This window comes from Trachypithecus francoisi, unplaced genomic scaffold (assembly GCF_009764315.1).
Source record: "Trachypithecus francoisi isolate TF-2019V2 unplaced genomic scaffold, Tfra_2.0 Contig01474, whole genome shotgun sequence".
In the NCBI taxonomy this organism is placed as follows: domain Eukaryota; kingdom Metazoa; phylum Chordata; class Mammalia; order Primates; family Cercopithecidae; genus Trachypithecus; species Trachypithecus francoisi.
The window spans coordinates 1,904,729-1,976,817 of NW_022681435.1; the positions used below are offsets into that span (position 1 = coordinate 1,904,729).

General features: G+C 40.0%; 1 long non-coding RNA gene across 2 annotated transcripts; it reads right to left on the bottom strand.

The window, feature by feature from the left end:
* Nucleotides 1-16,936: 16,936 nt before the first annotated feature.
* LOC117099085 lies at nucleotides 16,937-46,710 on the bottom strand. Of its 2 annotated transcripts, XR_004443691.1 has the most exons (5): nucleotides 46,516-46,710; nucleotides 30,673-31,559; nucleotides 25,471-25,611; nucleotides 22,844-23,012; nucleotides 16,937-19,552 (listed from the first exon to the last, which is right to left on the bottom strand). It is a non-coding gene; the product is annotated as an uncharacterized LOC117099085 (long non-coding RNA). The 2 variants fall into 2 exon arrangements; XR_004443688.1 differs by lacking the exon at nucleotides 22,844-23,012.
* Between the last annotated feature and the right edge of the window lie 25,379 nt (nucleotides 46,711-72,089).

Here is a 72,089-nt window from a genome sequence, read left to right on the forward strand (position 1 = left end):
CCATTTCCAAGGTGTCATGTGTCATTTCATAGATAATTTGCTAATTGCAAAGAAAAACAATCTGTGCAATGGAGGACTCTGACTGTCTCATTTTAACATCACTGAGAGTGGAACTCTCTGAATGATGTTCTGACTTGCAAGATGTAGTATCTGGCAACACTTAGGAGGTCTTCTTGCTATGAGGCGTCTTGATAACTGGCTTCTTGTTTAACCTTCTTCTTTCAAATCAAGCCTTGGACCTAACCTGCAGTTTGCCAGAAATAGAAGAACAACATTAATAACTCCAACAGGAAACAATCAGGATAATCCAGGATGAGGAAAAATCCAAGACAATAGTCTAGTCTCTGCGAAAAGTCAATGTAACAAATTTTAAAAAGTGAGAAACTGTTACAGATTAAAAGAAACAGGAGAACCAGAGCAATGTGTGAATTCTGGATTCTAGTTTGATAGAAACACATAGCAGACACGTTGGGAATAAAGATGGACATTTAAATTTGAAGCTGTTATTCAATTCTTTAGATAATCATTTTCTTAGATTGTAATGATCTTGTAGTCAGAAGCATATCTTCATGATGAACGTAATTGACTTTCTTTGGTTTTTTGTTTGTTTTTAGTTTTGTTTTGTTTTGTTTTGTTTTTTGTTTTGTTTTGAGACGGAGTCTCATTCTGTCACCCAGGCTTGAGTGAGTGTTGTGGTATAATCTCGGCTCCCTGCAACCCCTGCCTCCTGGCAATCTCGGCTCCCTGCAACCTCCACCTCCCAGTTTCAAGTGATTCCCCTGCCTCAGCTTCCCAAGTAGCTAGGACTACAGGTGTGCACCACCATGACCGGTTACGTTTTTGTATTTTTTTGTAGAGATGGGGTTTCACCATGTGGGCCAGGCTGGTCTTGAGCTTCTGACCTCAAGTGATTAGCCTGCCTCGGCCTCCCAAAGTGCCGAGAAAGGCCAGTGTGGCTGGAATAGAAAGAACAAGGGAGACAGTGATGCCGATTTGACTGAGAGGTAAAGAGAGGCCCAATCACCCAATGCCACCAGACCATAGAGAGGATGCTGACTTTTATCTGAAGAATATTAGATAGTTAAAAGTGTGAAAGTGATGTGATCTGATTAATATTGAAAATCTCTCAGGCTATGAAATAGTGAATCAGTTGGAGGGCACCAGTGTAGGAGAGTAATTTACAGGTGATTATGAAAGTCCAGGGGAGAGACAACAGTGACTTGAAGCAGGATGGTGGCAAAAAAAAAAAAAGCCAATGGAGTCAAAGAAGACTTAGGAGATAAAATTGACAGGATCTGTGACTGATCAAATAAGAGAAGAGAATGAAAGGGGTATCAAGGACTGCTCTTTGGGCTCTGCTTTGACCTATAGAGTAGAGAGCTCTAAAGGGCAAATAAGTTCATTTAGAATGATTAGAAGGCTGGATGCCATGGTTCACACCCGTAATCCCAACACTTTGGGAGAGCAAGGTGGGAGGATTGCTTGAGGCCAGGAGTTTGAGACTAGCCTGGGCAATGTAGTGAGACTCTCATCTCTATAAAAAATAAAATTAAAAAGTAGGCAGCATGGTGGTGTTCACCTATAGTCCCAGCTACTTGGAAGGCTGAGGAGGGAGGATCATGTGAAATCAGGAGTTGTAGGTTACAGTGAGCTATGAACATGCCCCCACACTCCAGCCAGGGTGACAGAGTGAGACTCTGCCTTGAAAAAAGAAGAAAAGAAAAATAAAAGTAGAATGATTGCAAGGTGAGTTTTAGATATTCTGCTTTATAGGGATCTTCAAGCTATCAATGTTAGCACATAGTCAGATGGGACGTTGCCTCATTTTAGATATTCAAAATGGAGCATTTACAAATGAGGATTCTACTTTGAATAGTTAGTCTGAAAAAGAATGCACTATGTCAACAATTGTGTCATTGCTCAAAACGCATCTAAGATTCCTCCTTGAAAATTTTGCTGAGAGCCAGTTTGCAGCTCCTCTACCATTGGCCTTGGATTCAAAAGGTGCTTTCAGATACTCTCTAAGCTCCTCTGTGTATACCAACCACAGCACTCACTCTACGCATTGCATTGTCATTTTATTTGCTGTATCTCTAGAACCTGAGCTCTTTTAGTTTGCTCACCCCTGGATTCTGGTGATGTATATAGCAGGCTCTTGATAAATATTTACTAATTAAGCATAGAAAAGTGATCTTGTTACTTTACCACCTCACCACAATTTTATCCAATGTGGTCCAGCATCAATGACTAACTTGTTTCCTAAAGTGGCCTCTGAACAACTCGCTTCAGTTTCCAAAATAACAAAATCAACTCACAAAAGACCAGAAAAAGAAGAGGAGAGGCCGGGCGCGGTGGCTCAAGCCTGTAATCCCAGCACTTTGGGAGGCCGAGACGGGTGGATCGCAAGGTCAGGAGATCGAGACCATCCTGGTCTACACGGTGAAACCCCGTCTCTACTAAAAAATACAAAAAACTAGCCGGGCGAGATGGCGGGCGCCAGTAGTCCCAGCTACTCGGGAGACTGAGGCAGGAGAATGGCGTAAACCCAGGAGGCGGAGCTTGCAGTGAGCCGAGATCGCGCCACTGCACTCCAGCCTGGGCGACAGAGCTAGACTCCGTCTCAAAAAAAAAAAAAAGAAGAGGAGAAAGGGAAAAGGAAAGAGGGATAAAGGACGAAAGGAAGAAAAAGAAGGAGGAGAAAAAGGAGAAAGGACTCCACATGACCAAAAAAAACGTTGCAGGCTCTGAGAGTTATTCTTTCAGATATGTTCCTTAATGGATACTGGGATCATTGGAGAGCTCCTCAGAGTCACTCTTTCAAAAAGGACTTGTCCCACTTAAATACTCAAAGCCAGATATAGTAAAGACCACTCGTCTACACACATCCCATACACAACATAGTGAAGATGATAAGTAACAGTCACATTAAATAGCCCAACCCACATGACACAACTCCGAAAGTTCACCAGAAAACCTGGACTGGCCATTTTATGAATTCATTATGCATCATCTGCACTTGAGGCATTTCTTTAAAGTGCTAATTTCTGAAGCCTATTGAGTTAGAAACTCTGTATATACTCTGATGCCCGAGTAGCTGAATGAAACACAGATAGAAATTTTTGGAAGCCTGTGCTCTCTGAGCTCTGGTCGTGGCTCCATCTCTTAATATTTGATGACCTCGAGAATGTCACCTAACTCCTCTCGCCTCAGAATCTCTGCAAAGATGAAAGTAGTTAGCTGATTTCTAAAGTACTTTCTAGCTCTATTATGTTAAACTCTGCCGCTTTTGCTCTCAGTCTGGTACAGCACACCGAACGCTATTCTTAGTTGACATATGTAGATGCTGAAATGTGCTCTCATTGGCTGGGCAGCCTGGGCTCTGACCTCACATTCATTCTCGTGATTAGGATAACGGTCAAATGACTAGTCTGATCTAATTTTCCATCTTGCACTTTGTTATCCCACACCTCAAAATTTGATAATGATTCCACAAAGTAAAAGGTCATGTCTGCTGGGACCATATACTTCAGGTGGGTCTCTACAGTTGAGTAGGGGGCATATAAGTGAGAAGGGAAGGGGTACTTGAGGCAAGGACAAGAGCATGAGCGAAAGCATGAAAATAGGAGTGGGCAAAGGATTCCTAGGGGTCACCTCACCGTGATCAGAGTGCTTGCACCTAAGACTGGTTGGATCCAAAAGCAGTATTTCAGACTTCAGAACAAAGTTTAGTTAGTGTGTTTCCAAAATCAGAGCCAGACAGGAAGAGAGGGCCCCGTAAAGAATTTTCTAGTTGGAAACAGTGGGCTACAATAGTGTGTTAGAGTAAGGTTTTCTCATAAAAATATAATAGAAACTGTTACACTCACACTTTGCGTATGCCATTTGAAAATGAATCTTACACATTGGCAAACATAAACATACGTGAATGCACGAAGGTAACTAACTGGGGAAGTGACTGTGTGCTTCCAGAGACCACTCTCTTTCAGAAGTGAGTAGAGAATTAGATTGTGCAGGCAGGAGACATTTGGTTGGGACAAGGCTTCTCTGCCAACTCAGCTTCTGCCGTGTCATGAGTCACAGAACTGGCAGGCTCTGAGTACACGTGCGGTCTTAAGACCCTCTGCTTGCCAGTTCTACCGGGTAGATGGTACCCAACCAATGCTCACTTCTTGGGGGAGGAGTGTTTTGAGTGAAATTTTTCCCTTGGGAAAAAGAAAGAGTACACAAACATCCTTTATAATAGATTGATAAATTGTCCCCATATTCAGAAGGGGAAGAGTCTATTCCGTCGATGGCTGGATTTTTCCTTTATGCAAGATAATGTAGACTGAAAGGGAGTTCATTGGCTGCCAAGGCTCCCAGGACAGGCTGCTGGCAGCAGGTCCTTTGAGAAAGGCAGCAGATGGCCTCTGGGGGCCATGGGGAGTTGGCCAAGGTTTCCCTGGAGAATCACTGGATTTATGTTCCTGTTACTTTAGGCACACATCCCCCTAGGCACTAAGCAAGCTCAATCCCTCTTTAGGATTTTAAAACCTGGAGTATGTGTGTGTTGCATGCCACAGAAGACAACGGTTCCACCCATAAAAGAGGAAAGCATTCCTCTGCCCAAAGTCAGCCTAGATAATATCACTTCTACATGAAGCCTTGAACCAAGCAGTAAAATCATTTTAATCGACCTTATAAATGGTTTTAGAGGGCTCAGAACTTATTCACTTGCCCTCTTCATCTCAAGTTGGTTAATTGGTTTTCTAACTTGAATTACGCTATTTGCTAATATTTACAACATTTGCTAACTTGAACTAAAGTGTCATGAGTTTGATTAAATTGGATAACCTTTCCAGTTGCAGTTTTATATTTCTAGAGGGAGTTCACAAAAATGAGGAAGGCCTTCAGTTAGCCTAGACTTTGGCTAAATTCTATTTTAACCTTGAGTGAATTCACATTCATTGGAGACTCATTCCTGTAAGGTATCTACCCTGCTAGGATGAAGCAAACACAAACAAACCAGAACACACACAAAAATGAAGCATGGTGGCAGCTCTTTTTTAAAATGTCACCACTAAATGAATATTGATAAGTACCAATTCTGCTCAACATCATACTTCAAGCTATCAAGTGAAGGGAAAAGGTATGTACTCAAGGATGCTTTAATCTAGCAGGAGAAATAGGACTCACACGTAAAATATTATAACAGGAAACAAGACAAACCACAGTTGGATAGATTGGTTCAATTGCCTTGCAATAAACAAAATATTGTTTTGTAAAATTTCCACTATGATGTATGTGCTTTATTGTGGGATTTTGATTGGGGTTTGGCACAGTTGGCTATGCCCTCAATAAAAGCCTTCCACATCCAACCTAAGAAGTGTAGACACCTGTTGGAGAGGTTGGATGCCACAGAGGGAATCATTTGTCCCTCCCTCAAGACAGGAACTGTTACTCATCTTAGCTGAGCATTTTGGGAACAGTGCAAAGCCGCGATGTTCCAATCTGGACTGTCAGATCATTCATTTTGGAAAGCTTCAGACGTACTGTTCTTTGCTTGATAAATATGAATACATTTTACATTTTAAGTTTTTATTTTCTTTATTGCTCTTCTACTTTTTAAAACATCTTTCTCGAGTAGGCAAACAGATCACATAACAAGGACAAGAAGTAAAGGAGAACAAGGACCTGATATCTCCATCATGTGTCTTGCACGTGCCTGGCTCTTCACCTAGTCATATTGCTCTCTCTGCCTCTGTTGCCCAAGTGCCCACCTCTAGATATCCAAACCTTATTAACAACTCAAAGCACATCAGCTGCCACTTCTAGGAAGCCCTCCAAAATCTCCATCTTGAGTGAGCGTGATCTCTCCTAGAATACTTGCTGATTCTCTCATAGTGTTTAGCACTTTCTTCCATACATAAATATTTACATATACTGGCACCTACTGTATATATACCATGCATATCTGACATACTTTAATATACCCTGCTTTGCCCCAAATCTATTACAGCATCTTATAAGCAGTCCATATTGAGTAAATACTTGTTGGAAATGTTTGCTGGATGAGTAAATTAATTGATCAATGCAGAAGAGATGCTTCCAAAGAACCTAATACATTTATCCAATCAGGACACAAAAATGGAGCTGAAGTCATGTATGCAATTTAGGCAGATATACATCCTAGGTAAAGAGTGGTCAACACTTCAAATCAGTGGTCAGTTCCTTTGGCTTAGTCTATTTCTTTCCAGGCATAGAGATTTGGCTAAAGTCAAACAAGAAATCAGCATGTAAGCTGAGGGCCTCATTTTGGACAATCCATCTCAAGATTCTGCTTCTGTATTCAGCACATTTTCCTTTCTTTCCCTTAGAATTGAGGGGATAATTGGGAAGCAGCTCTACATAAAATGTAAACATTTATTGAATTAGTGTTGGCAAGGTTCTTATTCTTCCCTGACTTGAAAGTGAAACTCACCTCTACTAATAAATTTTAAAATGAGAAAATGTAAACTATTAGCAAACCAGTACTTCCCCACAAAATATTATGTTAATATTATATGAGAGAAAAGACACAGGAACACAATCCACCAGTAGATTGGCAGAATAGCATGAGCGTTCACTGGAATGACTTTTTTCCCTTCATGACCAAATTTGCGCTAAATATCGTATCAACCATTTCTTAAGAATCACTTCACGCCAGGCAAGTGGAAATTAGATTTCACATGTTATCTAATTAATTTATAACAATCCTTCAAAGTCAATATTATTGTTCCCATTTTACAGATTAGGAAACTCAAGGAGTTTAAGGCTCAGGGAGACTTAAAAACCCTGCCCAATCTATCATAACTAAGAATGTATCACAGCTACTGTAATTCATCACCTTCCGCTGTAAAAGCAAATCATGAGATTCTCCATTTCTTCCACACACACAGGCTTCGCCACACACATATCCCAGCTCTGTCTCACCTCAACCCTTTTCTTAATTAGGCCTAACTTCAAAAGACAACTTGTGGGGCTGTAACCAAAAAGTGGAGAAAGGCCCAAGAGCTGCTGAAGATAATGCGCAAAGTAAATTACCTACATCAAGGTGTTCTATTGTCGATTACAGTGTTTATTAATAGTCTTGATTCCAATTATCTCTCCTACTATGCCAAAGCTGTTTTTACACTACATGAAAAGAAAAATTCCATCAAGATGTGCATTTACCATCTGTATATTAAGATCTTCCCACTATTCAAGAATGCCTAGACTTTGTTCTTTTCCATCTCCATTGCCCTCAAATTACCCCTCTGTGCCCCATCCCACAGCAAAGACCCCCCAGCATTTGGCTCTGAGTAACCCTAGGAACCAGGAGGCTTGAGCTATCTTGCAAAAACTCCAGTTGAGTTTGTAGTCTAAAAGGGGATGAATCTGGAAAAGCTTCAGCTGAGCATTCCAATTTCCTGCTCTTTTATCTGCTCTGAGTTTTGATCTCTCACCCATTGTCCCAGCTGCTTTGAAAATAGCATAAATGCACCATAAATCTCGTTGTTGGGTGACATCCCCCACACAAAAGGCTGGTGGGAACAGCAGCCCGTTTACACCCTCGATGCTCTGTGCTGCCTGCTGGTTGCTTGAAATGCCCCTGGATAAAGGGAAGGAGGTTTACTTCATGGACAGCAGCAATCACTTCAGCTTCCAATAAGTCCATCTCCAGAACCTAGAGGTTCCTGCAAAGGACACTGGAGCAGCTGGAAAGGATATGAGTTCCATCATCACAATATTTAAGTTTTTGCATTTTGAACCAAGTTACTTTGCAATAATCTGTTTTGCTCAACAACACCTGCAAAGCATGTTTCCTTGTCTTTCTGGGCACATAGTGATAGCCACTTTCTATGGCCCACATAAAGTTCTAAATATGGTATTTCAACAACAACGCCAGCAAAGCAAGAGGTAGTACATCTCTGGGTGTTCAACTTTGCCTTTCAACATAAGAGGAAAGATTTATCGGGACTTCAGCGGGCAAGGATTAATAGAATGAATCACCTCATTTCCCCTAAAGGTTTGACCCAGTGTGTGATTTGTGCCCGCTAAGCTAGTATAATGATGAACAATCCCTTTTATTAATGTAGCTAAAAATGGAAACTGTGTTAAGACCTTACATAACCTGAAATGACACGTGGCAACTGAGGGTCGCTTCTCCCACAAGGTCTTGGTGCCTGAGTTACGTTGGCATCAAATGGAAAGAATTGCAAATGTGGAAGCATTTATTCTACTATCTGTACTGTGACTTTATCTAAGTTAAATCTTAGAGCTTTAATAGTATAAGAAAAAATGTAAACACAAGTTGAAGTCAGGTTATATTAGATAAACATTTTTAACACAGAGATGCTACATATTATCTTCACCATTGTTAGAAATAATAACAGTTAATTTGTAAGATGTTTCTCACTCTAAATACCCACATTTTAAAATATTAAATAATGTTACTTATAGAAAAATTTTAAATAGACATTATGCTGCGAGATGTTATTATTTTAGATTCTCTCAGACTACAAAGTTACAAAAGGCAAAGTGAAGAGAAATTATTTGTATATCATAAAAAATTATGGGTTTATATCTAAGTCTAGGGAAAAAATGTATTTATGAATATATACAAATCCCATTTCAGTTACCTTTGCTCATTTAGAAGGTAAGATGTCTTTTGGTTCTGAAATCTCTGAATGTGTTGTTTTATTCCATGACATTTTAGAAAAGATATTTTTACAGCCAAAGTCTAGTCAAACAGTTTATTTTGAAATACTTGAAATTTGGTTATGATGTAGTTGCTTGATTGAATCTGACTGATGATTTTCAAAATATCCGCTTGCTAAATTAAAGCTGTAAATTTTACAAACAAATTTCTATGTCTAGGCCAAAGGTTTTACATCCGGTCTGTAGTTGTGTTTTGCCTGTTCAGCACAATGTTTTTAAATTTTTTTTAAAGTTAATTAGATGCTAACTTTTAAAAATCAAGAGAGTTTCATTTTTAAAATTCTAACTTCTTGACTTATTTGAAAGAAAATTCTACATCTGGCAATCCTGGACCTGGATTTCTGCAACAGGAAGGGTTTGAGTGTCAGGTGCCTGCTTTAGATGGAACACCGATCTTAAATTCATCATTGCTCCTGCCCAGCCTGTTCGCCAACATGTATCCCCTGCCTGGGCCTTCTAAGCAGTTCAGTTTATAGCCCCCCATGTAGACACAGCTTGCACAGCTTGAATATCTTCCCGTTGTTAGAAGTCTTGCACAAAGAGTCTCTGTCACACCTAGGAAGCATGCATGTATGTGCCCTGCATAAAGACAATCATGCAAGTTCCCTGCAGGTTCTTGTTATCTGTCTGATATGGTTTGGCTGTGTCCCCACCCAAATCTCATTTTGAAGTGTAGCTCCCATCATTCCTCATGATGTGAGAGGGACCTAGTGGGAGATCATTGAATCATGGGGGCAGTTTCCCCCATACTGTTCTCATGGTAGTGAATAAGTCTCAGGAGATCGGATGGTTTTATCAGGGGAAAGCTCTTTTGCTTGGCTCTCATTCTCTTCTCTTGTCTGCCACCATGTGAGATGTGCCTTTCACCTTCTACCATGATTGTGAGGCCTCCACAGTCACATGAAACTATAAGTCTATTAAACCTCTTTCTTTTGCAGATTGCTCAGTCTTGGGTATGTCTTTATCAGTAGTGTGAAAATTTTCAAACTAATACACTTTCTCTTCTTTCTCTGTCTCTCTCTGTCTCTGTCTCTCTCTCTCTCTCTCTCTCTCTCTCTCTCTCTCTCTCATTATTGAACCTAGACTTATACTTGATTAGGACCATCACATAGTACATCACAGTGTACAACACATGAGTTGGATTGATACCATATGGGAAAGATTTTGGGATGAGAAAATATATTTATTCCACAGGTATTTTCTGAATGCTCGCATTATACCCAGCCACTGATTAAGATACTGGGGATACATCAGTACACTAAACAAGCCAAAAGTCTGCCCTCATGGAGCTCATATTTCCAGAATCACCTATGCTTTATTGTGGTGAGTTTGCCTTCTCCAATAACCTAAGACAGTCTCTAGGACCTCTCCTCTTTCCTTCTGATCAATACAATCTCATCAAATCCAGGGAGGTTAAAATTGTATCTGCAGGATGCTGACCAGACTTCCTCTTATTTTCCAACTGTAAATAACTGGCAGGAGATTCTTCAATAACTCCCAGCCCACTTCTTGCCTTGCTGGCAATGAGTGGCATGGTGGGGCACTGCTGGCCAGTAGGAAGCATGGAGACTGACTGGTGTGAATTTGTTGACCGTCAGTCCCAACTACCCCCTTTATAAGTGAAAACAGTGACGTTTACCAGGGCTAAGTGACTTGCTCAAGGTCACACCGTTTCAGAACAAATAGTAACTAGTCCCTACCTAGTCCCAATTTTCCCTGAGACTTCCTATGTTTCTCTTTTCCCTGAATCCAGTCCAAAGAATAATTTCAGCAAGCCCACTTAGCTCTATTAGTGACCCAGAGGGGGCTGCAGTCCTGGGAATATTGGGTCTTGAGTGACTTCATGCCTTAACTATTTGAAATGACTTCTTGCATCTCTTCCTCTGGAGAAAAACAGAGTTTACAGTCTTTTAAGAATTAATTAATTGTTTAAATCATGCCAAGTATACACTAGTAACAGTAAAACTTAAAAAATAGCGGAATAATCTCAACTGAAAAGCAAATCATTCATTCATTGCTTTTACAATAGAAATGGAAGGTTTAGCATAAGTCAAGCATTGATCTAAGTAAAAAAAAAAAATTGAAAAGGTCACTAATCTCTTCTAATGGAAAGATAGAATAATAAGGCAAATAACCAAGTGAAAAATAAAAGCCTAGTTAGTGACATGAATAAAAAAATCAATAAAACTGGCTGGCCACCTCTAATGAGATTTCACTTAAATTGAGACCTAAATGTCATACATATCTGGGGGAGAAGAGAGACTGAGAGAATAGCTGGTGCCAACTTCAAGGCTGATAATAAGACTGGGGTAGGAACGGAGTAGAATGGTCAGTTGGCTTGGCACAAGATGAGTTACGTACAGAGTTGTTCAAGGTGATGTCTGCAAGCTCAGCAAGGGGTATTCTATGTGGATTATTAGCAATTTTAATTTTATTCTAAGAGTAATGGGAAATCCTTAGTCAATCCTAAACAAGAGGGTAGCATTAAATAATTTATAGCTTATAGATCTTACTCTGAATGTTACATGAAAAATTATCGAGGGCTAGTAGGTAACAGAAGCTGTGAGATGTATTAAAAGTCTATTGCTGTGCATAAGACGTTTATGTGGCTTGGCTCTGTGTCCCCACCCAAATATCATCTTGAACTCTAATCCCCACATATGGAGGGAAAGACCTAGTGGGAAGTGATTGGATAGTGGGGGTTTTTTCCCCCATGCTGTTCTCGGGAGAATGAGTGAGCTCTCATGAGATCTGGTGGTTTTATAAGGGGCTCTTCCCCCTTTGCTCTCTCCCCATCTCCTGCTACCCTGTGAAGAAGGTGCATTGTTTCCCTTTCACCTTCCACCATGATTGTAAGTTTTCTGAGGCATCCCCACCATATGAAACTGTGAGTCAATTAAACCTCTTTTATTTATATTTATTTATTTATTTTTCATTTTTATTTTTATTTTGCTTTAATTTCCAGGATACATATGCAGAGCATGCAAGTTTGTTACACAGATATACGTGTGTCATGGTGATTTGCTGCAACTGTTAGTCTGTCCTCTAAGTTCTCTCCCCTTGCCCCCCCCATCTCCCAACAGGCCCTGGTGTGTGTTGTTCCTTTCCCTGTGTCCACGTGTTCTCATTGTTCAACTCCCACTTATGAGGGAGAACATGTGGTGTTTGTAAACCTCTTCTCTTTATAAATGACCCAGTTTCAGGGCAGTTCTTTATAGCAGTGTGAACACAAACTGATACAGGCATGATAGTGGCTTGGAGGAAGGCAATGCTTTCCAGCTTAGATGCATACAAGGACCACCTAGAGAACTTAAAAAAAGGAAAGAAAACCTAAATAAGGCTCTGTCCCTGTCTTAGAGGTTGTAATTTAATTGTTTTGAGGTAAGGCCTAAACAAATTTTAAAAGCTTGCTTGCCAGGGTTGAGAATCACTGGTATAATGTGAATGCAGTGGAGATGGAGTGAAAGAACAGAGTTAGGTTATGTTTTCAAGATAGATTCAACAGGACTTGATGATGAGTTAGGTGTAGGCAGGAAAGGAAAGAAAAGTTATAAGAAGTATTTTTCCACTTTGGGCCTGAGAAATTAGGTTAATGGTGGTTCTCTTTCGTGAAATGCTAATGTCTAAGAGAACATCAAGCTTAGGCAGGAGAAGTAAGGGTTCTGTTCCAAATATGTTAAATTTCAGCTGCCTAACCAATGTTTGAATGAAGAGATTTAGTAACCAGTTGAATATTCAACTCTGGAAATCAGAAAAGGGACCAGAAATGGATATGTATGTATATGGCTGTGTGTGTGTGTGTGCGCGCGTGTGTGTGTGTGTGCGTGGGTGTGTGTGTGTGCGTGTACATGATTCATACATACATGGTATTTAAAGCATTGAGGACTGGAAGAAATTATTTAGAAGGAGAGTGTTCTGAGAAAAGAGGAGAAGCCAGTACTGAACCCTAGACTTCAATATTCAGAGTCCTACAGAGGAGAAGGAGTTAGCTGGAGAAGAAGCAGCCAGAGAGGTAGTTGGAAAATCAGCATGCAGAGTGTCTCTAAGAGGGAAAAAAATCATATGTTCAAGAAGGAAGAAGTGGTCACTTTTTTCAAATGTGGTTGAAATGTCACTTAAGATAAAGACAAAAGGAGGACAGCTGGATTACACAATATTAAAGTTATTGGGCATATTGACAACAGCGTTTAATGGAGAGCAGTGAGGAAGGGAGCTAATGGGAGAGAAAGAGAAGAGAGCTCACTGCGACAACGACCACAGGAAAAATTTGTTGGGAAGCACAACAGAGACACGTAGCAGTAGCACTGGCACAAGGACTCATTCATATATCTACCGAAGCAGGAAAGACAGCCAAGGGACAACGCTTAGGAATAGATGCTGGTAGATATGTAGGTTAGTTACCTGTTGCTTGATTTGACTTTCTGAATAAAGTAAGTGCTGAAGTCACAAGGTGATGGAGAGGCAGAGTTGGAGGTAAGACAGTCTGCAGAGAGAGGGGAAAATGTGGAGCGGTTGTTTTAGAACATGGTACAGCAACCACACCAGGGAAGCATCATAGAAATTCTGGTTGAGTGCCCATTGGAGGTCTATGGTATGGAATTTTAAATAAGAACTGGCAGCACAAGTGTGTTTTCTTTTTTCCCAACAATTTTCAGTTGTTTGGGTGCAGGGACAGAGTAGGTTGGTAATTGAATTTCATGAGAATTGGAGTTTGCCAATGAAATATGACAAAGTGAGAAATGGGACAAGGAAAAATATTTGCAAGAGGTCAACTTGACCAAAGCAAAGAGGGAGGAAAGTGAGAACATCTCTGGGATGTAACAGGATGAGAGAGAATGGCAAAGTAGCAAGGTCAAGGAGTGAATGTCTTCATTAGTGATATGGTTTGGATCTGTGTCCCCACCCAAATCTCATGTGGAATTGCAATCCCTGATGTTGGAGGTGAGACCTGGAGGGAGGTGATTAGATCATGGAGATATTAAATGATGGTTTAACTCATGAATGGTTCAGCACCATCCTCTTTGTGCTGTTCTCGTGATAGTGGGTGAGTTCTTGCAAGATCTGGTTGTTTAAAAGTGTGTGGCGCCTTCACCATCTCTCTCTTGCTCCTGCTCTGGCCATGTGATGTGTGTGCTCCCACTTTGCCTTCCAGCATATTGTAAGTTTCCTGAGGCCTCTCCAGAAGTCAAGCAGATGCCAGCATCATGCTTCCTGTATAGCCAGTGGAAATGGGGGACAATTAAACCTCTTTTCTTTATAAGTTACCCAGTCTCAGGTATTTCTTTATAGCAGTAGGATCTAACACATTTAGTACATGGAAAACAGAGCCAAGGATTTTTCAAAACTGTATCACAAAGCAATAAAGAGATAGAAAGTTACAAAAAGAAAGGTCACTCTGAGTGCTGTCCAGAATAAAACATTGTTATATACACTTGGGCAAATCGTGAACACAACACAGTAAGCATGAGGAAACATCCTAAAGTGATCCAGAATTAAAAAAAGAAGTCCCCTGCAAAAGAAAAAAAAAAAAAAAAGATTGACATTTGATTCCTCATTGCTGCTACTGGATTCAAGAGGAAAATGACATGAGATTCTCAAAATGACTTTCATCATTGTATTTTAAAAGTATGCAACCTGATGAATGTAATTCTAGTGCAATAGTAAAAGTCAGTTAAGAGTTCCACTCACCATGGTGCTATGAGTTCATGCAGAATTTTCTTCCCAACCCCAAACGTAGAGAAACAAAGCAGTAAAATATTTTTCAAAACCATGAATTCATGTTTTTTTTTAAAAAAAAACACCCAATGAACTGACACCATGCGTCTCTGGTATCATGCAATATGAAATACACAATGTGGTCCTCTGACAAAATGCTTACCCTGAATCAAATCAAGTAAAACAATCAGACAAATCCAAATCGAGGACATTCTGTAAACCAACTGTCCTGGATTCTTCAAAAGATGCCATGAAACGACCCCTGGTTGCCCCTTCCCACTCCGTATACACACAAAAAAATGTCTTGGAAAAGAGAATAAAGAGAGACAACAGTGAAAGGGAATTCTTAGCCCACAATAGGATCCTGGATCAAAAACACGTTTGTAATGGATACTTAGGGAAAAATCTATATATGACGTGTGTGCTAGATAATAAATTGTCTGAGTGTGATAATCTTATTGAGGCTATGCAGAAGAATGTTCTTATACTCAGGAGATGGATGACTGAAGTATTTTATGGGTAAAGGTCAAGAATAATTACGTCTACGATTAACTCTCAAATGGTCCAGGAAAAGAGAAAAAGAGGGAATAAGAAAATCTTGGAACTTGGTAACAATTGATGAAACTAGGTGGCTTTAAGATGTTAATTTGATACTCTTACCACTTTTCCGTGATTTAAAGTCTTCTAAATAAAAAGTTGGAAAAAAAATAAAAGAAATAGATTCACAAAGTGAATATCCCATACATCAAAAATGGAACTCCCACAACAAAAGACAATAATAAGCAGTGAGGCAGCAGAAAACCTGTTTAATGTTGGGACTAGAAATAGTTAGGATTGTCCCATTCTCCTGTGGGATAAGGAGGAATTAATCTGCTTGCAATGAAGACAGGTGACTAGTGCCTGATGAATGGTGTAAAACTTTAGGCAGTGGAGATCTCACCCTGCAATAAATGCATTCTGAAAAATAGCAGCACAATTCAGGGCTGGCAACCTTTATTGCATTGCTCTCTTAGCTGGAAGGAGAAGTAGATAGCGAGGGAAGGAGGACCTGGGCCATACTGCCTACTAGCTTGGAAACTAGATCTGTGATATTAATGTAGGGTGAGGGTCCCAAAATAAGACATGCTTCTCCATAATGGAGGTTTGTAGGAATGTAATTATAAAATGGCCAGACATAGTAGGGAATGAACAGTAAATAAGGAAGTAAGATGAATGAAGAAGAGAAGGAGGAGGAAGAGGAAAAGAAGATAGAGTAGGAGGGGTGAACAAGAGGAGGAGGAAGAGGATGAAGGGAAAGAAGAGAGAAGAAGGAAGAAGAACAAGAGTAGCAGTGGTAGTTAGAATTAGTCTCTCTTCAAGATGAGCTTGCATACTGTAATTCAGAGCATAGAAAGAAAAGTAACAACAAAAGATAAACAAAGAATGTAACCACAAAAGAATTCACTCACAGAAAACACAAATAGTTCGATTATCTGAAAAAAGTTTCATAGTAAATGTGTTTACATTCCTCAACGAAGTAAGGAAGGAATGACATCCACAAAGAAAGAAGAAATTATGAAATAAAGTTCATTGTCATGAGTGAAAAATAGGAGGAGATTTTAATAAATAAACAATAAAAACTTGGACATAAAAAATATAGTCATTGAAATAAAAAACTAGCTGAAATAAATACTAAGCTGAACACAAAGACAGCTAGGAAATAAGACTGAGGGATGAACACAGAATTTGGCACAGAGAAATAAAGTAATTTTTTTTTAATATGAAAGAGAATTTAAGACATTCATGTGGGCTGGCTAAGAAGTTGCATCATATGTATAAATATAGACCTAGAAGCAGAGGATCGAAGAAACAGAAGAGCAGTATTTGAAAAGATAATGGCTGTGATTTTTTCTGAATAAGTCTTTGTGTACACTGAATGATGTGACAAAAAAAAAATTCAAACAATATCTAGTTATACTTTTTAGTGAAATGCAAGAACATTAATACAAATTGTTAAAAGTTGCTGGGAGAAAACACAGTTTAGCTACAAAGGCACTACTACAACCAGGCCAAAAGCAAAATTATTTTCAGCAGCAATAGATGCCAGAGACAAATGAATTATAACTTCGTGTTAAAAAAAAAAATGTCAATTTAGAATTCTAAAAAAAAAATTCATGGGTGAGGGTGAAATAAAGACATTTTTGTACATACAAAGGCTATATACTACCTTAATTGAAAGAACTACTTGAGGATATTCTACAACAGCAAGAAAAATAAACACATAAGTAGAAAAAATAGTGAGCAAAGAGAACAGTAAAGTTTGTGAATGAATCCAAATGTCTATTAAATGCAATAATAACATTTTTATTGTGTTTATAATATATAAGTATTTTAATTCTTACCCCAATTTAATCTACAAGTGCAACACATTTACATTAAAACTGTAAGATTCTTTATGAAATTAAACAACAGAATTTTAAATTTATGAAAAGAAAAATGTTTAAGAACTACCAAATAATTATGAAAAAGAAAAAAGGAGTAGAAAGGAGTCGCTTTAAGGAAAATTAGATTTTTTAAAACATATTTAGGATCTTTCAGGGATCCTTCAAGGAGAGTAATTAAAATGTTCTTCCCAAAACAGTCTTTGATGCCACAAACAGAGCACATAGGCAGAATAAACAAACTCTTTTTCTGACCCAGGAGAAGCTAAATTTCCATGTTTACTTGTAGAACTCAGTCAGATTAGCCAGTAGCCAATAATTAAAATATTGGCGTCTACAATTGAACTACTACTATATTCAAACAGTGTCTATCCTATAGAGGCTTATTGATAATGAGGAAATGAAGGAAGACCTTGGCAGCTATTTCCGTAACATTTTCTCCATGATTCAGCAGTGAGTCTCAGCCCCGGCTGCGTAGGAGAAGCACCCAGGGAGTTTCAGGAAAATATCATTGCCAGAGATTCTGATTCATTTGGTCTGGGATAAAGCCAGAGTGCTGGTTTTTTTTGTTTTTGTTTTTTCTTTTTGTTTTATTTTGTTTTTTAATTCCAAGTGATTCTAATGGGTAGCCAGGATTGAGAAAACAGATTTATAGGATCTTTCACTGAAGACTGAGATTTATCATTAAAACCTTAAATAATGTTAATTCTAATCCATATAATATACCTTGTGAAGAGGTCAGAGGGCAAGAGAAAGGCTCAATTAGAAGTCTTTAAGTGATTATTTCCAGTAATTGAGGTAAATATCTAAAGCCAACCATGAGGATCCAACTAAGCAGTCTTCATTGTCTCTACCCTCCTATGTGAGAATACCAAATTGAACTGATTTTCCAAGGGCACCACATTGAGAGTCCAGAGAGAGCATTTCTTGATTGCATCAGTGTACCTGACATCACCTTATACAAGAGGAGAGTTTTTATAAATAAAGTTATTTATTGATGTGGAAATCTTGAACAATTAAAGGACCAATTTACTCTAGTGTGGTAAAGACATCAACTCCAGAATTCGTATTTTATAAACATGAAAAGTATGACTTTTCTTTCTATTTTTTCTTTTCTTATAAGCACAATTTCTCTCTGCTTGGGTTTTAAATGGTAGATGGCACATAGCAATTAATTGCCAAACATACATATAAATCAGATGTTGTGAATGGAGAACAATAAGCAGTCCAGGGAAGGAAGTACACCTCACAGTGTGCTATCCATAACAATGTTTTCCATGAGCCAGGAGATTTATTGAGCATTTAATAGGGCAGAGACCTTGGGTGGAACATAAATTCTGTAAAAGCCGTCCTCCTGACCCCAAGAAGAGTATAATGCAGTTGGGAGACAAAATGTAAATCTAGAAGAAAAAAAGTAATTAAAACCATGGGGTGGAATATTCAGTTGGTGCTAATGAGGAGCCCATTCTACTCAAGCCCATTCTGACAAGGGCTCTGCCCTACAGAGCTTGCATCCCAGGGAGCTTGTGTAACCATCCCCCACCCCCTGCCCACCCTCACAGAAATGATTTCAAAATGCCAGACTCTAGTTTAGCGTCTGAACCATCCTGAGGACAGTAGTTTCAGAATCAACTACTATTTACTTTGCAATTGTGATGGCCAAAGAGGCCCGGGAGAATTTTCATAGGTTATCTCTTCCAACACTCATGATCACTCTGAATTAGATGAAATCCCCACCTTAAAGATAAGGAACCAGAGGCTCAAAGAGGTGAAGTGACTACTTCCTCAAGGTGGTACAGATAGTAAATGGGAAAGTGGGGCATTTTTAATGCCAGGTTTTTACTATTTATCATTATACATATAATACATGATCACTTGACTTACAAAATAGGGTAAAGGGGAAAGCAATCAAAAGATGTGGCTGCAGGAGGAAGTGGAATTTGGTGGGGTTGTAAAGGATGCATAGAATTTACATGAGGCCGAGATGAGAGGAGGGGGGTACATTCAAAATAGGGCACAGTAAGAGGAAAACTAGATGGGAATGTAATAACTGTGTTCGAGGACGCAGCACAGGCCTGTGTGATTGCAGAGCAGGTCTTGTTCCACAACACACAGGAGCAAACAAATGACCCCCGGAGCCAGGAGCAGATGAATTCTTATTTGTAGAAACATTGCATTTAGTGGCCGCAGCACAATCCTGAGGAAATGAATGGGAGTTTTCTCCCTGCTGTCAGGGGCATTCTCCTGGATGATTAATTGACAGTTCTCCAGCCAAGCCCCTGTTCCTTCTGGAGGCCATGCCCCTTGGTGTGCACCTGCCACCGCAGAACCGAAGCAAGAAAATGTATTGTCTTCCTCTTTTTCTTCTGAGAGCTGCAGCTGCTGGCCTACTTTAAGGAAACCTTCTTTACCTAGAGTATAAACTTGAACTTCTCTGATTTGCAGGGTGAAAACTTTACACTTTCAACAGATTCAGGGAAGTGGTTCTTTAGAGGAGTTGATTTGAAAAAGCCCCATTCCTCACATGGCACGTAGGGCCGTTCCCTCCTTCTTGCCTTCCTGAGACCCTTTTTTCATGTAGCGGCTTTCTGACCACATTCCTCAATGCCACACGATGCTTTGTGACAGCTGCTGCAGTTGCCTGGAATCTTGAGGCAGCTGATGGGGCCTCTCACATTCAGGAGCAGAGAGCCGTTACTCTAAAGGAAAAGCAAACCGAACTTCTGGTGCATAAATGCATGATTTGTTCATTCATTCCAAACAGTTCCAGAAAGACAAGGCCAATATGGTAATTCTGCCTTGTTTAAAAGATTTTTGTGGCTTTCAAAGAATTAAAGTTTACTTTCTAGCCAAAGAAACACTTAAAGTTAAGTTTCTTGGGGCTTGTTAGCAACATTTGTGCTATCCTCAAATTTGGACCGAAGGATTTGGCATGAAGAAGTCTAGAAGTCAGAGATAGTCGGGAATTAGAAATAAGAGTGAACATTGCATGAGCACTTCCTACGTGCCAGAAGATGTCTTAAGAGTTGGGCACAAGTCGTTTCTGCTCATTGTATTTAATCCTAACAGCCACACTTTTCAGTCATTCATCAAATTATCTATTAAGTACCTGTTATGTCAAAGACATACTGTTCAAATGACTGAAGACTGAAAATAAATATAATAGTAAATAAGTATGACATATTATGTAGTAAGGTAGAAGGTGACAAGAGCTAGAAAATAATTGATTAGGGTAAAGAGGTTCAGGAATCCTGGAGTGTGGCAAGAATAGGTCTGAAGATCTCATTGAGAAGGTGACACTTTAACAAACACAAGGAGAGCAAGAGGGACCTGCCATATCTTGGGGGAAATGATCCAGACAGAAGTAACCAACACTAACGGGTTCACATAACAGAGAAAATTAAAATAAGGTATTGGAAGAATATTAGAGAGTTGACTGAGTCGAAGAAAAAGTGGAAATTAGACATTATTAATGTGATAAACAAAATAATATGCCCCTCTTTAGAGATGACCATGTCTTTTCTTTCTTTCTTTCTTTTTTTTTTTTTTTTGACAGAGTCTCTCTCTGTCACCCAGGCTGGAGTGCCATGGTGTGATCTCAGTTCACTGCAACCTCCACCTCCCAGGTTCAAATGATTATCCTGCCTCCGCCTCCCCAGTAGCTGGGATTACAGGTATGTGCCAACACGCCTGGCTAATTTTTGTATTTTTAGTAAAGATGGGGTCTCACCATGTTGGCTAAGCTGGTCTTGAACTCCTGACCTCAAATTATCCACCCACCTCCCCCTCCCAAAGTGCTGGGATTACAGGCATGAGCCACTCCACCAGGCAGACCATGTCTTAATCCCAGGATGCTATAACTAGGTTAGGTTATATGCCAAGGGGGAATTAAGGTGGCAGATGGATTAAGGTTGCTAATCATCTGACCTTAAAATGGAGAGATCAACCTGAATTATACAGGTGGACTCAACGTAATCATTGAAGTCCTTAAAGGTATAAGAACAGGGATGGAGACAGAAGAGAAAAGTATAGAGACAGCAGTATGGGGAGGACTCAGTCCTGCATTGCTGGGTTTGAAGAAGGAGGAATGGGCCATGAGCCAAAAAGTGTGGAAGCCTCCAGCAAATGAGAAGGACAAGGAAATGATTTCTCTCCAAAGGCTCACAGAAAGGAGCATAGCCCTGTCCACGCATTGATTTTAGCCCAGGAAGACTTCAGAACTTAAGATATTCAATTTGTATTGTATTGTTTCCTTTTTTTATTTTTATTTTTTTTATTATATTTTTATTTTTTTATTTTATTTTATTTTTTTTGAGACGGAGTCTCGCTCTGTTGCCAAGGCTGGAGTGCAGTGGCCGGATCTCAGCTCACTGCAAGCTCCACCTCCCGGGTTCACGCCATTCTCCTGCCTCAGCCTCCCGAGTAGCTGGGCCTACAGGCGCCTGCCACCTCGCCCGGATAGTTTTTTGTATTTTTTAGTAGAGATGGGGTTTCACCGTGTTAGCCAGGATGGTCTCGATCTCCTAACCTCGTGATCCACCCGTCTTGGCCTCCCAAAGTGCTGGGATTACAGGCTTGAGCCACCGCGCCCGGCCTATATTTTTATTTTTTGAGACGGAGCCTCGCTCCGTCGACCAGGCTGGAGTGCAGTGGCGCTATCCGGCTCACTGCAACCTCTGCCTCCCAGGTTCAAGTGATTCTCCTGCCTCCACCTCCCGAGTAGCTGGGATCACAGGCATGGGCCACCATGCCTAATTTTTGTTTTTTCAGTAAAGACGGGGTTTTGCCATGTTGGCCAGGCTGGTCTCGAACTCCTGACCTCAAGTGATCCACCTGCCTCGGCCTCCCAAAATGCTGGGATTCGGGCATGAACGACCACACCCAGCCCAATTTGTATTGCTTCAAGACACTAAGTTGCGGCAGTTTGTACTGCACCTCGAGGAAACTAAGACAAGCATTTTTGCAAAAATTCCCCCAAAGACTAATCGACCTCAGGCCTCTGGAAAGACAGGCCCCAGGGAAGAGGGTGGTCTCTTCAGATTCCACAGCATGAGCTGGTTTCAACCATCTCCCTGACTTGGGTCATAATTCTCTAGCTTCCTATTGTGCCCAGCCTGCTTAAAAACCATCAGGGAGGCCGGGCGCGGTGGCTCACGCCTGTAATCCCAGCACTTTGGGAGGCCGAGACGGGCAGATCATGAGGTCAAGAGATCGAGACCATCCTGGCTAACACGGTGAAACCCCGTGTCTACTAAAAATACAAAAAAAAAATTAGCCGGTCGTGGTGGCGGGCGCCGGTAGTCCCAGCTACACGGGAGGCTGAGGCAGGAGAATGGCGTGAATCCGGGAGGTGGAGCTTGCAGTGAGCCGAGATTGCGCCACTGCACTCCAGCCTGGGCGACAGAGCGAGACTCCGTCTCAAAAAAAAAAAAAAACCATCAGGGTGAGTGTGGATGGAGCCAAGTGAGCATGAGTGAAGTGGAAGATGATGGAGTCAGAGGGCAGATGGAGGAACCACAGCTTGCCAGGCCTCAGAGGTAGTCAGGACACACACAAGTGGAGCATCTCTAATCCAAAAATCTGAAATCCACAACGCTCCAAAACCTGAAACTTTTTGAGCACTGGTGTGATGTCACATGTGAAAAATTCCACACCTGACTTCACATCACAGGTTTCAGTCAAAACTATTTTTCATGTGCAAAATTATTTAAAATATTGGATAAAATTACCTTTAGGCTTTGTGTATAAAATGCATATGAAACATACATAAATTTTGCATTTAGATTTGGGTCTCATCCCCAAGACATTTCATGATGTATATAGAAATATTCCAACATATGAAAAAATACAGACGCTGAACCATCTCATCTCAAGCATTTCGATCAGAGATACTCAACCTGCACTCAATTGGTAGCTATAGAAATCTTAAATTAACAGAGGAAATAGTGATTAAATAACTCTCCTGTTTAAAGAAGTGAGGTTTGACTCACAGGCCTCCTTGACTCTAAAGCTCTTGGTTTTATCAGCTCATCCAAACTGAAGATGAAACACTGGCTCCTCGTGATGCTGTCACAACACAGATGTGTCACCAGGTCCCCAAGATGATATGTTAAGGTGGCTCCATTTGTTGATGCCCAATGGCAGCCAAGAGCATTGCACCTTCCAGGAAAAACATGGAGGGACTGTTTTTTATTTCAGAATTTTAAGTAGAGCCAGGCCCTACGATGCCACACACTTCATCCCTCTCATTCTCTTCCTCCGTCTATTTCTCCCTCCCTCCTCTTCAGCCCTGCTTTTTTTCTGTTACTGGGGACCAAGGGATCCTTTTGACATTGCAGCTACGGGGTTTGTTTAATGAAATAAGGAACTTCTACATGAGTTAGTCAGACTTGCTCATGGTCTTATTGCTTTTAAACCACCCTAAACCCGAGTCTCCATGTTTTTCCCTGTCCTTTTGAGATTCAAGTTAAGTCACTCTCTGTGCATGTAGTCAGCCATCTGTCATCTTTACCTGCCAGTGTCCCTACACCTTTATCTTGCTACAAGTGTCCTAATTTTACTGTGGGAAACCACCCCACCCCTTGTGCATCCAATTTTGGTAGCTTTGTTGGTCAAGGCACCACATCATCTCCTGGCCAACTGGTGGGCACCAGATCCCAGTTTAGTGGGTCAGACTTCCTGGAAATCTGAATCTAGAGAGCAGTGACCCAAATATGGAAAATGTATAAATCTAGTTCATTCTGGAGAATCTAAAGAGACCAACATATTCCCTGGTGAATGTCTTTCCTGATGTCATGAATTGTTGGGGAGTTTTCTGTAGGTATGATCATCTGCAATTTTTACTTTTTCTTGGATTCAGTAAGCTCACTGTAAATTTATCTTCCAATGAATTACTTTTTAAATTCTCCCTGCTTATGTTAACCCACGTCAGTGTTGTTTACTTGCAATGTAAAAACAACAAACAGCTTTAACTGATAACATCTTGCCTCTTGAATAACTAGCTTAATTTACTTAAGCTTTAATATTCTGTACTTCAAAGGCTCTGTGTAACTAAATATTCTACCCTTCATTAAGTTGTAGATTTTGCTACTTAACATAGAGTATGTTTTTCTCTACATGTGTGTTTTTTTCCAATCATAAACGTTGAGACTGGAATAAAGCAATTCATCTTACAATTATTCAAAAACCAGCATCTCACCTATATTTAGCCATTTTTTTCAGGAGTGAACAAACAGAGATTTGGTCCAAAAGCTCAAGCCAGGATCTCTGTCTTGTGTGCTTTAACATTACAGAAAATTCCCCAAACTTTCATCTACCTGAAATAGTTCTTTCACCTATTTGTATGGTATCTGCATAAAAATAAAATTCTGGAGTGAAGGTGCTATGAATCCAAGAGGTCTAATGAAAATAAAAGTAGTACTTGGAGAGAATAATTTATTACATGTTGCTATCCTTTCATAGCAACACTTTCAGTGGGACTTTTTCATCATAATAGTGGTATAACATAGTCAAAGATTAAGCTCTGGCCAATGACACATAAGTAAATGTACCACATGACTTCCTGTAGAATGGGTTGTACATATGATGGCTGGAGTCCAGGTAGCTATCTTGTGCCATAAGATGGAAACTTCACCCTGAGATGTGTGGAGCAGCAAGAGAGAAGGAACCTGCATCCAGAGAACTTCATGAAGCTGCTCTGCCAGCCTTGGGCTTCCAAACTTTTTTAATATGTAAAAGGAAAGTAAATTTCTATCTTGCTTAAACTTTTGCTACTTGGATCTTCTGTCAGTTGCAAACACCATTTTCCTGAATTCTAAGTGATGTAGCTAGGTTTATACCAAATAAGGTACTTATCTGTTACTACTCCTGCCTCTCACCATCTGTGCATACCTTCCTCAGCCTCCTTGGGTGATCTTAAATACTGTACAGGATGAATCATTCTTAACTAACACAAACTACCATTAAATACACATAATAAACATGAACATTACATCTGGTTGCTGAGTGTTCCTAGATAGGCGTGGAATTAAGCTTCACCTCTCCCACACCTACCTAAGCTCTATCCTTCTCTGACCTTCAAGGTAAGCTCTCAGGCTGGCCTGGCCTCTCTATTCCTGTCATGCTGTTTTACGGGTTTCCCAGAACTCTCTAGAAGGCTCCAACTTTGGTCTTCTTCAAGGACATACAATTTGGATCCTGCTTTCACCACTTACCTGCTCTTTGGTCTTGGATGACTGATTGAACGAACCTCTTACTATCTGAGTTTCCTCACCTATAAAATGGGAATAATCTCTTGGAGTTGTCGTGAGGATTAAATAAAGTAATACAAGTAAAGCTCTTGGTGCCTGGCCCATTGTAAATCCTCAAACAGTATTAATTGGAATCATGACTGTTATTTCACTCCAAAAGAGAAGATTTGAAAGTCATAAAGAGCTTGACAAAGAAAAACCCTGCTGCTTAAGGAGGTGAGTAGGCAGGGGCCTGGGTAGACACTAACTTTCTAACCATCACCACAAAGCCAACTCCACTTTCACTGTAGGAAGAAGGGTTATTAGGCGCAAAAGTATGTGTCAGCTCCATTTCTCATCCATTTAGTTTAAAATAGCTTTGCATCTACCTTAGGGTCCAGGGGATACAGCAAGGAGCGACACAGGGAATTGAAGACCTTGTTCATTTCCTTTGCCTCTATTCCACCATGGTTGCTCTGTTCCCAGCTCCCCAGACTCTCCCAGGTTCTCATGTCTCATCCAACATCTGACTGTAAACCATAAAAAAGAATGAAATCATATCTTTTGCAGCAGCATGGATGGAACTGGAGGCCAATATCTTAAGTGAAACAGCTTCAAAACAGAAAATCAAATACCACATGTTTTCACTTTTAAGTGGGAGCTAAATAATGTGTACACATGGACATAGAGTGTGGAATAGTAGACACTGGAGACTCAGTAGGGTAGGAGGGTGGGAGGGGAGCAAAGGATGAGAAATTACTTAATGGGCACAATGTACATTATTCAGGTGATGGTTACATTAAAAGCCCAGACTTTGCCATTATGCAATATATCCATGTGACAAAACTGAACTCTTACCTCTTAGAGTTACACAATTGACACAAATCTCCCTACCCAAGTGTCCAGAGAGAAAAGCACTCTCAGCCTTCAAGGACACCCTTAGGCTTCCTGAAATGAGGAATTTGCCTACAATGTTTTACTAATGGTAACATCTTTAAAACAGAATTGTTCGACCGGGGGCAGTGGCGTATGCCTGTAATTCCAGCACTTTGGGAGGCCGAGGTGGATGGATCACCTGAGGTCGGGAGTTTGAGACCACCCTGACCAACATGGAGAAACCCTGTCTCTACTAAAAACACAAAATTAGCCGGGCGTGGTGGCACATGCCTGTAATCCCAGCTGCTCGGGAGCCTGAGGCAGGAGAATCTCTTGAACCCAAGAAGCAGAGGTTGCAGTGAGCTGGGATCATACCATTGCATTCCAGCCTGGGCAACAAGAGCAAAACTCTATCTCAAAAAAAATAAAAAAAAAAACAGAATTGTTCTTAAATTCATTTCACCACTTTATGAAATAATCTACAGAGATTTATCTTATCATAGATTTCTTTAAAGTGTTTTTTTTTTCACAATACATCATCTGTAAAACTATACATAAGCCATGGCAAATAATTCTTAGTATAACTATTTTCTTTCTAACTAATACAAAATTATGATGGTAAAGAAGTGAGAATTTGAAAGATTTGAGCTCTATGACTTTTTTTTCTTAAGGAAAACACAGTGCAGCCCTCATTTAACAATGCGTTTTGGTGGTTTTGAACCAGTTCCTTCTTAGTGTTATCTGATTTTGGCAAACATACCGGAAAGACAAGATTACAGTCCCCACACTCTCTCCTTTCCAATCTTTCTGGAACCTTATTTGTATCTCTGTGTCAACAGAGTGAAGAAAAGATAGCGTTTTATTTGAGCAGCCCACAGCTACTGGCACACTTCTTAATTAGTGTCTGTGACCAGTTAGCATTGTTTAGATTTCATTCAACACACTTCCCCAGAAACACGCTGCTTCGTGGCGGCTGCGGTATGCACCAGCTGTCTTTAATCTCTCAGGACCCAATTCACAGACCAAAAATTCTGTTATGAGCACAAATCTCTGAGTGGGCATTTGTTTATTTTCTGCTTAGGAGACAACTTCCATATATCTCTGCCATTAAAAATAAATCAGTACATAAAATAAATACTCCAACAAATACAACAGATCAAAAGCTGAGTATCTCACTTCCAAGTACACTGAACTCAAGGGTTGGCTCATGGAAGTGGCACCTCTGTTTGGTCAAGAAAATACTGCTCTTCTCTTAGAAATAATAAACATCCTTAAAAGTCATTTTGAAGACTAAACATACCCATGACAAAGGAAAAGGACAAACAAGCTTATGGCTTCAGGCAAAAAGGTCATTATTTCCATTATTTCCATTGGCCAAGCCATGTACATTCCATTTCTTTTAGAAGTATTCTACTGAATGGCATCTTAATGCATCTCCTTTTTTTTTTTTTTTTTTTTTGAGACAGAGTCCCACTCTGTAGCCCAGGATGGAGCACAGTGGCATGATCTCGGCTTACTGCAACTTCCACCTCCCAGGTCCCAGTTCAAGCACTTCTCCTACCTCAGCCTCCTGAGTAGCTGGAATTACAGGCATGCACCACCTTGCCCAGCTAATTTTTGTATTTTTAGTAGAGGCGGGGTTTCCCCATGTTGGCCGGGCTGGTCTTGAACTCCTGACCTCATGATCTGCCTGCCTTGGCCTCACAAAGTGCTGGGCATCTCCTTTTTTCCTAAATGTGCAAATAGAAATGTCTGCAGACAATGCTTGCGCATGGACACCTGGATGAGTTCTCATTCTAACACTTGGAACAACAGAACACATGACCACCTTGTCAAGATTATATGGAAGTTAACGGCAGCATTGAGGAGATCCCATACCCCACTGTGTCCTGACTGTTCTCCCCCAGGAACTTACACACATCAATTATGTGACTTCATCATTTTCTTATCCAAGTACGGTTTCTAGCATGCAGTGCATTGTCAACAAATGATTGTTTAACTAATACTGGGAAATAGCACTAATATACATGTTTATTATTTGCCAGGCACTATTCCAAGAGCCTTGCAAGTATTAACTGCTTAATCTGCACAACAGCCCCATGGAATAGCTGCTATTATTGCTCCATTTTACAGATGAGGAAACGTGGACATAAAGAGGCAAAGCAACTGGCCCTTCAATGGCAGAGATGGGACTTAAACCCACGAATTCAGGTTCAGCACTACCACACTACATTTTCTCTGCCCACATCCCAGCCTCCAGGCCCTCAATTTCCTCATGTAACTAGGTGGTCTCTGAGGTTCCTTCTAGTTGTGTAGAGTGCAATTCTAGTCTATAATTCTTGGATAACCAGTGGGGCACAGAGAATCCTCTATTACCTATCCATCCCCTCAGAACATTCCCAAGTCTTAAACTCCTGCTAAGATTACATAACACAGCATGGAGCCATGACTTGCCCTTTTTCCAAAAGAAGAAGCTTTCTGTGAAAATACAACTATTAGGGTAAAGAAGAAAACTTCTCATGGGCCCAGTTCTTTCAATATCATTTTAATAGACAAATAGGTGATAGACATGATAATGATTCCTAGAATCCCATTCAATAGCTGTATAAGATGAACCAGCATAAAGAGCTGGGACCTCCAACAGCACGAAGGGTCTCTAATGCAATGTGAGATACCAGACAGTGTAAGGCCAGTCCCAAGCTGGTCACCTAGGAAGGCATTAGGAAGCCATGAGATGAGAGTAAGGAAGTCAAGGCAATAAGAGAGAGTGTGTGTGTGTGTGTGTGCATGCGTGTGTGTCCCAAGAAACTAGACGATAAAGGAAAGCAGAAAGGGACAATGGCAACAACTGGAACACAAAGAGGAAGACAGATTTTTTTAAAGATAAGAAAAACATGTCTATAGTTTCCAAGGAAGTAATCTGTTGATAGTAAGAGGTAGAAAACACCAGACAGAGAGAGAATGGATCATGGATAAAGTATGAGTCTGGTCCAGTTAGAGAGGTGGGTGTGAAATGGAGAAAATACTCTTGAAGAGCAGGAAGGGCACCTTTTCTCTTCACGAAGCTGAAATGAGAATGGGTCCCATGTGGCCTCTGCTGACTCTCTCCTCAGACTGGAATCTTCAGGTAGCAGGGCATAGGAAATTTAAACTATCCTTGGGGGCTTTGCTGACTCCAAAAATAGCTTCTCTAAGAAAAGCAAAGGAAAAGCTAGTTGCCAAATGCTAGTGGCTACTGTTGGGGGTATTAAAATTGGATGCCAGTAGCTATTAACAGGTATTCATAGGTAGAAACAGAGAAGTCTGAGGCATGGGGGCCCCAAACAGCCAATGTTGCCTCCAATCAACTGTCCAGGTCCCTAAAAAAAATATATGGGGGAAAAAGAAAGCAATGCAACATGACACTTTCTTTTTTTATTCCACAAATGTGTATTAAATACACTATGCACCAGGCACAGGTGCTAGGGATATAGCAATGAACAAAACAAAGGCCTGCTCTTAGGGGATTTACATTCTATCTCCAAATTCATCAAGAGAAGTTTGACCTCAGATTGTCAGCCCAAGTTGCCTGTGTGGCCTGCCTCCGACTCAGAGACCACCCTGCCATGTGAGAATGGCTACACCTGCCAGCAAGGCACAAAAGAAAGTGAAAGAGACAGAACGTTTGCCCCAAGAGTGAAAGCAGAACTGGTGAAGGCCACCTGCCCCAGCAAGGGAGAGAGGAGAAAGCTGCCCGAGACCTAGAGATGGCCTGGTTGGGGTGGGGGTAGGGGGCGGGGGGGAAGAGTGGAGGAGACACAAAAGAAAGGATGCTTCTGGGCCTTATCCTCTGGGCAGTAGCCCTGACACTAATGTCCTTTCTGGCCTCAGAAACCCCAGAGAGAGCCATAAGAGTCCACACCCAAGCATGCTAGGACCTAACTCAGCACTATGAGGATGGAAACCTCGTTGAGGAATATGAGATTCCCCATATTTTACCCTATCCTTAGGGATGATTCCCAAATCATAATTTAAAGGAAATGAAATCAGTCTTCAATGTCGTTAATAATCCTGACCCAATCTCTCTCTTTGATCTATTATTTGTCCTACGTACACTTTGTACACAGTGGTTTTCTCATTGGCTCCAGATCCTGCCTTGACCTGTGCATTCCCTTTGCCTTTGCTTCCAAAGTATAATCTCCCACCTGATCTGGCCTCTCTTCCTTTGATAGCTATTTACATAGTCTCTTCTTCCATCCCAACTATTCTAGGCACATTCCCCCACCAACCTCAGCCCATGTGGCTCTCTCCTTTCCCTGCGCTCTTCGGATGCCCACTATCTGTGGCTCTCCCTAAGATTTAGCATTTACCACCATGTGTACACGTCTTACTTCCTTTCATCAATTATAATTCCATAAAGAAATCCTTGACAACCCCAAAACACCTAATCCAGCACATTGCATATGTTTAGTATGCAATAACCATTTTAATTTTTAAAGCTACTTACGCTGTGCTTACCTTACAGAGGATTTAAACAGGTGGTTTCAGTATATTTTGGTTGATGAATGAATGGATCAGTTGACTCATTTAAGGTATTGCTCACCTTTATGTATATATTAAAAAAATGAGATTCACACAGTGTGAAAGGTCCTCAGTAAATGAGGGAGATGACCATCGCCAACCTGCTTGATGATGTGATGGAAGCTGTCTTTAAGTAAATTACAATAAGCATATACCTTTTGGCTGTGCAGGTGTGAAATCCAGGGTTAAATTTCCTCCTGCACCTACAACATACATAATGAAACAAATATAGAAACAAATAATAGGGAAGTAAGTTATAGATGGTCCTTTAGAAGTCAATTTCATCTGCGCATCTAACCATAAAAGCAGCATCTGCTCTGCTAAATACAGGTGTTTTATATCCTTGTCATTAATTGGAGGGGACATTATGTCATCATACATCAACAGTTAAGGTTGGTTAAAGTGCCACTTATCTCAGGTGCTGTCATTAATCAGGTTCTTTTCAGCTTGGTGACTCCAGAGGCTTGGCTCGAAGCTGCTCTATGTGAGTGGGTTTTCCCTGTAGGTTTGAGGTGTCCTTTTATTATCATTTTGAACGAAAACCTTGGGACTCAGACATAAGAGGCCATTAAGGGAGCTGTTCTGATGCTTCAGAGAAGAGAAACATTTTCCTCCATCACCTTCATTGCCCCCACTCCCTGTGTCTCCACCAAACAGCCACAGTGGAGAGGAAAGCAAAGCAGTACAAGCTGTTGTCTCCTCGAGGTTTAACCCATTACTGAATTTCAATGAACCACTGCATCTCGTGCTTCAATAGAGCTGGAAAGCAGCAGAGTCCTAGAAGGCATCACCATCTCTTTCCATCTGACACCGATGTAATCCAGGTGCCTTCTTGGCCACCTCAAACCCACAGTGTGGTGTCCCTTCCAGATAGGCTTCCTGGACACATTCTTCTTTGTCTCTGCTTTCATTGAAAATATCTGTCCTTAAAATGTCTGCCCTTTATCCCATTCCTGCAAGGCCACTGGAAGTGGCATAAGTTGTCAGGAGCAATAATGGCAGCCTTTTTACGTAATGATGTTATAGTTTCAGCACCTTGAGCCTAAGAATTAAAGCAAATATGTTCAGGTAGTAACTTGCAAATTAATATGGGGAGTCAAGTCATTTGATCCATATCAAATTCTTACTCAGGGAGCTTCTACTCTGCCCTAAAAATAGAACCTCCTACCTATCCTACTTTGGTTCCTGATTGTTTCAACATGTACAGGAGACTGAAAGAATAAGGTAGGGAGTGTGTTTATGATTCATCTATTCAATAGACATGTGTTGAGTGTGAGGCACTGTTCTGGGAGAGGATACAGTGGTGTTCATAATCAGACACCATCCTTGCTCTCAAGGCTTTATAGTGTGGATGGATGGGACAGAAATGAACCAAATAGCAATTTAAAAATGTCAACTTTAAAGTGATACACTGTGATTAGTTCTCTAGAGGACAGCATTGTATATTTGGGCAAATATATGAACATACCATGATCTGGAGTAGGAATAGAAGTTGATCAAGGGAAGTGTGGGGAGGGATGAAGAGTGTCCCTAGAAAGGGAACAGCAAACACCAAGTGCTGTGCTAGGAGGAAGCATGAAGAACTCCAGAAGTTGAAAGGCCCTGGTGGTAGGAAAAATTCTAAGATCCTGCCAGGCTCTGTGGCTTATGCCTCTAATCCCAGCTCTTTGGGAGACTGAGGTGGGTGGATTGCTTGAGGCCGGGAGTTGGAGATCAGACTGGCCAACATGGAAAAACCCTGTCTCTACTAAAAATACAAAAATTAGCCACGTGTGGTGGCACTCGCCTATAATCCCAGCTACTCAGGAGGCTGAGGCAGGAGAACTGCTTGAACGTGGGGAGGAAGAGGTTGCAGTGAGCTGAGACTGCACCACTGCACTACAGCCAGGGTGACAACACAAAGTTCTGTCTCAAAAAAAACAAAAAAACAAAAGAATTATAATATCCCTCTAGGTCCCCAGTTTCTGGGACTGTGAGTATGATGGATTTTACTCCCAAGGTTAGGTTATATATGATATGGCACAGTTAGCATTTAGGAAGAAAGACTCCAGGTAGTTCTGACACCATCCCAAAAGCCTTTAAATCTGAGTCTACAAGTCAGAGACTGAGGAAGTCAAAGATTCCAAGGACAAGAGGATTCAATTGGTTTCTGGCTTAAAGATGGAGGGAACCACCTGGCAAGGAATATGGGCCACCTCACGCAGCCAAGAGAGACCCCAGTTGGCAGCCAGCAAGGAAATTGGGATTTTCAGTCCTACAAGGGCAAGAATGCAAGAAACTGCATTCTGAATAGAAGAATGACTTTGTTTATCCATTTCTTAAGGCTGCCATACCAAGGCACCACAGACTGGGTGGCTTAAACAACTGAAAGGTATTGTCTCATTGTTTTGAAAGCAAGAAGTCCAAGATTGAATTGTTGGCAGGATTTTTTGCACCTAAAAGAGGGAAGTATCTGTTCCAGGTCTTTCTCCTTGGCTTGCAGACAGTCTATATCATCTCATCATAGTCCGTCTCTTCATGTCATCTACCCTCTAAGCATTTGTGAATTTGTGTCATAATTTGCCCCTTTTGTAAGGACCAGTCATGTTGGATTGGAGCCCATTTGATGAACTCATTTTAACTTGATGGCCTCTATAAAGACCCTATCTCCAAATAAGATCCCATCTGAGGTCTTCGGGGTTATGATTTCAACATACGAATTTGAGGTGGGGGCATAATTCAATCTGTAATTAAAGTGGATTCTTTTCTCAGAGCCTGCAGATGAGAATTCAGGTTGGTCAATTTCTTGATTCAGCTTTGTGATACCCTAAACAGAGAAGCCAGCCATGCCATGCCTGCACTTCTGACCTACTGTGAAGCTAATAAATGGGTGTCATTTTAAGCTGCAAAGTTTGTGGTAATTTGTTGGGTAGCAATCAAAAAACATAGCACAGAAAAGGTTGGCTGGGTCGTGAAAGCAACGGCAAAAAATTTTGTCTTTATCCTGAGAAAAATGAGAAGCCACCAAAGGCATTAGGAATGTCATGGTCATATTCTGTTTCTCTTCTAAGCTTCTCTTTTTGCTCTTTGTTCTCTTTCCAAATAAAAATTCCAAAGGAGTGGGTGGCTGCAGAGAAAAATGGGAAGTTCCTTGTCCCACTTTAATCCTTAGGGCATATTATTAAAAAAAAAAAAAAAAGGAAAGAAGGGGAGGAGAACAAAATGGAGATAAATTCCATTTTTTGAGGGCACATTCTGAGTCCAGTTACTATTCTGAAGCTTTCAGTGCATTTTCAGATTTACTTCTCACTATAAACCTCTTCTAATCCCTATTGTAGTAACATGCCCAAGGTTATAAGCTAGGGGGAGTGTAATTGGAACTTGAATCCAGGCCTGGCTGGCTCCAAAGCTCATTTTTAAAGCTCATTACTTTAAAACCATCCCCCTACCCTGTCTCACCAGTGTTGTTTTAATACAGCATGATATATCATATCCAAGTATTAGAAGAGTTCCACAGATTATGCAGAACAGGTATGAGTACAAAGAATGAGAATGCCATGGTGGTAAGGGTCAGACAGATGGGCCCAGTTGAAAATGAGCAGCAGAACTTGTACAAGAGCCTGGTCACCTACCTGTCTGGTCCCTTTTATTCTCCTTCCTTTCCTTGACTAAATAAAGTTCATGTCTGAGGACTGGAGTGGCATACGTAATAATAATTCTTCCCTTGGGCTTTAGGGAGAGGTAAAGTGTTTTCATTTATATTTATTTTTATTTTTGCAGAGATGGGGGCGTCTTGCTATGTTGCTCAGGTTGGTCTTGAACTCCCGGCCTTAGGGAATCCTCTCACCTTGGCTTTCCAAGGTGTTGGGATTATGGGCGTGAACCATGATGCCCAATCTAGAGTGTTTTTAAAACCCTTCTTAAGAACAACCAGGCTCCGAATGGTCCTTAGCATCCCTGGAGGGCATTGCACTTTTCAGCTGGCCAGCACCGAGGAATGCGGGATGCAGAGCTAGGAAAAGATCCGTTGATCCATCCCAGGGCACTTGAGAATATTTGAAGAATACATACTGGTCACCCATCAACCTATCTGTAGTCACTCCCTGAAACAAGGGTAAGTTAATCCTATCAAAAGCCCTTAAGGCAACAGTAAATATTCTATTTTTTTCTTTCAGTGAATTACAAGTGGTACCTAGCTTATTATATTCCCTAGATAATTATTACTTTTTATATTCTTTACCTTCTTTTAAAAAGAAGGATGCACTAGTTTTCTAACATTCATTTACATGCCTTTGATAAATTACTGTAACCAGATTAGGGAGATAAAATAACCAGTCTATTAATTACAATGATTATTATTTAATGGAAAATGGGATTCTAGGCAAAGTGTATAGTGAGAAGAAAGCTTAGCAATGCATTATACAGATGTGGTATTTTATCTTAAAGAATAAGATAAGTGTCCAGTCTATTCCACAATCTAGAGAATATGTTCATTAACTCTGCAAGATTTATATGTATAATTGACCGCAATATTTTAACACTATTTGCTTGATTCGGAGGTACATGAAGAACAAGAAAAAATTGTAACTTCAATTAAATTGAATAAATACCTCAACGAACATATTAAAGGCCAGATCTACCCAGCAATGTGAGAAGCAGAGGGCTGAACAAGAGTTCAAAATTTTTTTTTTAATTAAACAATACATTATTCTAACTTGAAGTCACTGGGAATTTACATTTAAAAGGATAGGGGTTGAAAGGAGAGCTTCCCCCACATCAATTATCCTCATAATTAACTTCAAAAATAACCAAAAAGGTAATATTTGGAGAAATGTTGGTGCTTTCTAAAAAAGAAACAGCATTATTATAGCCAAATCCCGAACCAATCACTGAGACATTTGATCTTATCTCACTCCCCTCAACTATAAAAAAGAGAATAATATTGCATCTGCCATCATGGAGTTATATGAATTAAAGCTGGCTTCTATCTACAAACTCTGGCTAAATCTAGCCAGCTGCTGTTTTTGTGTGGCCCTTGACCTATGAATGGCTTTGATATTTTTAAATGATTGGGAAAAGAAAATCAAAATAACAATACTCTTTTGTGATGTGAAAATTTTATGAAATTCAAATTTCAGTGTTCATAAATAAAGTTTTATTGGAACACAGCTATCCTCACTCACATATTGTCTGTGGCTGCTTTAGTGCTATAACAGCAGAATTGAGTATTTGTGACAGAGACCATATGGCCAACAAAGGCTAATATATTTATCATCTGGCCTTTTACAGAAAAAGTTTGCCGACCTCTGAACAAAAGGAGTAACACAGAAATTCTCAATGTTCGTTACACATCACCTGGGGAGCTTTAAAAAAAACCCATTTGCCCATGTTACACACCAGACCAATTAAATAAGAATCTCTGGGAGTAGACTCCAGGCAACAATAATTTAAAAACTTCCCAGGAAATTCCAGTGTCCAGCCAGATACGAGAACCAGCAGACTTACATGCTATGTATGGTGTGTAAACTTAACACATAGTAAGACCTTGGTAATTGTTAGCTGGCTCCATAAAATAAATCCTCCTTTTTAATTCCTCATTGTATTTCAGTAAAATGATGTTATTAAATATGCACTGGGTGCAAAATATTTTGTTTTTCTTCCCTCACTCTTTCCTTCCTGCCTACCTCTATTCCAACCTGCATGAAAGAGTTAAAACAAGAAGAAAAACTAACTTTCCCTGTAGGACTTGAGTTTCTAAACATTCACACGCTCAGTATTTTATATTTTCATTTATTCATTCCACAGATTTTTTTAATGTGTAATATCAAGTTTTACACAATACTTATGGCACGTAAGCACTCCCAAGATGTGCTTTCAAGGTTCTGGAGAGTGCCCAGTGTTCTTGTAAACAGCCTTTTGAATCTTCTAGGGTTCTTGTAAATAGTCCTTGATATGGTTTGGCTGTGACCCCACCCAAATCTCATCTTGAATTGTAGCTCCCATAATTCCCATGTGTTGTGGGAGGGACCCGGTGAGAGGTAATTGAATCATGGGGGTGAGTCTTTCCTGTGTTGTTCTCCTGATAGTGAATAACTCTCACAAGATCTGATGGTTTTATAAAGGGATGCACATGCTGCCCTGCCTGCTGCCATGTGAGATGTGACTGTGCTCCTCCTTCTCCTTTGCCATGATTGTGAAGCCTCCCCAGTCATGTGGAACTGTGAGTCAATTAAACCTCTTTCCTTCATAAATTACCCAATCTCCGGTATGTCTTTATTAGAAGTGTGAGGACAGACAAATACAGTCGTATAGCCTAACTGGCTTAATAGTAGGCTTAAATTAATAAATGCGTGGCATCTTCAATAGGCAATAACTAAAAAGAGCTCTTGAATGTATGTGTAGTAAAGCAACCAAAATAATTGATTGGCCGGGTATGTCCACTCCACATGCATAAAACCCAAGAGTAGTTCACTTTTTTGTCACAATCTAAATCTTCTAAAATGAGAACACCCTCTAAATCTTCCCAAACAAGAAATGGATATGGACAGAGATAGAACTACAACTAGGACAGAGAGAATAAGTACATGGATTTTGAATTCACACAACCAAGTTCAATTCCAGCTTCATTGGTCACTAGCTTCATGACCTTGGGGCAATTACTCACCTCTCAGGGCCTCAATTTTCTCAGCTGGAAAATGGGAATAGCAGTTCCTATCTCACAGAAATGAGGAAATTATTTTCTAAACATATTTTTTAATTGTGAGAGTTTTCCCCTAATTCTTAGACTGTGAGGCTGAAAGATGTCTTTATAGCGTGGTGCACAGGGATCGACCCCTCTGCGCCAGGCACTCGGCTTTCCTCACCTGAGGTCCTCACTTTTTTTTTTTTTTGAGACAGTGTCTTACTCTGTCACCCAGGTTAGAGTGCAGTGCCACAATCTCAGCTCACTGCAAGCTCCGCCTCCCGGGTTCACGCCATTCTCCTGCCTCAGCCTCCGGAGTAGCTGGGACTAGAGGCGCCCGCCACCTCGCCCGGCTAGTTTTTTTTTGTATTTTTTAGTAGACATGGGGTTTCACCATGTTAGCCAGGATGGTCTCGATCTCCTGACCTCGTGATCCGCCCGTCTCGGCCTCCCAAAGTGCTGGGATTACAGGCTTGAGCCACCGCGCCCGGCCAATCTCTTTTTATTCATATAAGACTTTCTGTGCTGTGTCATCTCCTGTATTTCTTTCTAATAGTCCCACCTTTTTTCTTGCTTTTTGTGTCTATTCCAGCAGTCTCAACATGCATTTTTTAATCATGTAAATTCCTACATGACCCACTAGTAGCCTCATACTGCAAGAGTTCACAATACTTTCTTTCCTGTTTCTAACTTCAAGACTTTGCTTAAATGGTCATTAGGCTAAGTGGCATGCATTTTAAACTATGATTCACCATCTTCCTTGTAAGTCAGTCCTCTATTTCTATAAGTAACTATAAGTTTTCCTCCTGAACTCTGCTCTATGAACCCTTTAAGTTCCAAAGATGCAAAACATTTTTCATGCTTTTTTTTTTTTTTTTTTCTTTTTTCGATGGAGTTTCGCTCTTGTCGCCCAGGCTGGAGTGCAATGGTGTGATCTCAGCTCACTGCAACCTCTGCCTCCTGGGTTCAAGTGATTCTCCTGTCTCAGCCTCCCGAGTAGCTGGGATTAGAGGTGCCTGCCACTATGCCCAGTTAATTTTTGTATTTTTAGTAGAGACGGGGTTTTACCATGTTGCCCAGGCTGGTCTCGAACTCCTGACCTCAGATGATCTGCCCGCCTCGGCCTCCCAAAGTTCTGGGATTACAGGCATGAGGCACCATGCCCAGCCCATCTTTCATGCTTTTCATCCATAAATTACCATAATTTAAAAAATATTTCCCAAATGAAGTTCATGAAATTTAGACTGTGGATGCCTTTGTGTTTCTTTAACATTTTTATTTTCTATTATAAATTCCTCTTCTTAAATTAGAAACTGTTCCTCTCTTCTTGCTCTTACTTTGTCAATTTTTAGTCCTGAATAAAATAAAGCAAAGGGGAAAATAAAACTAATAAACCGAAATAATACAAGATAATGCAATGAGAATACACATGGTACCAGAAACCACATGGGGCTGAACAGAAGGGCCTTCCCTCTCATGTGAGTGCCGTCTGCCTTTCCCTCTCTATTTCCAATATTCATCTCTGCCTGAGATACTTTACATTTCCATATATCACACTAATATTTTCACATCTCTAAAACTGTATTCCGTCCCTTATGGAACAACTTACAAAAGGTTGATGTTATGCAAGTCAAGAGTTGCACAATCTAAGAGTCTCTAACCTCTGCGTTGCACTTTTTTTTTTTTAGTTTAGGAGCAAAGGTTTAATAGGCAAGAGACATAGAAAGAGAAAGGAAAACAGCTCTCTCACTCTAGTGAGAGAGAGGGGACTTCCGAGAGGAAAGGCTCTGCTTTGCACATTTTGTTTATTTAGTTGGTGTTAGTTGATTGGTTTCTCTGTAACAACAGAACTCAGGGACCTTAATACCTGACCGCACAAACCAAATAGAAAGGGTTGACAAATGTCTAAGAGACTCAATCATCTACTATATTAGTTGTCTACTGCTGTATAACAATTACCCCAAAACTTAGTTGCTTGAAACAGAAAACACAAATTATGTCACAGTCTCTGTGGGGTAAGAATTCAGGTGCAGCTTAGCAGGGTGCCCTTGGTTCAACATCTCTCACAAATCAAAGTGTTGGCTGGGCATGCAGTCCTATGTGAAGGCTTTTCTGGTAGGTATCTGTCTCCAAGCTCACTCAAGTGGTTGCTAGCAGTATCTAGTTCCTTGTGCCACATGATGTATGCAGTATGTGCATGTCTCTGTAGCACATACAGAAAGGTGTAGGCTCTTTGAAAAGATCAGTAAGGTAAACAATGCTCTGGCCAGTCCAAATATAAAAAAGGGAGAGAGAAAGAAAAGAATAGGATTAACAATGAGAAAGTATATACAGCAACAGGTATGATTACTTTAAAACTTATCAGTGAACTATATGTTACTCTATTTTGCTAAATTGAAAACCTCAGTCAAATGTATTATTTTCTAGAAAAATATAATTACAGGACTTTCTCAAGAAGAATTAGAAAACTCAAATAAACCAAAATTATTAAAGAAATGAAAAGCAATTGTTAAAACATGAGCCACACAAAAAGCCCATACTGTTGTTTGGGGGAGTTCTAACCACCTTCAAGAAACAGAAAATCCCTACATCATTTAAATTTTGCAAGCATAAAAAGATGGAAACATACCAATTACTGTTACAAAATGTGTCCAATAGTAACTAATCCCACACTTACGCCTAATAGATACAAAAAATGCTAAATGAAACCTTAGTATACTAAATTCAGATGTATAACACAAAGGTTATGCATCATAACCAAGTAGGTTTTATTCCAGGAATGCAATGGTGCTCCAACTTGGAAAATGGATTAATATATGTTACAACATCACTTGGACAAAATAAACAGTTCATATAACCATCTTGATAGAAAGTAGAGGTAAAGTATGAGATAAAATTCACTATCAATTTCTAATTTTATAAAAACTATTAATAAAATAGAATATAAGTGTTTCCCTTACCATTATTTACAGTAATATCTTTCCCTGACCAACTTTTCCAGTACAATCAGGAGTAATATGAGGAAGTCAATCATCACCACTTCTATTTAAGATTGTGCTCCAATTTCAATACATGCAATTAAACCTGAAAACAAAATATTGTGAAGGGGAAAGAAAAATGGCCAGGAATTATACATGTTATGGTTGCTTACCTATGAAAGATATTGAAAAAAGGAGATTTATCTGAAAAAGTATTGGAACTGACATCCCAGTTAGTATTCAGCTGCTATGGCATAGAAAATTTGTACAAACTGTTCATATCCAGTGTCTGAACCGATTGGTTCATTCTCAGACTGCATCACTAGCATTTTGATTTGTGACTTCTAATAAGATATATCATTAAGAAGGCTGGCAATAAAACAATAGGTAAATCAGCAGCTTTCCTACTTACCAATTGTGACCAGTTAAAAAAAAACATAAAGGCAAGACGATCCTATTGGTAGTAGTAAAAAGACATAAAATATCTAGAAATAAGCTGGACAAAAATTATGCAAGATCTTAATAAAAATGATTAAATTTTACTGAGGACCGTATAAAAAGACCTGTATATTGACAAATTGCATTCCTGTAGTAAGAATAACGAATATCATTACAAATTCTCTGCAAATTAACCTACAAATGTAACTCAGTCTTACTGAAAATCTAATGGAATTTCTTTTCAGAGCTTGACAAAATTCTGGGAGAATAAACACACAAACATGTTTTCAAAAAGAAGAATAATGTGTTGGGGTTTTCCTTAGCAGATATCCAAATGTGTTATAAAGCCACAATATGTACAGTAATTTGACATAGATGCCAACATAGACACATCAGTGAAATCAAGTAGAAAATCCGAAAGCAGACCTATGTATATTTAAGAATTTAGTGAATGATAAAGATGGCATTTCAAATCTGTGGGGAAAAGATAAATTATTCAATTAATAGCTGAGGGAAATATGGTGACTAGTTTTATAATCTTAAGATTGGGAAGGCCTTTCTGAACATGACACTACAGGATGAAATCATAGAGGAAAATAAAGATACTTTTGACCTCCAAAAAGTTATACTGACAAAAATTAATATTGGCCATTAAATAAATTAGAAAATAACTTTTTTTAAGACAAGATTTTCTTGTTTATCCTCTATCACTAGATCCTGCAACAGCGTGTGACACATAGTAGGCATTTGAATGAGTGGATACATAAACAGTTCTGGCAAGTAAGTAAGAGAAAAAATGAACACCTCCATTTTTACCATGAGCAAAAGACATGGATCAAAAAGAAGAAACATGAAAGGTCAGTAAGAAGAGCTCAAATAGTATACATTACACCAACAGTAAGGTAAATACAAACTGAAACAATAATTCACCATTTTTTACGTATTACTGTTTCCCTTTTTAAACTGAAATGGCCAACATACAGGCAAAGAAGCACTCATAAACTGCTGGTAGGAAAATTAAAATCTGTGCAATATAACTGAAAGTCCTTAAAACTGCAGACTCTCTGACCTAGTAATTTCACTCCTAGGAATTCATTTCTAAGGAAATTATTAAACAAGCATGCAAAGACATATATACAAGGATATTCATCAAACACTCTTTACAAGAGTGACAACTAGAAACAAGTGTTCACAAATAGAGAACTGGGTTCATAAACCTTGGTATACATTTTCAGTCGAATACCATGCAAGAAGGATAAGTAATGATGCAACTATGTATTAGCTAATATCAAAAGATGTTCATCATATGCTGTTAGTTCAGAAAGCCGGTTACAAAACAGCATATGTAAAAATCATGTTTGCATGCCTAGAAAAAATAGACAATAAATATTAAAATTTCAAGAGTGATTTTTTATCATGGTAGTCCCTTCTTCCTCCTCCTCTTCTTCTTCTTCTTCTTCTTCTTCTTCTTCTTCTTCTTTCTTCTTCTTCTTCTTCTTCTTCTTCTTCTTCTTCTTCTTCTTCTTCTTCTTCTTCTTCTTCTTCTTCTTCTTTTTTTTTCTTTTTTTTTTGAGATGGAGTCTTGCTCTGTTGCCGAGGCTGGAGTGCAGTGGCGCGATCTCGGCTCACTTGGATTACAGGCTTGTGCCACCATGCCCAGCCAATTTTTTGTATTTTTAGTAGAGACTGGGTTTCACTGTGTTAGCCAGGATGGTCTCGATCTCCTGACCTCGTGATCTGCCTGCCTTGGCCTCCCAAAGTGCTGAGATTACAGGCGTGAGCCACCTTATTTTCTTCTTAATGATCTTTTATGTGATCTAATTATTTACACAACCATGTGCTACTTCTATAACAAAAGTGTTGATTTTTAAAAACAATGTAAAAGTAGTATTTGGTCTATGAAAATAAATCTTTTGTTGTCTTTTTTGATGTTTCCATCCCCCGAGCTTACTCTTTTTACTATATATATAGTTATATATATAATATATTACATATTATATATAATATACATAATATATAATATATACATAATTGTATATATAATTATGTATATATTATATATACAATTGTATATATAATATATATTTATATATACAATTTGCAAGCAATTGTGAGAAGGTAACATTTGGAAATTATTAAATGGTAACCCCTAAATTGCCCTCCAACCTCCACTACCATATTCAGCTGCAATCTTCCACCCACTTTATCACATTACCCTGCTTTACTTTTTAAAAATTTTCTTTGCAGCCTTCTAGGTGAAGTCAGGTCATTTATACATTTGCATAATTGCTATTCATTTTTTTCTGCCAGAATGTAATCTCCATGAGATCAGGGACTTGCACTGTTTATGCACAAAGCTATATCCCAGTACCTAGGACAGTGACTGATATATAGTTGAGGCTCAATAAATATGTGTTGAATAAATGAATGAGTGAATGAGTTTATTTTGGAAGAGTTGGTTTACTTCATATGGTTCTGCAAAGAGTCATTGCCTCTTGAGAACCTTTTGGAATTAGATCTACTAATTTTCTCTATTAAGCAGTGAGGCTGACCTTCCAGACAGTGGTATATGATAGAAATCACTCAAGCCTAGAAATCAGTAGAGCTGGACTCCAGTTCTGATCTCACCACAAGCAAGCTTCATAAACAAATCAGTTTTGAAGTTCTTGCTACACAAGATTAGCCCTAATCAAAAGCTGAAAAGGTCAAGAGGCTGCTGCCCTTGCTTCCTGTGTGCTGTTCTACATCTTTAGCAGGGTCCACATGCTCTCCTCTATGCCCCTGCCCTCTCCTGCTTCACTCTCCCAGTTGGTGGTAAGGCTGCTTGAGCCTCTGAAATGGTGAATTTGTGTGTCAGCCTGACTGGCTAGGGGCTGCCCAGATGGGTGGCAAAACATTTTTCTGGATGTGTCTGTGAGGGTATTTCTGGAAGAGATTGGCATTTGAACTGGGAGACTGAGTAAATAAAATCACCCTTACCAATGTGGGTGGACATTATCCAATTACTGAGGGCTCACAGCACCAAAAGGCAAAGGAAAGGCAAATTCACTCTCTTCTTGAGTTGAGACATCCATCGTTTCCTCCCTTCAGACATTGGAACTCCTGGTTCTTCAGCCTTCAGACATGAACTGAATTATACTATTGACTTTCCTGATTCTACAGCTTGCAGATGGCAGACAGTGACATTTCTCAGTCTCCATAATCACGTGAGCCAATTCCCATGTCAATCAATCAGTCAATCAATCAATTTTCTGTTGATTTTGCTTCTCTGGAGAGCCCTAACACAGCCTGTATAGGTTGCACTCTGCCCATCTCCAGGGGATATAGATTCATATGCTTGCACTTATGACCTTCCTCACTTGCATCTCATGGAAATGCACTTTCAAGGTAGTATCCAAAAAACTCACATAGATTGTCTTATACCCTACCTGCTTACTCATAAGTGCAAAATAATTTTGTTGTCTGCAAAACAGAATCTCTGGAGCAGAAACATTGTCATCTTGTGATTTATAACACTCAAGTGACAAAAAATATGCTAGATAATGACAAGGCACATTTACCAGTCACCTATGTATACCCCATGCATGATGGTATAAAAAAAATCACAATGTTTTCTAATACACAATAACTTAATGACCAATAGATGTTATCACTAACTATCCATCCAACTCTTTAAATACCATCAGTCCTGCAGAAGGTAGAAAAAGTTGAATCACCTCCTAGCTTAGTGGGCTTGAGATCTAAATTGTAAATGTGAGATACTATTATCTGAGCCTCCCAGGACTGCCTTGGCACTGGGAGGACTAGTACTGCACTCTTGAATTTAATCCTCCCTGTTTTTTTGTCCCCCAGATATTTATAACACAGCTGTGGAAAGGTGCTCCTGGCAGGAAGTTGGCATACAACTTCTCAGGCTGGGAGCAAATATCTGAATCAGTTAGGAAGAAAACACTCCAAATGGATCAATTTGTTCAAATTTTAGAGTTGAAATTCAGGTCTGGAGACACTGAGTGATGTCACGGAATAGATAATTTATCTGATAACCCAAGTTTCAAGTCCCTGCTTTTTCTTCAATTTTCCAAGTAATACAGGCCAAAGCTGATTTCCTCTTATGCAGAAGTCAATGATCACATCAAAGTAGGCCTACTTCAAGATGCTGCATGAAAGACTCTACTATCAAGCATAGGTTTGACTTTCCAGAATCAGATTTTAAAAGCCTTTGGCACTTAAATAAAACATCTTCATTTTGTAACAGACCAGCCTTTTCTTTCCTTTTTGCAGGAGTGGGAAGTGAAATTACATACCATGTGGTTTTCATAATTTAAAAACATCGGAATTTTTAAGACTGTGGAAAAGATATTGAAGGTATTTATGGGACAGCCAGGTATGAGACTATCTGGGCTGGAGAGAAAATAAATGACTTGAGACTGGAAGACTTAACTATTCACTGGACTCAGAGAACACCAATCATCTTTGTTCTACAAGAGAAATCAGAGACTACGTTCTACTACCCAGGAAATGGCAGTTAATGGAATAGCTCAAAAGAGAGAGCAGCCTTTGAAACATATGCAGATTGCACATCAGCTGCTGGCGGGCTGGAAGAAAATAGGAGCACTACTGGCAATGATACATTCTCCACTCAGGCCACATAGCCAGACAGTGCTGCATCAACTCAGCCAATGTTGTGCAGCATCCCACGATTACTAAAGCGCTTAAGTAGAGACCATCTCATCTGATCTTCACATTTATCCTTTGAGAGGAGCAGGCTAAAGCTAGTTTCTCTGGAACATAGGACCAGCTTAGCGAATGGCCCATGGATATCTTCAAATAAATTGAATCAGTCAGTAACATGGGCTGGAGTGAGAGTCAAGACTAGAAGGCCTAGGAATTTTAAGATTCTCATGGGCTTATAAGATTATGTGTATGCATTTCTGCAACCTCCACTGCATCTACAGTAGTCATTTACAGAATAATTAATTGCTGCTTTGCTGCTAACAACTAGTAATATTTATTAAGCATTTGCAATTTGCCATTAATTTTCTAAGCATATCACATAGATTACCTTATTTTAATCTCACAATTACCCTAAAAGAAACTCAATAAATATCCATTGAGTGAATGGCTGAACTTAAGTCAGTCAAATAATACTTGGTGATACTACTTTCTCCCTTTACAACCACAACATCATGACCTCCATTTGATTCTATTGGGAAGCATCTGGATGCTAGAAAGGAAAGGGAATAAAAGATCACCTTGACTGCAGCATAGAAATTGTACTCATGGAAAACAGAATCCTTGGAAAAGGATGCCATGGCTCAGATATGAAATGATGAAGATCTAAACTAAGGATGTGATCATTGAGTTGAAGAGGAGACAGAATATTTAAGTGAACTAGTCTTGCTGCTGGACTGGATAGAGATAGGGAAAGAAAGGACGCCGTAATGGTGGTCAGGGATCTGGTATGAACAACCTGAGCGAATGGAGTTCAATTCAGAGAAACAAAGGATGATGGTGCTTTGGAGGATGAGGATGTTGATTCCTGTTTTGGATGAATTGAATTTGAAGCACCTGCCAGGCATCCAGAGGCTGAAGTCCAGTTGAGTAAAAAAAAATTACATCTGAAACTTCAGGACTGAGACCTGGGATGGAAAATATCAGCTTCCATCAGCCTGACTTGGGAATCATCCACTGAGAGAGAGTAACGAAGCCATGGAAATGCCTGTGCCCACCCAAGCTACATGGTTTGGACTTTGTCCTGTAGTTAGGGAACCACTTCCCATCTACTTTCCAGGTTTCTCACACCTGGAGGGCCTCACCACTGTTCACCATGTCACAGTGGCATCCTGTCTTCTGCAGCTCTCTCCCTCCTCAACCACCATCTGGGTGATTGCCACCATGCTTTAAACAAACTCTGTTCTTACCCAGTTTGGTTCCTTGTCTTCTCCTCTTCATCACTTGAAGCATAAGCTCCCCACTGCCCTTACAGACTCCTGAAGGGCACTGTGCCGTTTTCCACTCCCTAACTCCAGTCCAGCATCCACCCTTTGCTGGGGTTGATAGTGACATTTCAATCACTGCCCCTGCCACTCTGCCCCAGGTTCAGAAAGAACAGTGACTCCTCGACCAAGCAGAAATGAAGAGTGCCCTCCCCGGCCCCTTGCACTCTGTCTCACACCCACATTTGTATTCCTTCTCAGCTTGTTTCCACTCTGCCAGTTTTGTTTGCATGTCTGGCACTAGGGGTGGCTCCCAGGGCCTTTTGCAGCCCTCTTCTTTCACTCAGAAGGAAGGTGGACCAGTCTGACTCCAACGTGCTGCCGAATGCCAACTGGCAGGTGGCTGGGTGAAGGGAGGGTGATGACATGGCAGGGCACTCCCAGCAGGCAGGAAATCAGGGCACCAGATTGGCACCCACAGTTGCAGCTTCAAACCGTCAACAACAGCCAGAATCCTGGACGATGAACCTTCCTGTCATTCCCACAATCTTGGAATCTTCTCAGAGTGGCTTGAATACTAATGTAAAGGAAATTTCTCAGAAACCACATTCAGTCTGGGAGTCAGGGAGCCAAAATTGTATCTCATCCTCTTCTAGGTACGTGCGACATACAGACTCACTCCCAAAACCAGTCCTAATCTCCTCAAAGATGGGGGAGAGAGCAATTGCTAGACAAATGTCGCAACCAATGTTCTTCCTCTGCAGACATACCCGCTTCTGCTTTGCTCTTCTCAAATTTGGGGAGATAGTGTCATATTGCTTTGCAGCTTCAGGGTAGCATGCCTTCTCCTGATTTCTAAGAATTTCTACCAGAGAATGCATGGAAACCATCAGCATCCCAATTTGAAACTAAACTTTATTCCTAAATGGGCTTCTCTCCAGCTATCGCTCCCACTCTCAGAAACTCACCTTCTCCTTCCTTGAGAAAAGAAGGCTTTTTCCTCTCTGCACCCACCGCTGCTCAACATCTACACAACCCTTCCAGGTTTTCTCTCTCATGTATACACCACAGCAGTTTTCATTTCTATTCCATTTAATCAGATCTCACCATGCCCCATGGGCAACCTTATGAACAAAAGGCAACAGCTCATTTGGGTTAGGATGTGTTCTAGATATTTCTTGTTTTCCTTTCCAGATCCACTCTCCACCCTTTTCTACCCTGCTCTGTATTTTGGGAGGCTAGCTCCTGAGAACCGTGGCAGTGGGCTTCCGTGTGTGCCAGCAATGGGAGTTTAGCCAATGAGAGACCTCAGCAGGAGATCAGAGGGTGAGAGGAAAGTGAGGTAAGGGTTTATTGCCCCAGCTCCATCTCTTCAAAGCACTGCAAACTGGATGCATCTCTCTGCTGTAGGTTACAGCTCCTGTTAGAAGGCTGTTTCCTTAAAGACCCTCTTTCTGAGCTCCCCATAGCTGCTCCACCACTTGTCCCTTCAGGTCTGGGGGTGGTAGAGACTCCCTGCTGGTGCAAGCCCCAGGGTATTGCAATATTCCTCCCTGACTTGCTGAAACCCTTCCCATACCTTTGTAAGTCTTTCTTTGATAAACCTCTCCTCAAATACCCATATTAAGTATGTTGTTTGTCTCTGGCCTGAACCCTGAATGAAACAGAAGACTGTTACTACATTATGATGGAGGATTTTTGCTAATTTAGCTCAATTTAATTTAACAAATATCAACTAAGTGCCTAGGACCTGTTTATTATTTTAAAATAATCATTTTTAAAATGAGCAAACTATATAATCTGTTAGCAGGTGACTCATGCTATGAAGAAAAAATGAATCAAATAAATGGGACAGGGAGTGTCAGAGGTTGGGAGGTATGCAATTTCATATAGGGTGGCCGAAGATGGTCTCACAGAGAACAGATTTGAATGAGAGTGCAGTGAGGGCACAATGAAGTACAGTGTGCACACAGAAGGTTTCCTTCAAAGAGTTTACATCCAAGTTAGGAAGACGAGATGGACACACAGGAAATTACACATGCCACAAGATAGTAAGTCAAGAAATGTTAAGTGGCAGTAGATGATTAAATGCCAGCAAAAAAAATGTATATGATAGTAAGTTCTTCCATTGTCCTAGGTGATGTATTTTTGCAAAACAGGCTTTGAAATGAAGCTTAGTTTGTCGTGTGATTATTAGAAAGTGCCCTGGGCAACAATATCTGTAGAAAGAAGGAGAAGGAATCAGGGTTGGCTGCAAGGAGAAGTCAAACTGCAATGTAGGCCTGACAGCCTCGGCTAGACATTCAGGAAGCTCTACAGCTAAAACGGCTCATCAGAGTTGTGCTGTGTTGGACTGAAATAACAGAGCCTTTAGATGCTCATCTTGATCCATCACTGGATGTGGGTTGGCACCTTGGAAGGTATGACCTTGGGCTAGTCAGCTTTCTGAAGCTAAAACAATCCTTGTGGGAGCTGAGAGCCACAGGCTAGAGCAAAATATCTTTCTCTGAAGGGGATCTGAACAGCATATCTCTGTGTAAACATAAACAATTACCAAAATAATTGAAAATGAGATTGTTTAACCATTATCTGTACATCACTGAAGAATCCTAGTTACTAGAGATGTGCAAATATAAATCGTATTTTTGGTTCTGCATAGTACATATCTATGATTTTGAGGTTGATCTTGAGGAAGAGTCTAGGATGGATTGTTAAAGTAAAGGTCTGTAGTCTCTTTAAAAAGGTGGTAAAAATCTAAGACACATGTTCTCTAAGAAAAAGTCCTGCCAAATGTATTTCACTTCCTTTGAAAATGTTATTAAATTAGTCCATCAGGGGATTTGATAGAATATGTCTAGATTTCAGAGAAATTACGATGATGTTCTTGTCAGAATGGCATGGTAGACTACATGCCTGCCATATCAATTCAACCTCACCTTCCAGTTTCATCAGCTTAATCATCTCTGTAAGATGCAGATCTTCTTACTCAATGATTCCACTCTCCCTGCTTCTTATCCTCAGTCAACAGGACAGGCTTGACTAAGGAAGCCAATCTGTCACCAGGTCAATGACCAGATTCTCTCCTTCCAGAATTCAAACAGGAAAAAAGGAAAGACAAGAAAGAAAGAGAAGAAAGAGAGAAAGAACAAAAAAGAAAGAAGGAAGGAAGGAAGGAAGAAAGGAAGGAAGGAAGGAAGGAAGGAAGGAAGAAAGAAAGAAAAAAGAAAGAAAGAAAGAAAGAAAGAAGAAAGAGAGAGAGAGAGAGAGAGAAAGAAAGAAGAAAGAAGAAAGAAGAAGAAGGAAGGAAGGAAGGAAGGAAGGAAGGAAGGAAGGAAGGAAAGAAAGAAAGAAAGAAAGAAAGAAAGAAAGAAAGAAGAAAGAAAGAAAAGAAAGGAAGAAAGGAAGGAAGGAAAAGGAAGGAAGAAGGAAGGAGAGGTAAGGGAAGGGGAGGGGAGGGGAGGGAAGGGAAAAGAAGAGGGAAAGGAAAGAAGGGAAGGGAAGGAAAAGGAAGGGAAGGGAAGGAAAAGGAAGGGAAGGGAAGGGAAAGCCAGAAGGGAAGGGAAGGCCAGGGAAGGGAAGGCCAGGGGAGGGAAGAAAGAGCAGGCAGATGGCATTGGTTCCCAGAACAGTATGTTCATGTGAAATGGTGCCAGGGTGGCATGGAAAGTCAAAACTAAAGGGAAGTGAAGCCACGAGTCTCACTGAACCAGTCAAGAAGTAAGAAAAATTAAGAAGATCTGGAGAGTATGTGTAGACCCAAATAGGAGAAACGGAGAAATCAGCTGACTAATGGTTTTCCAATTCCGTGGGGTCCAGCATTATTTCCTACAAGTGAATTATATCAGAATTCCTTGTGTCCTTAGAAGCCTATTTTTACTTAAGCCACTTTAAATATGTTTGTGTTACTTGCAAGCTGATAATGCCTAAAATGACTCTCTAATCATATTCTTATAAATTGTATAATATACTGGTTAATGAACCAGATGGCAATATATTAAATGGGTTATTAATTGGTTAGAAAAAAAAATCCAGAAAACAACTGCTTAATTAGTTGATAGATACATAGAAGGGGTTCCAAATGGCTTCTATAGTGCTGTATCCTCATTGCTGAGGCATTCGAAAGTTTTCTCTGTGATTAGAATGTATGCTGCCTGAAAGTAGGTATTATGAATACCTCACAAAGTACCCATGTTTAGGACAGAGCAGTGTTGACACACAGTAGGTGTTCAGTAGAAAAGCTAAGTTTATAAAAATACAGATTTTGCAGATAACATGAATCAAAGAAAGATAGTAATTTTGATGGATGAGAGAATTAAAAATCAGCATAGGAAAATAATTATATCTTATAAGAATAACTGCAAAATTCTGGAAATGGGTCCAAAAGACGAAAAGTGTATCTTAGGCGCCACATGCAGAATATCTTGTTTGGTCCTGGGCACCACCTTCAGATAACAAAACATAAACAAGAGTATAGTTAGAGGATGAGGATCAGAAGGGCAAAGTGACTCAAAAGCATTTCAGAAAGGCCGGGGGATGAATAACCCACAGAACTATAAACTTGCAGCAGACAGTGTGGTGAATGAAGGCAGCCTTCAAGCCTCTAAACAGTTGTCATGAAGATGAAGAATTGACTCATTAAGTCTCTCTCTTCCAAGAGAGAAAAAACTAAGACCCATGGGTGGAATCTATATTCTTTCTATCAGTGAAAAATCCATTGAGCAACTTAACTTCAACCAATCATTGTCTTGGTACTGGCTACACTCTGCCGAACAAAGCAGACAGCCTGCCTTCATGAAACTGATGGTCTAGCAGGGATACTCACGTTCATCAAAATATCATGGCATAAATGCATAAGAAGGGCTATGAGGACGAGTAGAAAGTGCTATCAAAGTTCCCTGAAGCTAGAGGAATGGATTTGTTTTGATTTAATTTTTGCTTTGTATTGTTTTGTTTTATTTAGGAGTTCAAGAAACTGAAAAGCAATATTGCCGAAGCCTACCGAACAATGGGAGAATGGCATAAACTATGGGAGAGAGAATTAAAATGTTAGAGCAAAAGACCAGGGAAGAGATATTAAGTCATAAAGTAAACTAGGGTGGTGGCAATGCAAGTAGAGAGAAATTGTTGCATTTAAGGTTCATTTTGGAGGTAAAACCTAAATGACTTCAGGATATATTGGGCAGAGGTAAGTAAGACATTCATTAATTCAACTTGATATTTGTTATTATCTGGGTGAAAACTGACCTAAAATATTTTATACTCTTCATAAAGTGTTTATTGAGTCAATTAAACAAATTTGGAGGGAAGGGACTTGCAAGGGTATGTTTAACCAGCTTCAGAGAATAAATATGTAAATATTTTAAGGGCTTAGGTAAATGCCCTGTTAAAGTAACCTCACATTGTCTCTATAATTTGAAATAAATTTCCAAAGTTCAGGTTGCTCACAGATCCAAATCAGTCTTTATCCTTCAATCACTTATCCATTCAAAAATTTTTTATTTAACATTTAAAATACGCGAGAAGCTGTTTGAGTTGCAAAGATGAATCAGGAAAGGACTTGTACAAAAGTAAGAGGAACACAGACTGTGTCCTACCTTAGGGCTCCCGAGACGTTTGCAAAGCAAACGATCTAGAGAAACAGTGAAGGTTTCATTTGTGCTGTGCCTTGGAAGGTGGGGCATTCAGCACAGATAGGCAGGCATTCTAAGAGGAATCAGCATGCCATGGCAGCAAGGGGGTTGGGAACATGGGCTGGAACAGTAAAAGTATTAAAATAGTCTGGGGTGATGACTGGAAAGTGTTAGTAAAACGTTTAATTAATGAAAAATGAAAATATTCCTCCCTAATGTACTTTATGCATCACAGATTCATCTGAACTTATAGGTGAAATGGAAATTTAGAGAGCAAATTCTTCAATCCCTTTGGCTTTCATCATTGTGTTGCTAAGGCTTGACTGTCTGAGCCAGGACCTAGAACACAAGTGGTCTTTCTCCCATAGCAATAAAACAATAAATATTGCTCTAACTTCCGGGTTTCTGATGATTAGATCCTGTTTTCTCTCCAATATTCTCCTAAATTCTGAGTGGTGTTGTTGTTTTATACTTAAGCTTCTAGGTCATCCACATACCCCACTGATATGGTTTGGTTGTGGCTCCACCCAAATCTCATCTTGAATTGTAGCTCCCATAATTCCTGTGTGTCATGAAAGGTACTCAGTGGGAGGTAATTGAATCATGGGGGAGGGTTTTTCCTGTGCTGTTCTCGCAATAGTGAATGCGTCTCATGAGATCTGATGGTTTCATAAAGGGGAGTTCTCTTGTACATGCTCTCTCTTGCCTGCAGCCATGTAAGATGTCCTTTTGTTCTTCCTTCATCTTCCACCCATGATTGTGAGGCCTCCCCAGCCACATGGAACTGTGAGTCAACTAAACCTCTTACCTTTATAAATTCCCCAGTCTCAGGTATGTATTTATTAGCAGTGTGAGAACAGACTAATACACCCACCAAGTCTGACTTCCATTTATGGGGCTCCAAGATACCAAGTAAGCCTGCAAGTCCTTATTTGGGGCACAAATGTTTGAGGTCCTCCTAAGGTACCTTGTGTCTGTTTTTCTCTTATAATCCCCATACAAGGCTGCACACCTCCAAGAAAGAAGTGTGTGGAGCCAGCTCTGAAGACTATAGGCCTAAATGGAGTCAAGGAAACATAAGATCGATGGCTACTCACCCAAAAAATTAGCAGCAGACGTAAATCTTGCTGCCAAACGAGCTGATCTACATTTTTATTTTGGCTGAGAAATATCGCAAATTTTTTAATAGACATTCTTCTATAATATGACATCTTTTCTTTACAAATGTCCATGCCTTTTATTAGTCAACTGCTAGTGGCTATTTATTTTATCTATTTCTTCCAATAGTAGTCAAGCCAAAATTATCTATCTATTCTCATTCACCTTTTTGACTAATCCTACCAATTCCAAAAAAAAAAATGACTGGTCAGGGTCAAGAACAAAGTAAGACTAAACTTACACAGTATAGACTCCACTTTAACCTTACTATTGTTCTATTAACCTGAGCTTCCCAACCTCTATAATTAGGTAGTGACAGTTAAGAGCTTCAAATTATACAGAGCAATCAGTTATTCCTGGCAGCCTCCCTCTTCATACCAAAGATATCACCATTTGCCTGGTTCTAGGAAACTCAATGTCTGCATTTCTCTTGAGGGCCACCTAGGGAGTTTCTCATGTTGAAGGATGGTTTATTTAACTTATCACAGCTGGTGTTTCTGAAAGATGGTGAGGCTCACAACGTAATAACCACCTGTCATTTCTTATTAGTTAGATATTTCACACTGGAGATTTGTTATATTAAAGGGCACTAAAATTATTGACATCAGATAACTGACTTATAATTAAATTTTATGTAGATTATTAAAATACCGTTGTCACTGTTATAGGGCAAAAATAATGGCAACGAGATAGGTTCATGACAGAATTCACGTATTTCCAGCACACCATGTCAGTATGTCATTAAGTGGAGACTTTGTCAGACCTACTGGTAAAGTCTTACAGGCATGAACCACTGCATCCAGTCCTCCGCTCTGCTGAGACCCCCACTCCCAGTGAATGGAAAGAGTGGTCCCATGCTTACAACTCTCTCTTGGAGTGGGGAACCTGGAGAAGAGGTCTAATAGCTACGGCAGGCTCTGACCCAAAGAAAACCCACGTAAAAAGACAGACTAATCACTCATGAATTCTAAAGTAGAAAAAAAATGATAAAAAGCTGAAAGGACGGTAAAAATAATTGTCCTAAGGTTTCTCTTCATATTAACCTCTGTTCAAAATCCCTCAGTTCAAAATCCTCTGGGGAAAACTACAAAGTGAGAAATCAAATATTTGCCCACGTCTTCCCAGAAAAGTCCGGCTTACAACTGCACTCCCTCCTCTGAATTTCTGGAGCATATGTTGTGTGTATTGTTCATTATTACTTGGTGAACTTCTCTAGAACCTCTATGTGGAAGTATTGTTTATCTCTTCTGACAAGATTTAACTTTAATATATTATTGACTTTTATTTTTAGTAAGAACATATGATTTGTGAGGTTAGGATCCTGATTTTGTGCTTTTGGTTCACCCACAGAGCCTATCATGTAGTACATAGGTGTACAATAAATACCTGTTGCTTCATTAGAAAAGAATTGTGTTGAAGGCCAGACATGGTGGCTCATGCCTGTAATCCCAGCACCTTAGGAGGCTGAGGTGGGAGAATCACTTGAAGCCAGGAGTTCGAGACCAGCCTGGGCAACATGGCAAAACCCTGTCTTTACTAAAAACATGAAAATCAGTCCGGCATGGTGGCACATGCCTGTAGTCCCAGCTACTCAGGAGGCTGAGGCACAAGGATTGCTTGAACCCAGGAGGCAGAGGTTGCAGTGAGCCAAGATCATGCTACTGCACTCCAGAGTGGGTGATAGAAGGAGATTCTGTCAACAAAGAAAAAAAAAAGAAAGAAAAAAAGAAAAAGAAAAAAGAAAGAAAGAAAAGAAAAGAATGGTGTTGGAAAATCTCAAAAGAAATTCTGTGTGGCATAAATTGTTGCCAGGCAAATGGAGTTCATATAATTGAATATGAGGCAATTCTAAAAGTATAAATTAAAGCATATATATCTCACTCTTAACTTCCTTATAGTAAATTCTGATGTCCTCAGAACCTGAAGAATTCAAGATTAATGTACTGAAAAGTCGGCGGAGAAGCCCAGTGAAGAGCTAGTGACCAGCATTAACTATCAAGAATGTTTCCTTGGTGGGTATTTTTGGTGTGCAGCCAGTAGCTGTGGTCCCTGACTTTCTAAAGGGCATGTGATCCATGCTCTTGGTTCCCTTTCTCAGCTCTCGGACCCTAAGAGCTCCACATCTGGACTCAAGTGGAAATGCAAGGGCTAGAAACACATACACAGAAAACCAGGGTGATTTTTTGTGGAATCTATCTGGTACTTCCAGGATGAGCTTATTAGTATTAACCAGAAAAGAAAATATTAAAGAAAAATAATAGAGCCTAATATGGCTTTAAATAACCTTCAAGTTCAGGAAGAAATACTTTTTTGTACAATACTGGTTTGGTCCTCACTCCCATCCATCACTTCAGTTACCTGGTCAACACACAGGAGTCACCTTTGTATTAGTGACTGTACACAGATGTGAACTTCACTGTTGGAGGTGAGCGTGATACAGGTCAAAGTCACCACATCACTTAAAGAACTGCAACTTGAAGTTCTAGCCAACACCACCCTATTTCCACCCATGCCTGGCTTCACTTACTCTGCCATCAGCCTGTGTTGAAGTCCCAGAATAGCTTCCTATTGAGTCTTCAGTGAGATTTCCATTTCAAAGGATGGTACTGTCTCAGCTGGGCTCTGCTGGCCTACTGTGCATGTTGAAGCTAGCAAAAGAAAGTCATGCCTCCTTTGCATTGTTTGATCTAAAGTCTTTTTAAAGGGCTTTGTAACATTCTTTTGTTGTAAAGCCCTAGTCAGAAAAGATAAAAGATAAATATAAATACTATATAAACAGAAGAAGTATCTATGTAAGGAACCATTCAAATTATAATTAGGAAGGAATATGTCACATTTAACTGGAAGGCAGCATCCAGAAACTTATAAGCCCAATTGTGCACATTTGAAATCTGAATCTCTCATGTCATTTAGAACAATTTATTTATTTCCATTGTGCCTCACTTTTCTCATCTGTAAAACGAGGGTAACAGAAGCAACTACCCCATAATGATATTGGGAGGATTATAGAAAGTAATACATTGAAAGCATTTGGAACAATGCTTGCCTTGTGGTGAGTGGCAGTGTTAAAAATATTCCTGAGTGCTGGAAGGTACTGTCAGTTAATGGATATCACCTGATTTGTATAGAAAACTCTTACTGATCTCAAAATATGCACTGTAAGCAATTGTCATAGGTGGAATACATTACGAATTGAACTTTCTGTGTGGAAGCCCTAGCCTCTAGAATCTCAGAATGTGACCTTATTTGAGAACAGGTTCATTGCCGATATAATTAGCTAAGATAAGGTCATACTGGAGTAGGGTGGGTAATCTAATATGACCAGTGTCCTTAGAAAAAGAGGATATTTGGAGACAGACACACACATAGAGAGATACCCTGTGGAGACGGAGATCAGAATGATGTGCCTGCAAACCTAGGAACACCAAAGATCGCCCGCAAACCACCAGAAGCTAGGGAACAACGTGGAACAGCTGAGAAAGAACCAACTAGGTTGGTTCTTGATCTGAGAGTCTGGCCTCCAGACATGGGACAACCCATTTCTGTTGTTTAGGCCCCCCAGTTTGTGGTACTGTGTAACAGCAGCCTTAGCAATCAAATGCAAGTGCAGATTCAAATGTCAATTTTAGTTGAGCTCAGTAAAGCAAGAACTGCTTGCTGAACACCTCAGGAAAATTGTGGCAGGTCCTGAGAGGGAGAAAAGTTCTCTAAGGCACAGTTCCTGGATTTGAGGCCTGGCTGTTTAGTGGAGAAGGCAAACACACACACACACACACACACACACACACACACACACAGAGAGAGAGAGAGAGAGAGAGAGAGACAAGACAATTCAGTGTGCTATCAGCGTCCAATAAGTGACAGGACAATTCACATTACACGAATTCAGAGCTAGGTAGCTAGGAAAGGCTCCATCTAGAAATGCCAAAAATGCATTCCAACAATGGGTGGAAATAGTTAAATTCTAGCAAAATTTTTTAAAGCCAAAAAATCCATTTTCAAGGATCCCACATGCTCCTTTCATGCTGTCTCTAATTCTAACTGCCTTTTTCTCAGCTCATCCTTTAGGGTGTATCTTTTCAATCCATAGTCATTCCCACACACGTGTGAAATTCCTCCCCTTTTGTTCCTTCAACTTTCCTTGCAGAAGATGCTTTGCAGCAACAATCACATTAGCCTTACAAATGCTGTTTGGAAACCCAAGCAGAGCCATTGCTTTCTCAGAGGGTTGGACACTTGGTACTCCAAGTGATTTTTTTAATCCCAATTTCAGGGTCATGTTGCTTAGACATAAAGAGTGGAAAGAGAAAGATGATTGGGAGAAAAATCCTCCCCCAACCCAGCAGAAACATGCAGCTTTCCCTGGAAGGCACCAACGCCACAACAAACAAACAAATAAATAATAAATATTCTTTCACTAAAACTGTAAGTCTCACTTCAGTAAGCAACACATTATGCACCATGCTGGTATAATAAAGCACACATCCCCCTGAATCATTCCTACTAATACAATGTATTCAGTGCTCATATGATTACACTTTTACAGCCTGTTAGCAAAAACACATACAATTGCAAAGTGCTGCTAATGCAATGTGACAGAATACTGTTATTACAAGAAGAAGTTGTCAGCACCGAGCAGCTGATTTTCCTTCATCTCCTTCCTGCTTTTGCCCATCCTCCCTACCTCTCCTGGAGATGTTTATTACATACACTGAGTGCAGTCCTTTCTCTGAATCAATTCTGATGTAGTGTAAAGGAAGGAATACGAAGACAAGAAAAGTTAACATTATTCCAGATATTCTAAGGGGGAAAGAAAACTTCCTTTAGGGACATTTCCTTCCCAAAATGTTTATTAAAGCTTTAAGGAACCAGAGCTCCCTTCCCCCAGCAGAAAGATCTGGTCTTTTTGTTCAGTTATGCCATGACTGTTTATTTACCTCTTCTCTTCCCCTCCCTTCTTTTCATAAATAAAAACCAGGATGGATTTAAAGTACTGGGGCACCTAGATTCCTGCTGATTCCGTTTCCTGCATTTTGAAGTGCAATAGAAGGAAGAAATAAGTAATATAGGAAGCCAGAAGGATAATTATTTGGTTATTGCTTTGTCAGTATTTTCCTTAGAAATGTTTACCTCCTTTCATGGGATGACAATAAATATGCTAAACAACGATGTCTTTCTGGAAATGAAAATAATTCTATGGCCAGCACCAGCAATCTAATCTAGAATATAGCATAGCACAATTGGATGGGATATAGAGATTATTGAGTCCAATGTAATCATTTTATACATGAGAAAATCCAGGCCCCAAGAGTTATGAAATTTATCTGATTTCTCACCACTCGTTAGTGTTGGAGCTGAATCTTGAAGCCAGTGTTTGTTGCTATACCATGATACATGAGGCATTAGGGCCATTTAGTAATATAGAAAACATATTGATATGTGTATGTGATATTTAGTAACACACATATTGATATGCATATGCCTCATCTTTCTGTTTTTTTGTTATGATGGAATGGAAGAGTTCCACTTGCCAATAATAGTTGCAAGAGAGAATAGAGAAATTCACACAAATTGTTTCATGGTCTTTTGAAAGAGCAAGTGACCACAGGAAACATTAAAATATCCTAGTATATAGATACTGATATGGTTCGGCTCTGTCCCCAACCAAATCTCATCTTAAATTATAGTTCCTATAATCCCCATGTGTCATGGGAAGGACCCGGTAGGAGGTAATTGAATTATGGGGGCGTTACCCCATGCTGCTGTTCTCATGATAGTGAGTGAGTTCGCATGAGATCTGATGGTTTTATAAGGGGCTTTTCCTCATTTGCTTGGCAATTCTTCCTCTTGCCACCACGTGAAGAAAGATGTGTTTACTTCCCCTTCCATCATGATTGTAAGTTTCCTGAGGCCTCTCCAGCCATGTGGAACTGTGAATCAATTAAAGCTCTTTCCTTTATAAATTACTCAGTATGTCTTCATTAGCAGCATGGGAATGGACTAATACAGATTTCATCTTGGGGTGTTGCAGCTTCCTACTGTACTAAAAAGTGCTATTTCTTTCCTACCCTATTTAAATGTATAACTCCCACATCTCCCTTTTCATACCCACCTCATTAAATGGAAGTACTCTTTGTTGATACCTAAGATACATGCTAACTCTTTCTCTTGCTCAGCAGGATCTTTTTATAAAATTCTCTTAAAATGCAAGAGTCACATGAACCAAGGGTTACATCAAGGTCCCCAAACATTATTGCCCGTTAGTTTTAGAAAGTTAAAACCTCATTTAGTTGGGTTTGGCCTTTGAGGCACTTGAATGTGTTGCTCTGATTAGACTTTGCATTCTTAAAAATTTACTGCAGAGGTGGGGATCTTTTCTCCTCAAGATGGCTTACGGTACTTCCAAGTGTGAAAGCGAGTATAGACATAGCTTTTATTCATTTGTTTTTGGTTTGGATTATGATGCCAACTGGCAGATATTCATGGGTGAAAAGCATTTAGTTGGGACCAAGAATTATCTGGATGGAATAGGTACCTGTAGAGACAGCCTCTATTTGAGAAGAGCAACTCTCCCTAATGGCTCCACACCCTTGAGCTGCTCATATTAAGAAATAAAAACAGAAAAGAAAGGAGGACATACCTGACATAATTTAGTGTAGTAACCTGCTGGAAGCCTTCACCTGCTGTGACAAGGGTGGCCTGAGGCAACTGTTTGGAGTTCAAGGAGATAATTTTTGCAGTCTATGCATGAAGTCTTTGATAATCTCCTTCCTCCATTTAACTCAATTTTCTGATGCCCCTTCCTACAAACCATACTGAAGCCTGCCTCCTTTAAACAGTGTTCTTGGCTTTCCTCTTTCCACATCACAACTTCAATTTCCTATTTCTTCCTCTGCCCATAAATGTATTAATTCATTCTTAGCTATTAGGTAGAAGCCACCATTTTTTTATCTTTTAAAATGACAATTTTCTGGCCGGGCGCGGTGGCTCAAGCCTGTAATCCCAGCACTTTGGGAGGCCGAGACGGGTGGATCACGAGGTCAGGAGATCGAGACCACGAGACCATCCTGTCTAACACAGTGAAACCTCGTCTCTACTAAAAAATACAAAAAAATAGCCGGGTGAGGTGGCGGGCGCCTGTAGTCCCAGCTACTCGGGAGGCTGAGGCAGGAGAATGGCGTAAACCCGGGAGGCGGAGCTTGCAGTGAGCTGAGATCCGGCCACTGCACTCCAGCACAGGCGACAGAGCAAGACTCCGTCTCAAAAAAAAAAAATTAAAAATTAAAAGTTAAAAAATAAAATGACAATTTCCTAAAGCTCAACCTAATACTAATGGGTAGCAATTAAGACACCATTTCTCTCTGGTTTCTTTACTTTTTAAACAAACTTCTTTTCACAAAAAGCTTCTTTAGACATAAATGTCTTTTTTCTTATATAATTTATTCATTTACTTTTTTTTGTTTTTCAACTTTTATTTTAGAATCGGGGATACATGTGCAGTTTTGTTACAAAGATATGTTGCATGATGCTAAGGTGTGGGATGTGATTGAACCTATCACCCAAGTAGTGAGCATAGTGCTCCATAGGTAGTCTTTCAGCCCTTACTCTTGACCCACCCTGCTCCCACAGTAGTCCCTCGTGTCTACTGTTCCCATCTTTATTTCCATGTGTACCAAATGTTTAGCTCCCACTTATTAGTGAGAACATGTGGTATTTGGTAATAGTGAGAATTTCAGGTCCAGCTGACATGCATCTAAGGGGACTGTGACACTCTCAGACATTCCACCAAACATGCATGCCTTAATTCTGCATCCAATAAAGGGAAGGTACAGGAAGGACTCCCTTCTTCCTTCCATCTTTCAGTTCAGCGCTTTTATCCATTTTCACTGAACATCTATATATGGCAGGCATGGCACTGAGTACGATGAAAAAAGGAAAGATGAAGAAAGACTAAGACACAGTTTGGGGCATCCAGAAACTGCTAATCTGGGTAGGGAGGACACATTCCTAAACAGAGTGTGCCAAGTGGTAAATCTTGCCACTGTAAAATGTTTCCAGAGCCAGGACTGAAAAGGTAAATTCCTACTCAGAATATCAATCAAGGCAATAGCAACAGGAGCACCCTCCTGGGCCATTGTGGAAGGTGTCAACAGGTGGAACTTTGGGGCTACCAGCAAGAAGCACAATCAGTATTAACAATCAAGCAGGTTTCTTTCTAGGAGCTGGTTATGAAAGTGGACAGGACATCCCTGGTGGAGGCCATCATGTCCTGCTCTTTGAATGAGGAATGCAGGCCAGCAGAAGAGCTGGGGAGGATGCTGTGCATATATTTGTATCTCCATGTGTCCATTGATAGAGCACTTGAACTAGCCAGCTATGAACTTCTCCAGAACATAGTTAAAATGCCAAATGAAATGTAAGACAATAATGGGAGGTGAAGGCAAACTTTCTGGCTTTAGTATACGCCTCTTTGTAGACAAATAGGCCACCATATGACAATAATAAAATATGAAAAACTCATATTAAAAAGGTAAAAATCAGATAATTGCTGAAGCATCGGTTATTTATAAAATTATCGGTAATGACCTTTGATAAAGAAATCACATTGTGACATTGCTGACAGGACAACTTTCCACGAAGGAAATGGGGAGAAATGTAACAGCTGGTTCTGAAAGCAGGGAAAACCTGAGTTAATGTGTTAGCCCAGGCAAGAAAACTCTGCTCATTTATTGCTACAAGGTTGAATGAGTACACATTTTTAACTGCTGGGAATAGGCAAAGCTGGTTCAATACTGCTGTTCTTGGATAAGGTGTGAGATCATTGCTAGTGCCCTGCCCATATTCCTAGGGGTCAGATAAGGTTTCTAGGGCATGCTGATGGCTTCTGGTGTCTCCCTGCCTGAGGGGTTCTCTAGTCATACTGTTCCATAGGCTGGAAGTACCAATCACTAACACCCCAGGACCAAGCCTCAACCAATCAGGGACCTGAGTTGGTAGAAAATAACCCATATTCACCTCCTCTCAGTGGTACAACCCTGGCATGAATTCTGCATCTGTCAGACAGCCCCCAGCAGGACTGAGTTTTAGTTTGCCACAGCCATAGCTTATTCATTAGTATGGCTTTTGTTTTTCTTTCCTGACTCTCTGTCTCAATTTTGCACTCCCTCTCTGGGGTCCCTGGTATCACCTCCAAAATAAACTACTTGTACCCAAATGGTTGTCTCAGGAACTGCTTGTTTGGGGGAATGTGGGCAGAAGACAAGAATAAGACACATCACTTTTTCATATATTGATGTGTCGATGAACAAATATTTATTGAGTATCTATTATCTAAATAACACAGTACTAGACTTAAACTATAATAAAGTTTAGGTCCTCAATTGCAAGGAACTCACATGGGCAATTAAAACATGGGTTCACTGAACATTAAATAATAAAAGCAGGAGGTACATAATGAGTACAAAATGAGCTAGCCGAGCAAAAATGGGAAATGCATAAATTTGAGTAGATGAGATGGAAGAGGAAGGACAATTGTGTTGGATGCAGAGATATGTACTGTCTCTGAGAAATTCTGAAATAGATAAATCTACTAAAATGCAATTAATCTGGTATTTCCCAAACATTTCTGATCCTGGAAACTTTTCTTCATGTAACATCTTATAAAACGAACGCTCAATGAATGCACTTTGGGAAATACTGTCTTGGAAATCAAGTTCCAGCTACTAGCTCTAGAATCCAATGCCTTCCTCCATTTAGCCCAGGAGTTTTCCACTTTCAACCCCACTGGCCAATTTAGATAGGAAGTAACTCATCACTTCAAGCCAGTTTGGATGAAACAGATAGACTTAGCAGTCTTCCAAAATATTTGAGTTTTTCTGCATGATGTCAGGGTGGATGTATACCTTTTTAACAACTAAAATGCTATTTAAATCCCTGGGAACAATAAGGAGAACGTAACACATAGTTGATCAATTCTTTAGAACTCTCACTGCCTTGAAGAGAAAATGATCAGTTTGTTCTCCAAGAGAATATTTAACTGGTCAGCTGTTATTATGAATACAACCTTGCCTGGGTTCAAATCCTAGGGAATCTTGGGTGAATCACTTTATTTTTCTGTGCCTCACCCCCAATATATTTACTTAGTAAGGCTACTGTGAGGATCCAATGAAATAATGCATTTGAAGGGCTTAGTGTGATTTCTGGCCCATAGCAAGAGCTCAACAAATTGTAGCTGTGCCTTTGATTACTACCACGATTAGCAGCAGTAACATCATTAGTTGGCTCCCTTTTATCTTTAGTGGATTTCTCTCCCCTGGGCCTAAGACCACCTTGACTAGGACACACCCACAAATCTGGCACCTCACAATGTCCATATAATGCCTAGATGAGCCAGACGCAACACAGACAAGTTCTGAAAGAGACAACTTGATATTCTTCCAGAGGGAATTGTTGCCATTGAGATCCCTTTGGGAAATCTGAATTTAATACATGAAACTGACCCTACAAATAGCTTTCAGAAGAGAAATTGTTGCAAAGAGATAGATTTTTATATGAATTTTTTCAGAGCTTTGTGGATTTTTTATGACTTTTTTTCACTTGCCTACTTGCTTAAATGCATATAATTGCTCTAAAGGATGATGAGTCAGTGACTGGGTTTGGCTTGCTAATAAAATCTTATGCACATATAAGTCATCCCTAATATCAAAATATCATGAAGCATTTGAATACATAAGATTGGATCTTCATAGAATATTTTCTTTCTCCTTCCTTTCCCATCTTCTCTTTCCCTTCTCCCCTCTGGTTTCCCCTTCCCTCTTCCCTTCTTTCTTTCTTTCTTTCTCTCTCCTTTTTTCCCTTCTTCTCTTTTCTTCACGTTTTTATTCTCTCCAATTCTCTGTGCATGTTGCTCAGATTGTCTCACAGTCCCTCTCCAGTGCTGATCATAATCCGAAAGGACACAATCCAAATGTTAAAATCCCAAAAGCCAAATCCTGGGGAAGAGATTAGCATGTTTTTGGTTGCATGCTGGATAGTTGCATTACATCACTTGCATCATGTTAGGTGGAATTATCACCTTGTTATTGTCTTTATTTGGAAATTAAGTATGGTTTAAGGAGATGTGTATGAGTGCCAATTTGAAAAGAGGTGGACAAGTAGACTTAGTTTTAGATATCAGCTTGATTGAATTCAGGAATGCCTAGGCATCTAGTAAGGCATTATTGTGTGTGTCTGTGAGGCTGCTTCAGAGGAGACTAGCTTGTGGATCTTAGTGGACTAGGAAGGGAAGAGGCAGACACCATCCTCAGTGCTCGCAGACACCATCCAATTGACCAGGGGCCCCAGAGAGAACAAATACAGAGGTGAATTGGTCTTTCTGAGAGCTGGGACAGACTTTTAATTGGCTGCCTTGGACATCAGAACTCCAGGCTCACCAGTCTTTGGACCCTATGACTTACACACAGTCCCCCAGCCCCCGGATCCTGAGGCTTTCATCCTTGGACTGAAAGTTATGCCATTGGCTACCCTGGTTCTGGGGTCTGTGGACTTGGACCAAGACATGCTATCTGCATCCCACTGTCTCCAGCTTGCAGATGGCCGGTCGTAGAACTTCTTAGCCACCGTAATGTCATGAGTCAATCCCCCTAATAAATCCCCTCCTATGTATCTATATACACATCCTATTGGTTCTGTCTCTCTGGACAACCCTGACCAATACAGATTCATTACCGGGGAAGCCAGATAGCATTCCTTCTTACTGTATTCCTTGCCACACCATGGAAGAGATCTGTGAAATTGTTCCCTTGCAAAAATGCTGTTTAAGTTTAGTATACAAGGTTACCTAATGATGAAAGATAAGAGCTTAAAAGCTAACTATTATTGGTGCTGTGAAAGCAGAACATCACTTAATTGCAATGTCTGAGCAATAACCAGACTTTGAACTGGACAGCGTATACTTACAACATTTGTAGACCACAACCATTCTCCAAATACAAGTGCAGTGAGTGTTTCGGAGATCACAGAAGTGAAAACACAGGCAAAAAATGCAAGAAATCTTTCCTGCCAAATTACTCAATCATGTAGAACTTCTGCCCCTTCACACATTGCACCAATTCACTATGACACTTATTTCATCTTCACATCATTTAGCTCTGGGAGTATAAATTGTGTTAATACTTTTAGAGGGTTCTAATTCATTGTACACGTTCTTTTTTTGCAAATTTGACTCCATGAAAATGCCTTATCACAATGTTGATTTTGTGTGTCAGTATTGTGCCTGTTTGTAAAAACATTGAAACTTTTTCAGTGAATGAGGAGATACTCTTTTTGCACATCTGCATTTATAAAAGATAAAATGTCTCAAGATCTTGGCTCTTTGGACCACTGCATATGCGATGATGGCCCATCACAGTTTTTGATCAATCTTGTCAAAAGACTTAGGTTGTCCATCATGATATTTCAGATGACGGCAATTATAAAGCTGGGTGCACACAATTACCAACCATAGTGATATGCATTTATACATTTCATTTTTTGACATATTTCTTTCTGAATATGGTTTGTCTGCTCATAAATGTTATACTGGTGTGACTGTCGTTAGTGTAAGTATATCTGAATGTTGATGTTTGCAACAATATGTATGATATCATTGCCTACTTTATTGTGCGAAGTCACCTATGCAGTGTTCTGTCACGTTTTTATCCATCTCAAATAAATCCCCTTTAAAGAATGTAACTATATGTCCTTTAAATAATGTATTATCTTTTTTCCAGAGTTACATTTTTGGGATTTTGTTGTTTCTGGATTTCAACATGAGGAATTCTAGTCTTCAGGACTGTGTCTTTCGGGATTATGACCCCAGTTCCCCGTCTCTCTCATTTCTCTAGGTCTGGCTCTCTATCTCTGTCTTTGACATGTCTTTCTTCTTCTTAGGTATCTCTGTCTATCTATTTGATTCTTGTCCCTCTTTTTCTCTGGTTCTCCTGACTCTTTCTTGTGTCTCTCTATCTACCTCTTTTCCCATGTGTTTCTTTTTTTCTCATCTCTCTAACTCTCTTTGTCTCTGATGTAACCAGAGTCTGTATCCCACATTGTCCTCCAAGAGAAGCTTTCCTGATGTAAATGGAATCTGCAACATTTAATGCTGCTGACAGCCTAATGAGTCACACAGTATCCGCAGACTTTACCGAATGTGTCAGAGTGGGGAGAAAACGACCCTCTCAAATCACTGCAAACCCTGAAGCAGATGAACAAAGGAAATTAAACCAGTTGCATCCAACAGACTTCGAAACACACCCACAAACCTTCTCTGCCCCCTCCTCCATCAGCAGATCTTCACACGTTTGCTAATACCAGCTGGTTCATACACTCCAGAAGTATCACCCTCGCCAGTTACTGAAAGTGAGACTTTAAATATGGGTTAAATCCACTGGTCATTAGCCAGTCTTTCATCCATTTAGTCCCCTGGATTTTCTTCACCTTCATACTTGATACATCCATCAGAGGAGGAAAAATTCTGCACCAACTGGGATGAGGAAGGGAGGAAGGAGGAAATGGAGGGGGAAATGGACAAATGTGGCTCAGAAATGCACACTTTATCTGCTTTAAAAGCAAGCGAACAGATCAGGAGAATATTGCTAGTCCTGACTTGGTGGTACCTGAGTAAACATGTGCTTCACAAATACAGAGAGATAGCTGATATTTGTGTGAATCTTTTGGCAAAGAGATCAAAGAATGTGACATTAACCTGTTGGTACTCATAATCTAGCCTGAGAATTTATACCAGTCTGGTCTCTGGTCTTTGCTCAAAAGCAAGCTGGGCAGCTAAAGAAATTGAGGCACCATTAAATATCATGCCCTTTTCACCTCCTGACTGGGAGAACCATGAGGCTGACCACTGATGGACCTGGACAAAATCTAAGAGGTGAAGCTTGCTAGTGGCACCATTCTCATCAGCTTTGGGACTCCAGATCTTACACACACCACACCACACACACACACACACACACACACACACACAGAGAGAGAGAGAGAGAGATTAAGAGAGAAAGAGAGAGAGTATCCTGTTCCTTTTGCCACTCCACTTTCTAGTTGCAGGTCTCTGGCCAAACAATACCCATACAAGCTTAACATTTCTTTTGAATCCTGCCCTCTCTCCTTCTTGACAGTGGCTATTTATTGTTGGAATTTCACTTCCTCAGTGTCCTGTTCTCTCTCTTCTAAGAGTTAGTCTAGTTGATCTGGACTGAAATTAATCCATAAAAATGAGTTTAGTGGGTTAATGTGTTTCTCCTCTAAAAAGGCTTTTGTTCAATGCAATAATGAAATAATTAGTAATAGAATTCTAAGGGTATCTAGAAGTGGGCATTTTAAGTATCATAATTGCCAGAGAGCAGAATCTTTGAGGGCAGAGTAGCCGTCTGCTCCTTCTTGAAGGGCTAAGTTTGGATGAGCCTTGAGGTTCTATGCTCTTCTTGTTAAATTTCTCCACTTCATCATATGTTGATTGAGATACGCAAGTCTCATGTGTGTGCTTCTAGCTGCCAGTCTCTTAGTTAGAGGCACAAATCTTTGTGCATCAGAACTTAACCATGTAGACGTTCATTATACCACAGAATTTTACTTGAAGCAAACACATCTTAGTACCAGCTTAAAAGATTCAAGTGCTCCAAAGGTTTTGTTAAAAGGTTTTGTATTACCTGAAAAACAACCCCAGGGCTTGGGTACCATCAACAGCGTTCTATAGGACGCCCAGTGACGTTTTCTTTCATAACTTTTTAGGTTGCAGCTTGAATGTCTTGGGCCCAAGGGGCCATACTGAAACTTCTAGAAGAAAGTTCTAGAAGAACTTTCTAGAAGAACTTTGTTGCTAGAAGAAAGCAACAAAGTTCAAAGCAGAACAAAGTTAAGATAAATTAGATACATTTTTACAGTTAAATTTCTTTTAAAAAAAGAAGACACATTAGGTTAATGCGCATCATCTTTATCTTAATATCTATAATAAAGATATAATGTCATCTTAATGACTATAATAAAAATGACTTGTTCAACACTTAACAAATGTTCACTGATTGCCATGTGCCAAGCATGGTGCTAGGTATAAAGTTCTCAAGGCAAACAAGACAGACACAGTGGTCTCAGATCTCACGTAGGTTATTATTATCTAGCAGGAAAGGCAACCAAGCAAATACAAGAAGTATGGTAAATCTTATAATAGATGTGCAACAAGCTACTCAAGATGTATTAAAATGTGTCAGGGAACTCTAAATTCAAAAAATGAAGGTGGGGAAGGATAAACAGATGGGTCAAGGAAGACTTTCAAGAATCTCTGTGAACTAAAAGCTTCAGTAGAGGTTAACATCTTGAGTGCAAAGTGGGTAGAGTGAAGAAATATGAGGGTGAAAAAGCAAAAGGGCCAGAGAGAAAGGGGTCATCTATCCTCTATTAGAAGTTTTGACTTTATCCTAACGGCCACAGGGAGCCATTGAAGATTTTGAAGCGAGCTATTAATGTGATGAGATGTGACTGTGAATGCATCACAATCCGTGCAAAAGGAGAGCCTACATTTTGCACATATACCCGTTAACATATATGGAGCTCTTGAGGTTGTTAAAATTATCTCAAGGAATATCTGGAAGGCATCAGATGCAAAACAGCCTGCTAGGCTACCTCAAAAGAAAAGCCAGACTCTTCTGCAGTTGGAGAGTTGAGAGACATGGAGTTCTGTCATCATCTGACTTCTCTCTTGGCAAGGGACATAATTTAGAAGCATAGAAGCGTGTCTAGCTTTGAGGAAGTTCAGATTAATCTGGTTTAAAATACTCATTGTCCTGCATAACATAAGCCACCGGTCAGACCAATATTTTTCCGTTCAGTCAGTAAGACTCATAGCTGCATGATCACTGGAAATGGGGCTACAGAAACAGATCATGAAATTCTTAGTAATCCTATTGTTGGATGAAGTGCAATGTTGACAGACGAGCCCAGACAGCCATCAGAACATGGGCTCTGAGGGAAGGACTCACTTCCGGACTTTCTAGTGGTCCTTAGTGAATCCACAGTGAAAGGTTTAGTGGCAGATGCAGCTTCTCTCTCTCTCTTTCTTTCTCTCTCTCTCTCTTTTTCTCTCAGTCTCTCTCTCTCTCTCTGTCTCTCAGCCATCCTCTTGTAAACTGGCTCTGTTAACTTCATCTGACACAGTCTGTTCTGCCTTGTCCAGAAAAGTGGGGGCCTAGGGTCAGGACATGCCTGTGCTTTCTGACCCCAAGTCTTCCACCCAAACCATAGGAGCTATATGACAACATTTGATAGAGCCATTGTTAATTGACTCTGTTTTCATTGTTTGTTTGATTTTATAGCTCGACTAGTCTCCAAGGAGTAAACTTTCTAGTCCACCATATGTACTATACAGTTAATTATAACACACTCCCTCTCTTACCCATGGACCCTGAACATAAGGATGTTTCTAGTCTACATATGGTGAACAATACTGTTCATGCATTCTACCCTCAATGCATTTCCTAGAGCCTTCACACAGTGGACATTAATGACTTCTTTGGGCCCCTTCTGGTTTCACCAGATGAACAAAAATGAAAATAAACAGCTGTCATACTTTAACTTAAAAAAAAAAAGAAAGAAATTCATCAAGCCTACTCCAATTTGGAGAAGTATTTGGCTTAGAGAGAGAGGAATCGGCTGTACCATTGATGGCAAAAAGCTCAGTTACTAATGCACCACTTCCTGACATTTAATTTGCACAATTTGTCTCTTATTATCTGGCAACTCTCAGAAGATTTTTGAAGCAGGAAAAAAAGAAGGCAGAAACATAATAAGCATTAAGATTAAAAAGTAAGAACATAGGAGGCATCAAGTTAAGAGTCAGATAATAGTCAGACTGTGGTCTCCAGGCAAATCCACACCTGTTGACAAACCACTCCAAGTAGATAATGGCCATAAAACGGAACCAGATGGAAGGGTAACCAGAAGACAACACACAATAATCCAACAAAAGTCATTTATGTTAGTTGCCCGGCACTTAGACACCAGAGTACTCATTCAAATCTAAACTTAGATGTGATATATCTGCGAATATTACCATACACCTAGATAGGGAAAATTGCATATTTTCTATCATAAAAAAATATCAAAATGTTTTATCTGTGCTTCTGCAATTCAAAAATGACTGAAGCTGTGAACTTCAAATTTGGCAAGATTGTAGTCCTCATTAAGGAAGGGAATGGAAGCCAATTTTGAAGAAAAATGGTTTCCTATTTTTGAGTGTAGAAGGTTTAAACAATGAGTGTTGAGCCTAAGATGAGGAACATTTACTCTGCTGTTTTAGCTTCTATTTGGATAAAGATGGTTAACTGAAGAATAAAACTAGATGTGTCTCTTTTTGACTTACAAATGAAAACACCTTTCTTGATTCCTTTTGTTTCTCTTCTGCCTTTCTAAGTCAAAGTTCAATTTGTTAATATGAAGTTAAGACATAAAATTAAAGCACTTCAAAAACCAAATAATTCACATAGTGGCTTTACGTTGGCCAGCTTAGACCTGGAGTAGTCTATCCCCCTGTGTTTTGGGAGTTAAATGGCTGTGGTGCAATATACAGGATGTGCAAGGGACTAAGAGGATACTGTTATAGGAAATGTAACTTTGGAATTTCCTGATTTGACGGCAAAGATTTCAGTCTTAACACTGTGTCAATATTGGTTTTAAATATATACATGTTTGTTTATTGGCACACACACACATACACACAGGAATCACATCCATAAAATGCAACCACATCTGTAGTTAAACACAGCAGCTGTTTAACAGCCCAGTATAACATTCTGAAAAAATTGGGACCTGAATTAGGAATCTCACATCCAGTCAAAGCTGCAGTGGGAACTGAGGTCCTATATTAGGAATGCTGTCTTGAGAACTCTCCAAGCTTCCCCCAGACAGAATTCCTTTGCCAAATTCACTGCATGGTTCCTAAAATTTGGAATCGATAATGAAAGTCCCTGACTTTATTCCTTGCTCTAATAACTGTATTGTAATAAATAATACTTTGAAGGCCAGCTCAAAGTAGAACCGAGGCAATTTAAAGTCTGCTAAATGTGTGCATTTACTCATCTCTGAAATAGCAATGAGCCGAAGAAGCAGAAGCAATTCAAAGGTTCTGTTCACATAACCACAAAAGAAAAAGGCCACCTGTAAGCAAGTGGCCAACAGGTGACAGCACAGGAGCCAATGCGCACCTTTGTTAGCATTCCACACCATGGCACCTCCTTTGGCTCTGCTCCATGTATCCCATAGCCTAAGTAAAAATAGTTTTGGAAATGATAGAGGAAAAGTGTAGCAATCCGAAATCACACCCATAAATCATCAGGACACACTCGAGCAGGTAATCTTGAAGGTAAGGCCACCCTACCCTCACTGAATGATTTTTGTCATTGACTGGGCTTATTGGAGAGCCTGCCAAGGGGTATACACAGGCACAAAAGCATGTAGCACTTCTGTCACCTAAAATTGCCCAAGTCTCCAGATGTGAAGATAAAACATTTTTATGACAAAACAAGTTTGCAGATTTTTGTCGCTGCTTTTCTCACTGAGGTTTCTTTTTCTCTCTGCTCGTGTGCTTTTTCCTTCCGCGTTTTTTTTCTTATTTTACTTCTTAACCTGTGAGTTGAATCAGTGCATCTTACCCACACCCTACTACTGCATTTTTCTTCCAACAGCTGCACGATGAATTCCAATTTCCCTAGCCTGGCGTTCGAGACCCTCTAT